General features: G+C 41.7%; 5 protein-coding genes across 6 annotated transcripts in view; 3 read left to right on the forward strand and 2 right to left on the reverse strand.

The window, feature by feature from the left end:
• The window catches only part of LOC311063686 (nuclear factor 7, ovary-like), a 3,556-nt gene extending 1,676 nt beyond the window's left edge, over positions 1-1,880 (forward strand). The window contains exon 2 of the mRNA XM_084083231.1: positions 1-1,880. This exon is cut by the window's left edge and continues 380 nt beyond it. Coding sequence (XP_083939357.1) covers positions 1-1,112 — 1,112 coding nt within the window. The 3' untranslated portion in view covers positions 1,113-1,880.
• Positions 1,881-12,610: 10,730 nt separating this feature from the next.
• LOC311063687 (nuclear factor 7, ovary-like) lies at positions 12,611-16,213 on the forward strand. Its single transcript, XM_084083232.1, has 2 exons — positions 12,611-12,660; positions 14,529-16,213. Exon 2 carries the CDS (start codon positions 14,576-14,578, stop codon positions 16,013-16,015), a length of 1,440 nt encoding a protein of 479 aa, XP_083939358.1. The 5' UTR covers positions 12,611-12,660; positions 14,529-14,575; the 3' UTR covers positions 16,016-16,213.
• Positions 16,214-24,020: 7,807 nt separating this feature from the next.
• LOC311063696 (KICSTOR complex protein ITFG2-like) lies at positions 24,021-34,503 on the reverse strand. The gene is made up of 12 exons (XM_084083241.1): positions 34,207-34,503; positions 32,779-32,874; positions 32,645-32,686; positions 31,133-31,301; positions 30,295-30,437; positions 29,824-29,975; positions 28,708-28,802; positions 28,213-28,266; positions 27,317-27,408; positions 25,295-25,412; positions 24,603-24,776; positions 24,021-24,280 (listed from the first exon to the last, which is right to left on the reverse strand). The coding sequence occupies exons 1-12, from the start codon at positions 34,300-34,302 to the stop codon at positions 24,192-24,194; spliced, it is 1,320 nt and encodes a 439-aa protein (XP_083939367.1). The 5' UTR covers positions 34,303-34,503; the 3' UTR covers positions 24,021-24,191.
• A 2,186-nt stretch (positions 34,504-36,689) lies between these two features.
• rps7 (ribosomal protein S7) lies at positions 36,690-44,091 on the reverse strand. The gene is made up of 7 exons (XM_084083258.1): positions 44,063-44,091; positions 41,883-41,968; positions 41,712-41,783; positions 40,512-40,655; positions 39,979-40,043; positions 37,892-38,042; positions 36,690-36,798 (listed from the first exon to the last, which is right to left on the reverse strand). The coding sequence occupies exons 2-7, from the start codon at positions 41,955-41,957 to the stop codon at positions 36,721-36,723; spliced, it is 585 nt and encodes a 194-aa protein (XP_083939384.1). The 5' UTR covers positions 41,958-41,968; positions 44,063-44,091; the 3' UTR covers positions 36,690-36,720.
• Positions 44,092-44,614: 523 nt separating this feature from the next.
• On the forward strand, positions 44,615-52,136 carry rnaseh1 (ribonuclease H1). 2 transcript variants are annotated; one of them, XM_084083251.1, is made up of 9 exons: positions 44,615-44,894; positions 45,292-45,507; positions 46,479-46,603; positions 46,929-47,114; positions 48,061-48,160; positions 48,642-48,696; positions 49,228-49,312; positions 49,834-49,958; positions 51,557-52,136. In XM_084083251.1, the coding sequence occupies exons 2-9, from the start codon at positions 45,386-45,388 to the stop codon at positions 51,635-51,637; spliced, it is 879 nt and encodes a 292-aa protein (XP_083939377.1). In that variant the 5' UTR covers positions 44,615-44,894; positions 45,292-45,385; the 3' UTR covers positions 51,638-52,136. The 2 variants fall into 2 exon arrangements, with proteins under 2 accessions (XP_083939377.1, XP_083939376.1); XM_084083250.1 differs by having other exon boundaries at positions 45,346-45,507.
• The last annotated feature ends 19,953 nt before the right edge of the window (positions 52,137-72,089 follow it).

The following is a 72,089-nucleotide window of genomic DNA, read 5'->3' on the forward strand; positions in this document are numbered from 1 at the left end:
CGTGTCTCGTGTGTCGGGATTCAGAAAAACACACCGGTCACAAGTTCTTACCTGTGGGTGAAGCGTTGGGGCGTTGCAAAAAGAAAGTTGAGGAATTACTGAAGCCTTTAAGGGAGAAACTGGAGGTCTTTGATAAAGTTAAAACTGATTATGACCTAACAGAAAAATACATCAAGGTTCAGGCCCAGAACACACAGACGAAGATTCAGGAACAATTTAAGAACCTTCATCAGTTCCTACAAGAGGAAGAGGAGACCAGGCTTGCCATTCTGAGGGTTGATGAGTCACAGAAGAGTCAGGAGATAAAGGAGAGGATTGAGCAGCTGAACAGAGACATGGTGACCCTCTCAGATGCAATCCGAGCCACTGAGGACCAGCTGAGAGCCAACGATCACGTCTCGTTCCTGCAGAACTACAAGACCACGATGGAAAGAGTCCAGCTCACCCTGCACTGCCCTCAGCCAGTCTCAGGAGCACTGATAGATCAGACCAAACACCTGGATAACCTGGCCTTCAGAGTCTGGCACAAGATGAAGGGCATTGTCTCCTACACTCCTGTGATCCTGGACCCCAACACTGCCTTTCCACGATACAGCCTGTCTGATGATCTGACCAGTGTGAATTTTTTGAAATATAAAGAGAGGCTGCAGCTTCCTGACAACCCAGAGAGGATTGACTACCACGGGTTTGTCCTGGGTTCTGAGGGCTTTAATTCCGGGTCTCACAGCTGGGATGTTGAGGTTGGACACAATAAAAACTGGGCACTGGGTGTGTTAGCGGAGTCTTTTCAGAGGAAGGGAAAAGAAGGGGGTGACTACTGGAATATCGACCTTTCTAAAGGTCGATACAGAGTATTCAGGTCTGGCACTGGTGTCATTATCCTCCCAGTGAAGCAGGAATCCCAGCGGATCAGAGTCCAACTGGACTGGGATGGAGGAAGACTGTCCTTCTCTGATCCTGATACTAACACACACCTACACACCTTTACAGAGACTTTCACTGAGAGACTCTTTCCATACATTCTTAATTTTGATGAAGATGATGGCATGTCTCTGAAGGTGTTACCAGGGAAGATCTGTGTCACTCTGGAAAACCACAGTTTGAATGTCTAGTGTCCAATACATTTGGACTATTTGGAATATTGAATACATTGATTTTGTACTGATATGGGGCTCTTAATGCTGATCCTGTTGATCAGCATTAAGACATTTTTCTACTTTACAGTAGAACAATACACAATAGAAATACAAGAAATGAGACTGATACCCAAACACTGATAAACCCTTTACTGTGTTCATGCAGTTGGTACAGAAGTGGATATTATAAGGTCCTGGGTTCGATTCCCGCCAGGGACGCTGTGGGCGCTGGGGGCGTGTTCTCTCCTCCACGTCATCGGCGCCCATACCCTAGGTGGGGTTGGTGAAAGGGCCTACTCTGTGTGGAGTTTGCATGTTCTCCCCGTGTCTCCCAGGGTAGTTAATACCCTCACAAAAACATGTAGTAATCCTGGTCACTATACTGCCTCCCCCTGGTCAGCCGGGGCGCCTGATGGAGGAGAAGGGAACTGGTTGGAATAACGTGTTCCTTCCACGCGCTATGTCCAACCAGGGAAACTCCCCCCTGTCGGGTGATAAGAAGCGGCCTGCTTGCTCCTCATGCATTGAAGGAGGCATGAGCTTCAGCTTGGGCTCTCCCTAGGCTGGCAGAGGGTAGGTAGTGCCCAGGATTACATAGGCAATTGGCACTGGGTGAAAAAATGTGGGTTACAAAATCGTGGGATAAAAATTATAAGAAAAAAAAAAAAAAAAAGAAGTGGATATTATATAGCTTAGGGTCTAAGGACATAAAATACCGTCTCTGTCGGGTGGAAACCTCATATGTCCAAAACTGTTACTCTTCAGGATTCAAATTCAAAAGCATCGAAAGCAGCAGATCTACAAGCTCGAAAAGCGTCACTTCGTGCCGCGTTTCGAGCTTGTAGATCTGCTACTTTTGATGCTTTTGTATGACGCTGTAGTATGATCAAGTAGGGCATCAAAATACGAAAAAAAAACTCAAAAAGTTAAAATACGGAGATAAGAGGTTTCTGCCCGACAACAACGATATAATCTTTTGTCATGAAGTGTGACCTCTTACGTTCGAGTGTGGAAAGGTAAGACTATAGACTTAGGGACTTGAAAGAAAAAGATACATTTATGAACTACGTTTTTGCTATTTTAATGTTGTTTTGACTGGCAGCCTCTGTGGATAGTTTTAAAGCACAGCTCAAGACCTATTTCTTCACTCTTGCTTTTGGTATATTTTTTAAATCTCTGCGTTGTTATTCATGTCCTCACTGTTCTGTCTGAGTCACTGCCTTTTGCTATTATTTTAATGTTGTTTCATGCTTTTGCTTTTCTTTTTTTTGCTTTATTGTTAAATTAGTTATTTCTTACGTACTTTTTCTGTAATTGTATTCTTGCTCTGTAAAGCACTTTGAGCTGGATTTCATGTCATGAAAGGTGCTATACAAATAAAGTTTATTATTATTATTAAAAGCTCACAAAAAGCAGTCGGGTGGTCTGAACGTTTGTTTTTATGACAGAAGTGTCATGTTGTTGACACAAGAAAACTCAGGTTGACTGCTCTTCTCTCTGCCATGATGAGCTCTTATATCCAGGTTCAAGCACAGGATATTGTATAGATTTTAGTATAACATGAAATATTGTTTTCCGCTGTTCCCCACAGTGTAATGTTTGTACAGGTTAGAGCTGACTGGGGTGCATTTCTCCTTTCCGACATGTCGCCTTTCCGACGTTGACGAACCCTATACCTAACCCTAACCCTAACCCTAACCGCACGCGGAAGCCACTAGTCGGAGTGGTGAGATGTCGGAATGGAGAGTGAACACCAGCTGACTGCTCAAAGTACACTGACTGTTTTCTGTCCTTGACAGCACTGAGACAATGCTGGAAGTATGAAGTGCTCATACATACTCTTTACTCAAGTAGAAGCAGCACTAGCACAATGTAGAAGTAGCCTACTCAGTTACCAGTGGTGGAAGAAATTACTCAAATGTGTTCCTTAAGAAAAGTATCAATACTGCAATGTAGAAACACTGTTACAAGTAAACGTCCGGTAATCAAAATTGACTTGAGTAAAAGTACAAAAGTATTGGTATCAAAATATACTTAAAGTACAAAAGTAAAAGTAGTTTTCAAGTTTTCAAATGTAGGCCTATACACATCTTTTGAAAATAGCAGATCTACAACCTCACAATGCGTCGCATTGTGTGTCGCATTCAAGAGTATTCGTGCCATACTCTTGAATATTGAATGACTTGAATGCACACATCAATTGTAAACAAATATGGATGTATTTTGTGCGAGTGCATTAGCCCATGTAATAAAATGCCAGTAGTCATTATTCAGTGCTTTACGGGGTCAATTTGGTTCCATTTGTACACTTTTAACCACATCAACTCTGGTGTGCCTATTTAGGGCATGTCATAATAAAAAGTAAAAGAATAAAAAAATATCGTCACATGTCAAGGTATATTGGGTGGTTAAATTAAAGTTGAGGACTTGGCATGTGTACGTGTGCTTATGTGGAAGTCAGTGCACATGCTGTGCCTGTTCTGTCTATATGTCTTTGACTTTGCATGACGGTGTTGCTAGCAGAGAGTGATCTGACAGTATCCAAATGGAACCAAATCCATTTGGTTCCATTTGGACACTGTCAGTTACAGACTTGTAAGGGTCCGTTTAGAGCCCCCTAAAGAGTCCAGAGAGTCCCTGGAATCCTTTTTGAGAACCACTGGATTAGGCATAACCAGAGGTGGACAAAGTACTCAACCCCAGTACTTGAGTAAGAGTACAGATACTCCTGGTCAAATTTACTCCACTACAAGTAAAAGTAGCTCAGTCAAAATGTTACTCAAGTAAGAGTAAAAAAGTAATTGCTTTTAAATATACTTAGTATTCAAAAGTACATGCTTTTAAAAATACTTAAAGTACAAGTAAAAGTAAAAGTCCTTTGAAGTCCTCGACGACCTCGAGCCAGATCCTTGAGGCAGATCTTCCTGCACTCCATTTCTATAGTTCCCTTACATTCTCTGCTGTGTCTGAGACTCAGTTAATGTCATCTGATAGTCAGTCATCCATGATGGGAGTTACAAGCTTATCAATCAATCAATCAAACCGTATTTATAGAGCACATTTTCACACAACTTTAGTTGACCAAAGTGCTGCACAGGTAAAAGAAAAGCATACATCAAATCAAAGAACAAAAACACAAAAACAAAAACATGTATAAAACACATAAGATGCATGCATATAGGAGACACAGACATAGAGCGAGATTGTTCATTTACACCTACAGTATGTACACAGAAGGTAGAAAACATTAGATAGGAGTTAAAATAGGAATATTTTGGAGTGGATGTTGTTAAAAGCCAGAGAGAAGGTGAGTTTTTTGTAAGGACTTAAAAATCTCGATGGACTTAGCAGATCTGATGTGGGCCACCACAAAAGTGCGGTCAGCTTAGTCTTCCTCGGGACCAGTGTGAACCCCAGTGCCTCAAAAGAGAATTATTTTCTCATGAGGAAATAACAGGAGTCAAACATGAGTGACACATCGCTGACAAAGCTGCACTCAGATCACATTAATTGTATTAATTAATTGTATGTACTTAATGTACTTTGGTGGTAAAGACAATCTATTTGGTACAAATTCTCAGATCCAGGGCCATCAACTGTGACCTTTTTGTCAAGATACAATAATATTCAGCTTCAACGATTAGGACATGGAGCTAACTTTAAACTGCGGCCATCTGTCCTATAAAAAGAAAAATAATAAAAAATATATGCATAAATGCAATGTGTAACTGTCATGAAGGGCGTTTTCATTACCGTGATTACACATATTTTTTCATCAGATTATAAGTAACATCTGGTGATTACCTTACATGCTCCATGCTCATTCTGCATGCATACAGGTGACATAGAAAACAGAACATTCTATCTGTTCAGTGCATGTTTGTGCAGAGAACTGCAGACATTAGCGCCAATCCTGTGGGTGACGAGGAGCCCGAGCACCCAATGAGAAAGCCGAGCACCCACAGGAAATGTGTCGGTCGGATGACTATTGTGTGATGCTTTGTAACGTGCACAGGATGCACGATGTACCCGCTCTGATACCGTGTGTTATTGTGAACAGATTTCTGTCATTCAAACTCTCTCCCTGTAATCTGCAAAGTCCTTATACCAGTTATGGTTTCATCATCAGCCAATAATCAAATTGTATGTCTTGAAATGTAGTAAAAAAAAAAGTAGGAGCAGGCAGCCACTGCATGAGACAGGAAATAATGATGATCGTGCACACTGTCTTCACTTACAGCAAAAAAAAAGTATTTTAATGCGAGTACAATGTTTCCAACTGACATTCATCAGGTATTTCTAATTAAGGGGTTAAAACTTGGTTGATGTGTGTGTGACTTGTTGTTGAGTACCCTACCCACCCAACATAAATCGGCAGAGATGAGTCAGAGATGGTGGTTGCAGTGAGGCAGATGTTGTTTGCAAGAAATGTTCTTTGTGACCACTCGTGCTTGTGGGTAGGTATGAAACATCCTCTGCTCTCATGAGAGCAGAGGATGTTTCATACCTACCCACAAGCACGAGAGCAGAGGATGTTTCATACCTACCCACAAGCACGAGAGCAGAGGATGTTTCATACCTACCCACAAGCACGAGAGCAGAGGATGTTTCATACCTACCCACAAGCACGAGAGCAGAGGATGTTTCATACCTACCCACAAGCACGAGAGCAGAGGATGTTTCATATCTACCCACAAGCACAACCGTTAACTTCACCTTGTCAAAACAAGATGCCGCCAACATGCACAGCGGTGAACTTCACCGTGTCAAAACAAGATGGCAGACAGACAAGTCGACTTGCTTGGTCTCACACAAACAACCTTTGATTTCCTATACTGACACATCAGGTCACAATTCATGTCAGATCCTGTGTCTTGGTGAGACATGACCTTTGACACAATCTAAATGTCTCAATAGAAGAGCAGGGAGACAAAATATAACCACCCTAATTGGATAAGTTATATTGTATTAACATACTCTACCATACAGATTCGACTAAATTTCATTAAAAAAAGTTACATAGTGCCTCTTTAAGTAGATCTCATAACTCTTGTTTCAGAGAAGTAACTCTCTGAAACCACCTGCACTGCATGCACTGATGTGCTTGTATAACTACGTTATACAAAGCCTGCAGAAACACCTATAAAAATGAAAATAGAAATGACTGAGTAACCAGAACTAAATACTTTTACTCCTATACAACCATACAAGATGTAACAAAGAGGCGAGCGGAGAGGGAAGCCAGAAACATGCTAGTGTGAGAGCAGAAGTGTGGAAAAGACAGCCAACCTAATAGTACTCAGTACTTTACAGCCTTCTTAGAAATATACTGGAGTAAAAGCAAAATATTTGTCTCGGAAATGTACTCAAGTAAGAGTAATAAGTATCAACAAAATCTAATACTCAAGTAAAGTACAGATCCTCAGAATCTGTACTTAAGTACATTTACTGGAAGTTACTGTCCACCACTGGGCATAACAGCCAGAGGCAGGGCGTGCAGAGACCATGAGAGGGGCCGTTGTGTCAGATAAAAGACCCATATCCAGTCAAGTCCAATGGTGATTTAATGAACAGAACACTTACAACTTACAACGCTGGCCACCTTAACAATATGGAAGCTATGAACACACTCTACAAGCTGACAAAGGAAACCAAACACAGAGGGTATAAATAGACAAAAGACTAACTAGACACATGTGAACAAAACTGCAATCAACACACTAGGTTGGACCTGAACAAGACACAGGTGATCACATTTGCTAATTACAGGACATGTGAGACAAGACAGGCAAACAGTAACTAAGTAAAACAGGAAACACTATGATGACGCTACAAAATAAACAAAGCAGACATATCATGACAGGGGCAGGTGATCAAAGTTCAAAGGAATATCTTTCTTTGTTTTAACAGCACACACCAACATAATTTACAACATAACCTGCTGAATGATATCAACCCATATTCAAACTCAATGTAACGTGGAGTGTTAATGAAACCGCACGCATGCTATGATGTCTGTGTGTGTGTGTGTGTGTGTGTGTGTGTGTGTGTGTGTGTGTGTGTGTGTGTGTGTGTGTGTGTGTGTGTGTTTGTGTGTACTCACTTTGTCAGTGGGACTTTAAGTGTCCAGGCTCTGTTTTTTGTGGCATGCAAAATGGGGAAATGAGGCCATTAGTTAATTTAGTTATTGTTTTATTGGTGGACTTGTCTGAAGGTATTACAAGTGTCCAATGAGCCCTTGAGTGAATTCTGGGCATCACTTCCTGTTATCACTCATTCCACTTCACACAGCTGATTCAAATCTATGATCAATGGCTCTTAACACTTGCTCTTAGCTGTAGTCAAAGTGTAGAAGAGAGAGTAACGTCACGCTTTGATATCGCTGCAAAGCGGGCTGCTATGGGCTATAGTTCCAAACGGGTGCATTTCGCCTTTCCGACATGTCGCCTTTCCGACGTTGACGAACCCTATACCTAACCCTAACCCTAACCCTAACCGCACGCGGAAGCCACTAGTCGGAGTGGCGAGATGTCGGAATGGAAGGAGCACCCCGTTCCAAACATTGGAACTATCTCATTGAGATAGACAGAGCACTTCCGCATTCCATTCTTACAATGGGAGTCAGCGCTAGTGTCGTAACTCTTATACGGCTCTGGCTGTAGTCTAACTCCTGTCCTGTGTTTCATTCTTTTGCAAGAGAAACAAGTGGCCAGGTCTATGAAAACAAGCCCAAAAGAAGCTACTAGGCTGTGTTTTACCACTTTGCTATTTGAAAATAGCAGATCTACAAGCTCACAGCGACACGTTGCGAGGTCATAGATCTGTTAATTTCCAAATATATTGAGAATGAATGAATATTTTGAATATTTTTTAAACATTTTAACAACAAATCTTATATGGGGGTCCCTGGCACAAAATATTTTCAGATGGAGGTCCGTGGACAATTACATATTCATTTGGGGGGGATTAACTACCTATGCTTGCTGGAAACTGGGGTTTGGACATGCTTTCAGCCCTCCACTTCCAGTGGTGCGCCTATGTTTTCATTCCCACTAACAATATTTCCGCACGGAACACTAACACCATTTCTCCCAAAGAACATGGATCGTTTTGGTTAACTTGTCCCACTTGTTTCTATGATGAAAGAACACGTTAAAATGTTACTAACTGTGTGGTTTTGTCGGCTTCGAGGACGCCATTGTTAAATGAGTTTTGGTTTGTTTACAGTGGGAAGCGAGCCCACAGATGTAAATCCCGCCCACTACATTTGATTGGGTAAAGCGCGGCCTGCTTCCTGATCTGAAGGCCCGCCCACTTGTAGCCAATGTGCATAGGGTCTCAACGGGGCTACCGACAACATATTCAAGCACAGCTCTGAATCTATTCTTGAAAGATTAATGAGGAAGAAACACAACAGATTAATAATCAAACTTAAAAGCGAAACTAGAAAAAGTGCTCCTCGGAGCACAGGTCTCCGCCAGGTCAGGTAGGTTATTGTGGCCTCCTGGTGGCGCTATAATAGGCCAATGTGAAAAGGGTGGCATTTCTTCTTAGGCCTTTCAATGGGATGACACTGCATTCATGATTTGAGGCATTTTGTTCCAAAAATGTGTTTTGCTAAATTAGACCTGCTGGTGGCGCTATAAAGGCCAATGTGAATGTGAAAAGGGGGGCATTTCTTACTCGGCCTAGTGGGAATCTGCATGCAAACTTTCACGGAAATTGCACACTGCATTCATGTTTTGAGGCATTTTGTTTAAAACTGACCAATCCTGCAAACTTTGGAAGCCACTGTAAGCCAAATAGGATGGAATATGAAATATCGGACAGATCCATCAGAATCACATGACTATGGAGATGCAGTGTACCAATTTGCGTGTTTTTTGGACATAATCTGAAGGAATAATCTCCAAAAATGTATTTTACATAAATCGGCCTCCTGGTGGCGCTGTAAAAAGCAGATGTGAAAAATGCAGTCCAATGTTTTTCCTTGGCCTCTAGGGAGTGTGCGTGCAAAGTTTCACGCAGATCGGTGCAGTTATAGTTAAAAATGCAAATCGGCCAGTTATAGCGCCACCATGAGGCTGATTTGAAAATGTTCAAGTGGCATTTCTTCCTCGGCCTAGTGGGAATGTGCGTGTGCAATTTTATGGAAATGGCAAGCTGCGTTCATGATTGGAGGCAGTTTGTTCAAAACGGACCAATCCTGCAAACTTTGGAAGCCAACCTTAGCCAATGAGGATGCAATATGGGAAATCAGACAGATCCGGGTTGATCACATGACTATAGAGATACTGTGTACCGATTTGCATGACGTTTGGTTAAAAGCTGTAGGTGTAATGAGAAAAAATGGGTTTTGCACAAATCGGCCTCCTGGTGGCGCTATAACAGGCCCATGTGAAAAATGTGGGGCAGAGGTTCTGAATTGGCATCCAGGGAGTGGGTGTGCACAGTTTCGCAGCGACCGGGCCAACGGTGCCGGAGATTAGCTGTTAACACACAGACAGGACACACACACACACACACACGCGGACGGACGGACGGACGGACGGAGGGTAAAACATACTCTCTCGCCATGCCTTTCGGCCTGGCGGAGACAATAACATGAAGGTCAATAACAGCACCCTATCCATAACCACTCACTGCTGTCCATAAGGTCAATCATGGGTTCAAAGTTTATCCTTTTTTCTCTGTTTTACAGCTTGTCTCAAATGACCTCAACTTTATTGTCACATCACAGGTTTACAGGTGTAAAAATGTCAGTGGGATTCATTCTTTGTTGTACAAAAGCTCCATATTTGCGGTTTCAAGATAGTTATAGAGAGATAGAAAGATATATTTAGAGAAAGATCTAGAGAAAGAAAGAAACAGAAAAACAGGTTAGATATCAATATGAGTGTAAAATACATCCATAAGTTGCATAATGCAGAAGGCCTATTTACATTATGATTATTACTAGACCATACCCGTAGGGGGATATGCAAACATGATCTGGCAACCCGGGAGCCAGCGAACACAAAACCGCTAATAAACAGCTGAGATTTTGTCTAATCGGAAAACGGGCTTCGCTGTTAGGTGCACATGGTAAGGGTGAATGGCTGTGTGCAAATTCAGATCAATTGCTCCAGCCACTGAGGAGAACCGGGGCAGAACAATTTTGGCCTCACCACAACACCATGCACCCACGCACCCACGCACTACAGAACTCTCTTAAACCTTTTGTCTGTAAAGACCAGGTCAACACAATGTCCATTATTAGTCAAGTAGGCTAATAAAAATCAAGCAAATCATTGATAGCTTCTGGGAAACAATATTCTTTTTATTTTATGGATCATATCTTATCTTTCTCTCTAATATGAAACATGTATATCAGACAGGTTTGTAGCATAATGGTCTCATACTGTACAGGTGTATGTCTGTGTGGAGCAAGGTTTAAAGTTCACTAGCAGGCAGTGAATCATTCTACTGGAATAAACATTTGTGGTGCCGCTCATGTGGACAGAAGTGAAAGTACTTTTGGAGGTGCACTAACTCTATAGAGGCCCCTCAACATGTGATACCAATTTGGGGTTGAGTGGAATTTGGGTTTATGATATGGTGTGTCTTACAGTATATGAGAATGCCCCCTCCACTAATTAAAAGTCAATTACAGGCAAACAGTATGGAATATCAAAACCTTGTTTTTGGTAGCCATTGTAACATGATGCCCAAGAACATTTGTGCCTAATCATGTTTTTGCAGTTTTATGGCACAAGCATAACCCCTGCGGTCCTCTGTGAGCAGCAATCAGATGGATGAAGCTGAAAACTGAAATTCCTCCGTAGGACCAAATAGGCTTATATGCTAATTAATGTGTGAAGAGGTTCAAACTTCAAGGGTTTTATTGTCACATTCACTTACAATACAGCTGACAACATGAGATGATCGTAATTAGAGCCTCAACAACAACCACACGCACACACACACACACACACACACACACACACACACACACGCGCGTTAACATCGTCGTAATCGTTTCCATGATGGAAAACTGATACATTTTCAAACATTTCCCAAAAATAGCAGATCTACAAGCTTACGACGCGTCACTCCGTGACATGTTTTAAGCTTGTAGATCAGCTATTTGTTTGTAAGGTGAATAATGATTATTTTTTTATTTTTTTATCACACCGTCAGAGCTGGTATGTGGACTTCACGTCTGCTGCTATACAATTACAATATCAGAGTTGTTCAAAAGAAATTACTCTTTTTTTGGACCCATAATGGTCCATTTGGTTCCATTTGTACACTCATACATTTGGAAACTATTTTTGAACGTTTTTAAATGAAGATGAAAGTGGTTACGTGTGTCTGTGGGTTTTATAAATAAGGTCGGGTTTTTCTCCACTTCCTGTAAAGTAACCGGTTTGGACATACTGTACTGTACAAGGTTTCCACCCGACAGCCAGAGAATAATCAAGAGTGCACCTGTCTGGGACTCCCTCTTTCTTTGGTGTTTCGCCCAGGTGGGCGTGGTTATACGCCAAAACCGAACCCTAACCCAAAAGATACATTTGATGTCTTCCCGGGACCCAAACTGGTGAAAATAGCCGATGTATATGTATATGTGCACATTTTTAGCGGCGCTAGCCGCTCTATACCTTTTGGTATAGAGCGGATCCTGCTCTATACCTGACTTTGTCCGTGTCCGTCAACGTTCTGATTGGTCAGGTCCGTCAATGTATTGATTGGTCAGGTCCGTCAACGTTCTGATTAGTCAGGTCCGTCAACGTTCTGATTGGTCAGGTCCGTCAACGTTCTGATTGGTCAGGTCCGTCAACTTTCTGATTGGTCAGGTGTGTCAACAAAGTGATTGGTCAAGCTTCACGTGACACATGGCTATAAACACATTATAAACACATATCGATGACAAAATGTATCAAAGGCGCCGCTACCTTCACACAGGGTGTGATTTTTTTTTTTAAATAAGAAGTTTAGAAAAACAGTATGGAATATCAAAACCTTGTTTTTGGTAGCCATTGTAACATGATGCCCAAGAACATTTGTGCCTAATCATGTTTTTGCAGTTTTATGGCACACGCATAACCCCTGCGGTCCTCTGTGAGCAGCAATCAGATTGATGAAGCTGAAAACTGAAATTCCTCCGTAGGACCAAATAGGCCTATATGCTAATTAATGTGTGAAGAGGTTCAAACTTCAAGGGTTTTATTGTCACATTCACTTACAATACAGCTGACAACATGAGATGATCGTAATTAGAGCCTCAACAACAACCGCACGCACGCGCGCACGCGCACACACACACACACACACACACACACACACACACACACACACACACACACACACACACACACACACACACACACACACACACACACACACACACACTCCTATCACAAGATAATCAATTTCCTTGTTCTAAGTTCATTTCCTTGTTCAGTCACTCCGTTTGTTTGACTGACATTCACTCCAGATAGCCTTTGTGACAGACAGAGCTTTGTAACTGCTACAATCTGAGGTAAGAACAGATCATACTTCACTCAAAAACAGAACAACTTCTTCTATAACTGCTATTACTACATCTAGCAAAAATATGTCTAACTTCATCTTTTGTCTCAGATCAGAATTGATATTTCAAAATCTTTTCAGTTGCACATAGAAGATTTGTTATTCTTCTGAACAAACGGCAAATGCACATTCATGCAAATAATAATGTATACAGTCTCCACAACATTACAGTATGTCATTGCTAAGTTACTTCATGTTGATCAAAATGTAGTATATTGGTTCTCTGTTGATTGTGCTGAATGGTCTTACTTCATTGCATACATCATTACATGCTAAATGGTGGGAACCAGTCATCACAATCTGCCCAGCATAATCCTATACAGTAGCTATACATTTCTATCAGATCTTTTTTTAAAGTCCTGAATTGATAAATAGCTCTCAGGTGAATGTTGACTTTCATTAATGAAGTTAAGTATCAGGAGGTGTAGACACGATGTTGCATTTTATTTTTCTTTGTGCTATATACATTGCTGTAAAATGATATATATATATATATATATATTTTCATAACAATAGACCATCTGTGCAAAAGACACTCTAACAATTAAAATGATAACCACATGTGTCAAATGTATGTCAGTTAATTTTTACATCAATTTCATCAAATAATAGTGCCATATGATCATTGTGTGAATTAGTGTGTGCATTAGTGTGTACTAGTATATTTTTCTATAAAGTCACTTTAATATTGGTAGTTTTATGGGCTTGTTTCTAAAGTGTAGTTGCTTATTTGGGCTTGTTTCTAACGTGTAGATGCTATTTGTTGGGCTTGTTTCTAAAGCGTAGTTGCTTTTTGGGGCTTGTTTCTAAAGTGTAGTTGCTTTTTGGGGCTTGTTTCTAATGTGTAGTTGCTTATTTGGGCTTGTTAGGGTTAGGGTTACTTAGCCAGAATATGCAAACTGCATTTAGTGTTTTGCATTCTTTACAAATACAATGGGAAGTGAAATGGTGTTTTGGCCAATTGTCTTAACATCTGGTGTTTTGAGGCACTGTAAAGAGAATGAGGTTAGAGTTTCAAGAAATGAATGAGAAAGTGACTGGAAAAAAGAATACAACTTTCATTAAAAGCTTAGCCATATTACATCAGAAGACACATACAGAGTAGTACAATGTTACATGACTGTACAGTGTTGTAACATTTTGACTGTCTTGTTTGTGGAGGGCAGCAGTAACTGAGTTAAGTTGAGCTGAGTCATGGGAGGCCAGAGTCAAAAGGTCCAATAGCTAAAGGTCCGATCCTTTGCTACTCCTATGAGCTACTCCAGGCTTTGTGTAAAAGTGAACCTGAGTAAGAAACGTAAGCCTTAACAGCTCCCCCATGTGGTCACTCTGATTAGCACACTGCTGAGTCAAATACAGAAAAATCATTTCCCCTCACTACAAATCTTTTTTTTTGTATACAATGACAAAATGGCTTTGTTAAATATTTGCTACATATTTATCCATAAATTAAGGATTTTGAGCAACATACCTTTAATTCATTGTGTTTGTAAAAACATGTTTTGCAAATAAAATGTTCGGGATGATTCAAGAAATGTTATATCTATTACATAACGATAGGTTGAAAATGGGTGAAGTTTCCCTTAAACTGCGAAAAACGTGTAATAGCCTACTACGAATACTGTTAATTACTGTTAAATAATACTGCTAATGCTCTAGTCTAGTGTTATCACTATAATTAGAGCAAGTACTGAAATGATTTATGTTACAATGAATACTACAACCACTAGTAATAATACTACTACCACTACTACGTCTACTATTACTGTTGCTACTACTCATAACTCATAATGTTATTGTTGTTGTTTCCTCCTCTAGTATTGCTGGTGTAACATCCTAGATCAGAGAGTGTGACTGCAGACACAATGGCTTCCCGTTTGACTCGTCAAGAAGAGGAGCTCACTTGTCCCGTATGCTGTGACATCTTTAAACATCCTGTTCTGCTGTCATGCAGCCACAGCTTCTGCAAAGACTGTTTGCAGCGATGGTGGACAGGAAGACCAACACATGATTGTCCTGTTTGTAAAACAATATCCTCCAGTAACCATCCTCCTACAAACTTAGTGTTGAAGAACTTGTGTGAGAACCTCTTGGAGGAGAAACTCCGGAGCGCCTCGTTGGTGAGCTCAGAGGACCTCTGTGTCGCACACGGGGAGAAGCTCAGGCTCTTCTGTCTGGACGATGAACAGCTGGCATGTCTCGTGTGTCGGGATTCAGAAAAACACGCCGGTCACAGGTTCTTACCTGTGGGCGAAGCGTCGGGGCGTTGCAAAAAGAAAGTTGAGGAATTACTGAAGCCTTTAAGGGAGAAACTGGAAGTTTTTGATAAAGTTAAAACTGATTATGACCAAACAGAAAAACACATCAAGGTTCAGGCCCAGAACACAGAGACGAAGATTAAGGAACAATTTAAAAACCTTCATCAGTTCCTACAAGAGGAAGAGGAGACCAGGATTGCCATTCTTAGGGTTGAAGAGGAACTGAAGAGTCAGGAGATAAAGGAGAGGATTGAGAAGCTGAACAGAGACATGGTGACCCTCTCAGATACAATCCAAGCCGCCGAGGACCAGCTGAAAGCAGACGACCACGCCTCGTTCCTCCAGAACTACAAGACCACAATGGAAAGAGTCAAGCTCACCCTGCAGGACCCACAGCCAGTCTCAGGAGCACTGATAGATGAAGCCAAACACCTGGATAACCTGGCCTTCAGAGTCTGGGATAAGATGAAGGACATTGTCTCCTACACTCCTGTCATCCTGGACCCCAACACTGCCTTTCCACGATACAGCCTGTCTGATGATCTGACCAGTGTGATTTTTTTGAAATATGAAGAGAGGCTCCAGCTTCCTGACAACCCAGAGAGGATTGACTTCTACGGGTTTGTCCTGGGTTCTGAGGGCTTTAACTCAGGGTCTCACAGCTGGGATATTGAGGTTGGACACAATAAAAACTGGGCACTGGGTGTGTTAGCGGAGTCTTTTCAGAGGAAGGGAGATAAAGGGGGTGACTACTGGAATATTGAATTGTATAAAGGCCAATACAGAGTATTCAGGTCTGGTGCTGGAGTCAATGTCCTCCCAGTGAAGCATGAACCCCGGCGAATCAGAGTCCAACTGGACTGGGATGGAGGAAAACTGTCCTTCTCTGATCCTGATACTAACACACACATACACACCTTTACACACACTTTCACTGAGAGACTCTTCCCATACATTCGTACTTTTGATGAAGATGATGGTATGTCTGTGAAGGTGTTACCAGGGAATATCTGTATCACTCTGGAAAACCACAGTTTGAATGTCTAGCATCCAATACATTTTGACTATTTTGAATATTGAATATATTCATTTTGTACTGATTAGGGGCTCTTGTTTATGGCAGGTTATGGATTATTATTTTTGAATGAACTGATCATTTTTTATTGATTTATCATTTAGTTTTTAATGACTTTGGTAGATGGACGGAAGTCTAAATTTAGTCAACTTGTAATTAAATTATTATTGTAACAGGATTAGATATGATTGATTATTTATAACATATATTGTAGAGTTTGTCATATATCGTTCGGCTTGAACCATATTATTTGGTATTGTGTTGACATGTTTGATGTGATTATATTGATAATATGCTTTTATTTTTGTAGTTCCATCATTTATCATTACGTTTTGAATTATATTGATTATGATGGATTGATTGATTTTTATTCAAAAAACGTGCAAATACATTACCATATTTGTCAAAAGGATTAAAACAAAAAGCTTGAGAGCTTATTTCCATTCTATAATCCATAATTACATTCATGCATGTTTATGGTGACATATTTTTCGATACATTAAAATATTGATTATTATATTAAATATGGCCACATAAATAACATGGCTCATGTTGTTGATCCTACACCCCTGCTCAAATCTTACTCTTTTTCTTACATTCTTGTCTTGTCATGGCCAGTGCTCTATTTGTTGCCTTTAGATTGTCTTCAGATCATCTGCCATTACTATCAACTAGTAACAAGGCTCCAAACATCCCAAAACAAACTTGTAAGGCTACTTCTTGGCCTCAATTACAAAACCCATCTAACCCCTGATCATTTTGCTAGGATTGGATGGCTTAGGGTTGAGGACAGAGTACAGCAACTTGCTATGGGCCTGGTCTTCAAGATACACCACAACATTGGGATCCCCCTGTATTTGTCCAAATACTTCCAAAATGTTAATCAAGTCCATGATCATAACACCAGAGGCAGCTCCACAAACCATGTTCAACCCAGATTTGGCACAACAAAGGGAATGAACTCTTTCTCATGCTATTCATCTAAAATGTGGAATGCCCTACCAAAAGGAGTAAAGGAGTGTAAAACCCTACTCACTTTCAAAAATGCCCTAAAGATACACCTTCAGGAGGCTGCAATTCAAAAATGGCCCCTGTCCAAGTCCTAACCTACCCCCCCCCCCCTCTCTCTCTCTTTTTTTTGTACATATTTTTCACTCTTCATACCAGTAACCTGTAAACTGATTGTATGACATTCTGTATAGTAGTGTGTATATCTGTCTGTCTCTTATATGTCATCATGATTTGTGTGCGTGGGGATCTCATCTTAAACAAGCTACGTGCTTAACTGAGCTATCCAGTTTAGTAGACCTTGTATTGCGAATTTGTACTTCCATGTACTGTTATGTACTGTCATGTACTGTTCTCATGTCTTACTAAATAAAGTACATCAATCAATCAATCAATTAATCAATCTTTGAACAAAAAAAATTACATATTTGAAGAATTACGAACATTTGCTCAAAATAGGAATGCCAGGCTTAAAGGGAATAATGTAATAGTTTAATAAAACTATTCAATTTTAATATTATCAAATATAAATGTCAAACATATCAGACAGTCTACATTTTCCAAAAGGAAATGCATGTGTTTGACCAGATACAGGGATTAAACATATCCCTACCAGCCATTTCTCCATGAAGCAGACAGTAGAGCTTAATCTAAATTTGAAACCATTACTCTTTCTATAAGGGACATTCATAGATAGAAAGATTCAAAGCAGAAGCCAAATCATGAATTTAATATGAGATGTTATTATCCTAAATCCTCACTTATCTGGTCTGAGGCCTTTTGAGTTTGACTGAGAACGACCAATACCTTCCCCTCTCCTTCAGATGGCGCCATTGTCTGCAAACAGAGACTTCCCAAAACCTTGGTTGACATTTTAAAATACATTTATGTAATTCATCATTCAATTCATCACAATGCGTTGTGTGCACGACACATTGTGAGCTTGTAGATCGTCAGTTTTCAACACATGCAGAGGTTGGTAGCAGTGGTGGAAAGTAACTAAGTAGCCTACTACTTAATGTACTCAATTACTGTACTTAACACTAGCATGACTGAGGTTTCATTACCCCCTACACAGCCTGAAATACGATCATTTTGATCCCCAAATAAAGCGATCCTATTGGTTACTGTCTCCCCTCTGTGCTCCAGACCAACTGACACCTTCTCACCCACACAGTGGGGGGTTCCATTGTCTTCTAAATTTAACATTCAATTGCACTCTGCTCAGTCAGTTAGCTCACACACATTATGTTGTTGTAGGCAGGCAGAAACATTATAAAATAGTACTTTAGTTGTAATGGTAACTGCCGATTCTGTATGTAAAATCTTTATAAAAAAGGGTTAGGGTTAGGGTTAGGGTTCACACAGAGTTGAAGCAGGGACCCCCTCTATATTGTATAAAATTGTGTTTCAGATGAAACCTTTTTGTTTACTTGGTCTGCTCTTTTTGTTAAGTACTTTTTTGGGGCAAATATTGTACTTTTACACCACTACAATTATTTGAGTAAGTACTTTCTACTTTTGGTAGGCCTACTTTAAGTACATAACATTTTGATGCCAATACGTTCATACTTTTACTCAAGTAGGCCTGTATTTTTTATTCCAGACTTTTACTTGTTGGGGCACGGCCACACCAAACTATGGTTTCCCGCTGATAAAGTTGTGCACCGCCGACAACTTTATCAGCATGGTATGGCATGTACCAGCAGGCTTAAAGAGCGCATACACTGCGCGACAAGCGGAAAGACTCGCAAGACCATCAAACCACGCCATTCTCATTGAAAAAGGCAGATAACATCAATTCATTTCAAATCATGTTATGATACCAATTTATGATTATACAAATTTAATTAGAAACTGACTGATAAATGTACAATGTGAAATAAAACCATGTAATCAATAATAATCAGTTAATATTCAAATCATGTTATGATTATACACATTTAATTATAAACTGACTGATAAATGTACAAATGTACAAATAAAAGCAGGTTGTTAATAATCTATCTATCTATCTATCTATCTAATCTATCTAATACCTAGTAATTAAAAACTGGATGATACATCAATTAAATAATCACAGTTAATTAAAATGTATAATTGATGGCCTGACATAAACATTCCCTTTTGATCTGGAGAGCACTTAAGCAATACCAGATCAATATATCCAATAGGCTTTTATTGGACGCTATAGACATTATAACTGTTGTTTTGCACAGAGGCACAGATCTTCCCGGGTAACACCTTCAGAGACTTACCACCACCATAACGACCACTATAAATGTATGGAAACAGTCTCTCGCTGAAAGTGTGCGTGAAGGTGTGTAGGTGTGTGTTGGAATCGGGATCAGAGAAGGACAGCTTCCCTCTGTCCCAGTCCAGCTGGACGCTGATCTTCTGGGGCATCCGGTACATTGAGAGCTCAGCGCTGGACCCCGATGAGGAGAACGCTTGATACTTGCCATTACTGAAAAATAACATGCAGTATCCGCTCCCCGTTTTTCCTTTCCTCTGAAAAGACTCCGCTAACACGCCCAGCGACCAGTGTCTATTGTGTCCGACCTCAACGTCCCAGCTGTGGGTCCCCGACTTAAAGCCCTCAGAACCCAGGACCCTCGCGTAAATGTCAAACCTCTCCGGGTTGTCCGGAAGCTGCTGCCGAGCGTCTCCGTATCTCACGCTGGTCAGATCATCGGACAGGACGAGTCCTGGCCATGCGGTGTTGGGGTCCAGGATCACAGGGGTGTAGGAGACGATGTCCTTCATCTTGTCCCAGACTCTGAAGGCCAGGTTGCTCAAATGTTTGGCCTCGTCAATCAGTGTTCCTGAGACTGGCCGGGGGCAGTGCGGGGTGAGCTGAACTCTTTCCATCGTGGTCTTGTAGTTCTGCAGGAACGAGACGTGCTCGTCGGCCTTCAGCTGGTCCTCGGCGGCTCGGATAGCATCTGAGAGGGTCACCACGTCTTGGTTCAGCTCCTCAATCTTCGTCTTTATCTTCTGACTCTTCTGTGCCTCTTCCTTCCTCAGAGCAGAGATCCTGGCCTGCTCTTGCTCTTGTAGGTACCGATGAAGTTTCTCAAACTGTTCCTTGATCCTAGTCTCTGTGTTCCGGGCCTGAACCTTGATGTGACTTTCCGTCTGGTCGTAATTTGCTTTGACTTCATCAAAGGCCACAAGTTTCTCCTTTAAAGGCGGCAACGATTCCTGGACGTTCCGTTTGCAACGCCTCAACGCTTCGTCCACGGGTAAGAACTTGTGTCCGACGTGTTCTTCCGAATCGCGACACGCGAGACACGCCGGCCGTTCGTCGTCCAGACAGAAGAACGAGAGCTTCTCCCCGTGCGCGGAGCAGCGGCGGTCGGCGGAGGTCGGCGACGCGGGGCTCTGGGAGGGGTTCTTCTCCTCCAAGAAGTTCTCACACAGGTGCATCACTACCAGGTTTGTGGTGGGTTGGTCCCTGGAGGACCTTTTGTTGCAGACGGGACATTCCATCGTTGGCTTGGACTTCCACCATTCCTGCAGACAGGCTTTGCAGAAGCTGTGCATGCACGACAGCAGAACGGGATGTTTGAAGATGTCGCGGCACACGGGGCAGGTGAGCTCCTCTTCCTGACGGGCCAGACTGGAGGCCATGTTGTGCCATTCCATCTTCTGGTCTGGAACGTTCACCGAGGCTGTTTACACCGGGAATACTAGAAGAGAAAAACAATAATAATAACAATAATGAGTAGCACTAGTACTAGTGTAGTAGCAGTAGCCAATGGTTTAAAGTAACTCAGTACAGTTACTCAACTATTGTCGATCTGCGTTTTTATAATTTTTCAACATGGAAACGATTATGACGATTATGCAAAAACAATTGCGATTATCTCAAATAATTGCGATTATGAAATAATTGTGCCAGGCCTACCCTCTGGCCTCGGCAGATTTGGTCTGGCTCGGTTATCCTCCCCCCCGAAGTTGTGGGGCACCGATCAGAATGCAGATATGGGGGCGGGCTTATCACCAGAAGCATTTTTTTTAAATTCGCCCCTTGGAAATACAGGTTCCACACAGAGATTCCACACTAATATATACGCAGTGACATTAGTCTGGCCATGCCAGGCTAAAAACGCAAACCTCTACGGAGGCCTCACAGACAAGGTCAGAGAGAAAAGGAAGAGGCTAGTAGAGCAGCACTGTGTCAGCCAAAGCAAACTGACACTGTGGGAGCCAACCCAAGGCACAGCTAGGAGGGGAAAGAAGCGCACCTCCTACGTAGACACATTCAGAAGCAGTGGTGGAAAGTAACTAAGTACATGTACTCAAGTACTGTACTTAAGTACAATTTTGAGGTCTTTTTTACTTTACTAGTGCGAGTATTTCCAATGTTCTGTACTTCTACTCGTACACTACATATAAGAGGAAAATATTGCACTTTTACCCCACTATAATATGACAACTTTAGTTACCAGTTACTTTGTAGATTTTGATTATTATTACAAAACACATTAACCACTTCAGTCCTATACATTTCAGTGATTTGAAAATAGGAGATCTACAAGCTCATAATGCGTCCTAATGCAACACATTGTGAGCTTGTAGATCTGCTATTTTCAAAAGATTTTTATGCATTTGAAACTTGAAATGGGATATTCTGCACAATGAGTACTTTTATTTTTGGTACTTGGTACAGTTCTTATACCAATACGTTTGTACTGTTACTCTGGACTTTTACTTGTAACAGGGTATTTCTACATTGATACTTTTATTTGAGTAAAACATTTGAGTACTTTATCCACCACTGCCTGTAGCTTAAATAGCTACAAGCTTAAATAACATGCTATCTAAACAAGATCTAGGTTGTTGATCCTATAAATTGTAGTAGTCCTACTAATCATCTGTGTTCTTACCTCAGTGGATATCGTCTGTCTCTTGCAGTCGATCTTCAATTAATCAGCCTGTTAATTCATCTATTGACTGCTGAAGGTTATTTCGTGTCAAATTAAGTCTCTGACTGACGAGTGAATCTCAGTCTGACGAAAAAGCTGAGAGACTGAACAAGGAAATGAACATAGATTTATGTCTTCATGATGGCAGGTGAGTGTGTGTGTGAGAGAGAGAGAGAGAGAGAGAGAGAGAGAGAGAGAGAGAGAGAGAGAGAGAGAGAGAGAGAGAGAGAGAGAGAGAGAGAGAGAGAGAGAGAGAGAGAGAGAGAGAGAGGCAGGAATGAATGAACACACACACACACTTTGTTTTGCTTCAGCGTTTTCTAAGCAGCATTTTGTCTGTTGGAGGACAGTGTTACTTGAGGACAAACCAGATCAAGTTCTACCACCTGAACTTTTCTTTCAAAAGGCAGAGGAAATCCGAGGACTCAAAAAAAAAAGTGCAGGAGAGGAAGTAAAGTTAGGAGGGCAAAGTGTATTCTATGAACATTGCCATCATGTTTCAACCCGTTATGGTCTTCATCGGTTCTCACCCTGATAAAAACCTTAACTGGATGAAAAATGTTGACAATCTTTATAGAATAAACTTTGTCTTGTAAACACCAAAGATGTAGTTATGATACTGCATACTTAATGTTATTTTCATATTAAGTTCATGATTATAATTATAAGCATGCAGTATCATTACTACATCTTTGGTGTTTACAACACACCAAACCGTTTGAAATTCGGACGAAAATTGAGCACGCTATGGTTATTTCATTAGTACATGCACCATAGACATAATGTTATGAATGACTGTCGCAAGATGGCCGCGGTTGAGCTACGCTTGCGACGCCCCCTTGAGCCATCTAGCCTTTCTTATATATATCTATGGTTTCAACGGTCCACTTGAATGAAGCCTCCATTGTGGCTACAGCCTTGAAAAAAAAACAATGGGTGTGGTTGATGACGCAAGCGCCTGACAGCGTTCACTGTGTGACAGGGCCTTTAAGGTATGTCAATGAAAGACTGGATAAATAAACACGACAACGAGAACAGATAGTGACTTAATAATGAAGGGCATGGCGGTATTTGAAGGAATGCAGCATCACAGCTCATTTGTAGTTGTAACCATCGTTGCCAGATTTTGAAAGAGAAACAAGCGGCCAGGTCTACGAAAACAAGCTCAAAAGAAGCGACCAGTTTTACCTCTTGAACCCTATACGCATCAACTATTTGAAAATAGCTTGTAGATCTGCTATTTTCACTAGTACCTCATGGTACCTGCAGGTACTTACCGCACTGTTATGTCTTAACTCAGGTACTTACCGCACTGGATACGGTACTAATAGGTAATAGGTAGATACTTTGTTTTGATTCATCTCCCTCCCCCTTGCCCCCCCCCCCTTTTTTCTTCTACCCTTTCTCTTATGGAAGAAACAAAAACGAAAAAAATACATTCCACCCACTGTTTTACATCCTGTAAACCTGTGATTTGACAATAAAGTTGATTCTGAAAAATGTGGTTCCATGTCCTGAAACTGCCTTCTTCATTATCAACCCATTAAGGCCAATTAATTAAACCTGAGGCCAATTCTACAAATGTCTTCTAAAACAGTTTTCTGAAACACTTATGTTATGTTGCTATAATATCAGTGATTCTCAAACATTTTCATATCAAGGACCCCCAAAATGATATGTATTTGGCCACGGACCACCATCTCAAAATATTTATTTCCAGGGACCCCCAGAAGCAAAGATTTAAGTTACAAATGTTTGCGTAAAAATATATATATATTCAAAGAGAATTTTTCACGATTCTTCAAAAATATCAGATCTATAAGCTCATAGCACGGCGAGCTTGTAGATCTGCTATTTTTGAATAGCCAAACTAAGCTTAAAATGACACACTTGCGTTCCAGATCTTAACATGTTTGTATATATTCTGCTGTGGGGTTTAAACCTTTTTGTAAGTGATTGTATATATATTTCGAAAATCAAATTCAAAATATTTTAAATTATTTTATATTTTATTTTAAAGTAACAGTTTTGGACTTAAGACAGTTACGACACCTGAAAACACCTGAAAAGACACCTGTAGCCTACCTAAAACCGCACACTTCCACCGAATAGGGAAATAACAAGGAAAAAAACGCCAGAAGTTACGCAGAAAAGAAAAGAAAATGTTATTAAACACAAGAGAAGATTTACAAAACTGTGAACTAGCCCTTTAAGGCTGTGTGTTGCTGCGTTTGCTCGGTGAATCTCTGTAAAGAAGATCCTCCACCAACTGTTTCACCGCAGATGTGTCGTCTGGATCTGTGAGGGGAAAAAAGAAACAGGAAAACACAAATGTGGAAATGATTTATGACATGGGACAGCTTGTTGTGGAGGCTTCTGAGTAAAGGGTGGAAAAAAGTACTCAAATCTTGTACTTAAGTAAAAGTATCAATACTGCAATGTAGAAATTCTCTGTTACAAGTCCAGAATTCAAAATCTACTTGAGTAAAAGTACAAAAGTATTGGTATCAAAATGTACTTAAAGTACCAAAAGTGAAAGTACTCATTATGCAGAATGTCCCATTTCAAGTTTTCAAATGTATAAAAAGCTTACGGCTGCGTCCTGGAAGGTTGAACTCACCCACTCCCAGCTTCTCCAGGTGGTCCCTGAACCCCGGCCTCTCCTCCAGGACCCGCAGCAGGTTGGTGGGCTCCATGCGCTCCAGCTCCACCCTCCAGTACACGTAGATCTTGTGGTTGAAGCTGACGTACACCAGGCACGGGCTGTTCTGGCCGTCCTTACAGGTGTACTGTCCTGGAAACCACACACACACAACAGACGGAATTATGTATCCATCTGCCCACGTTAACAATCCCTGAATGTTGATACGTTAACCAATTAAGACCCAGTCTTTGTTTACAAAGCCTAAAAGGCATTTATAGCAGGGGTATTCAAAGTTTTCAGCCCAAGGACCCCCTAGCTGAGAGAGAGATGAAGCAGGGACCCCCTCTATATTGTATAAAATTGTGTTTCAGATTCAACTTTTTTTGTTTACTTGGTCTGCTGTTTTTTCCCTCTACACCAAACACCTCTTTGCCAAAAAATAGCAGATCTACAAGCTCACAGTGAGCTTGTAGATCGGCTATTTTTGGCTAAAGTTCTCTTCAGAAAAGGGATGTTAGGGTTCAAGTGGTTAAGGTTAAAAAAAAATAATCCTATCACACAAAGATTTGGCGGACCCCCTGTAGTAACTCTGAGGACACCCTAGGGGTCCCGGACCCCCTGTTGAAGACCCCTGATTTAGAGATTTTGTTTTGTTTAGGTGAGCCCACCTGCACAGAAGGCGTTGACGTTCTCGTCAAACTGGAAGCGCACCACCATGCGGTTGTGGTCGATGATGTACGTCTGTCCATCCCACGCACAGGCCACCACCTCCTCTCTGCCGTCCCCCTACACACACACACACACACACACACACACACACACACACACACACACACACACACACACACACACACACACACACACACACACACACACACACACACACACACACACACACACACACACACACACACACACACACACACACACACACACACACACACACACACGTGGGTTACTTCTGCTCTTCTATGTATGGGCAGAAGATAGAACCATATAGACCAGTGGTTTTCAACCTTTTTTGCGTCAAGGACCCCCAAATTGACACACATTAGCCCAGGGACCCCCGTTTGAAAAGTTATGCCAGGGACCCCCAATAAGAGACGATCTTTACGGCTCTAGCAGTGATTCTCAACCATTTAAATTTCAAGGACCCCCAGTTTAACATGCATTCGGCTACAGACCCCCATTTAATGGCATTTATATCACCTGGACCCCAATTTTTATTATAAAATCAATGTTAATTTAACTCTGAGAATGTACAAATTTGTTACACTCTCAGAGTTACAGACCCATAAGGGTCCATTTGGTTCCTATCTATCATTTAGCTGGGGACCCCCTGGAACTCCCTCAAGGACCACTGGTGGTCCCCGGACCACTGGTTGAAAACCACTGATATAGACCATATAAACCAGTGGTTCTCAACCAGTGGTCCGGGGACCAACACTGGCAGGGGCGGACTGGCCATTTGGCATACCGGGCATATGCCCGGTGGGCATATTTTATATATATTTTTTAAATATTTTTTGCTCCCGTGTTGTGATTATTACGGTCATTTCCGGGTCGCGCTGCCCAATTATTAGTTACGTTAATGTTTGGGCTGGGATGCTTTACAGCAGTGGCATAATTTACATAGGGGTTGCTGGGGTTAAAACAGCGAAACGCCCTGACCACACTGGTCCTTGAAGGGGTTTCAGGTGGTCCCGAGCTGAATGATGGAGCGTCGGTAACCGAATGGACCCTTATTAGATCTTTAACTCTTGAGAGCGTAACATTTTACGCTCTCAAGAGTTAAGTTATTGTTACACGTCTGCATTACTTAATTTACAAGAAGTCTAACACAATTAGAGAATGTAGAAGAATTGTTATTTTTGATCAACGTTGGCCTGTTATCATCTCTCCTATGGTACCCACATTAATACAGCATGGAATTAAAGTCCAAAAGGGTGAAGATCCTCTCAGCGCGGTTCCCACACATTTTTAACAATGAATTTTCAAAACTTTTCCAAAGTATTTTAACCCCATTTCCAGGACTATAGAAATCATACAGTGCAACAATGAGACTCTTAAACCAGTCTGCCATCAATACCCCTCGAGACAGACTCGAGCGAAGGTGTCACGTGACAAAAAGAACAGATCTACAAGCTAACAACGTGTCAAGTAGCACTGCATGTTACCACGATTTACCTTTATCTTTCACGTAATGTTAGACAAAAACAATGTATTTCGTTGCTGTCGGGCAGAAACCTCTTGTCTCCGTAGTTTAACTTTTTGTGTTTTTTTGTAAATCATACAGTGTCACACAAAAGCATCAAAAGTAGCAGATCTACAAGCTCAAAACGCAGCGCGAAGCGACGCGTTTTGAGCTTGTAGATCTGCTACTTTTGCCATTTTAGAATTTGACTCCTGAAAAGTAACACTTTTGGACACATGAGGTTTCCGACCGACAAGAGACGATAGCCAAACATTTTCCAAAACATTTGATTAATTCCAAACCTTTTCCAGGGCCTGGAAAACTGTTTTTCTAATTTCAAAATATTTCCAGGAATTTCATGACCGTGGGAACCCTGAAATATTCTACGTTTTGGTGTCTAAATCTCATATCATGGTGGTCCGTGGCTTAAATGACCAACACATAATGACACACCTTGATATGAAAAGGGTGGAAAACCACTGATATATAGACTCACAGTGACGTCAAGCTTCTGCAGGGCGAACAGCTGGTGGTCCACCTGCACCGACCACAGCAACTGTTCTGAACTGTCCATCAGCTTCAGGGTTCCTATGACGACACGCAAAGTAAACAAACAAACAAACACATAAACCTCTTATATTCTAACTTTCTGTGTTAAAAAATGATGATGGAGAGGGCCACTATATTTCCACACTCACTCCAGAGGGCCACATTGCACATACTGTTGGGCAGACACCTCTTACTGTATCTCCGTATTTTTACTTTTTTCGTAAATTAATGCCGTACTTCTATGTCACACAAGAGTAGCAAAAGTAGCCGATCTACAAGCTCAAAACACATCGCACTGCGACGCGTTTTGAGCTTGTAGATCTGCTATTTTTTAATTGGAATCCTGTTTTTTTTAGCTATTTTTGAACTGGAATCCTGAAAAGCAACATTTTTATTTAATTTCAAATGCATTTACTTATACTTATGTTAACTTATAGGGATTTATTACAAATACATTGGACATAAAAAAGATAATATCATTTTAATACTTGTCATTAAGCTACTAATATTGACTGAAGCAATTGAAGTGGGTCATGTTTGGAATTGTAACAGCTGAAATCAATTACATATCATCAGTATTCCCATATTAACCTGCGGGCCACCAGTTGCCCATGTATGCTCTATATTCTTATAGTAATCATTTAATGAGCAGGAAATACATTTTCAGGTGGGTTGACAATTTTCGCCCAATCAGGAGAAAGTACCAGTTTATGAGCTTCAACTTGATACTGTTGCTGCGAGCTTGAACATCTGCTATTTTTGAAGATTGTTTGAAAAATCTTGAAAGTGTGAGAACAACGCTGATTCAGAAGGCATTTGTAGAATCTTAATGTCTAGACGTACCATCAAGAGTGCAGAGGGCGAACAGGCCACACTTAGAAGAATCATCTTTTGAACCTATGAAAGACAGACATGAATGTGATGTGATGATTAGACATTGATTATGTGTGCACCATTATTCTAACAGTACTCAGACGTCCAATTGACAGCTAGGTCTGTCACAATGAATACACAATAAAATTGCAATTATTTTGAGGTAATCACAATTAAATTATTTTATATTAATCATAATCGAAACGTTGAAAATGGAAGTGGAAGATCTACAAGCTCACAACAGTGAGTTGTGAGCTTGTAGATTGGCTGTTTCCACATTTTTTTTTTACATTTTTGAACGTGTAAAATGATGTCAAATGCCGCCAGTCATTTCTTTGTATTTTTAAGATAATTGCCATATCCGCCCTGTTACATTTTTGACAAAATTAAATGTACATTTACAGTTCCAATGTGCAATGCCGAAAACACAATTATATTGTGAGTCACAATGATCTGTTCTGGTACCTCTGCTGATGCTGCCAATGAGGTGAGTGGAGACATTTTTGTTGTGGATCCGCCCAGTGGTCAAGTGGAGAATCACATCACGGGACGGCCCCTCACTGTAGGACAAAAAAGATAATCTAATCAAATCGTGTGATTAAGATAACACACATTATGTTTTCTTTTGAGGCCAGATTAAAAGGTAGGCTAGGTGATTTTCTTTGGTTACAATAAGTGTTAAATAGCTCTAAATTGTTATATATACAATATTGCTATAGAGTGTTTGTTCAGTAACACACGGGACTCGTTGTCTCTCCATCTCTTTAATAAACAGAAAGATGCATTTTCAGGTTGGGATTGTATCCAATCAGGAGAGACAACTCAGACAGGATACAGATTCAGCAAGTGAAATTGGAAGTGCTGACACAGAGAAATGAGCAGACACAATTGGAGCTGGAACACTATAAAACATGGAGCTGATAAATGGGTACTCTCTCCTGATTGGCTGAAATGTTGTCACCTTCCTGAAAATGTATTTTCTGTTTATTAAAGACCCTGGTGACTGAACACACACTCTATAGCAATGATTACTATCAGAATATAGTGCTTTAACCTTTTAAGTTAGTTTTATCCAAAACATATCACTTACCCTACCTTTAAATCTGTTAGTGTGTACTATATTTCAGTGGTTCTCAAACCTTTTCATGTCAATGACCCCCAAAATTATATGTATTTGACCGATGACCGCAAACTGTTGTTCCAGGGACCCCCCAGAAGCAAAGATTTGAGTTAAAAATGTTCGCTTTAAAAAAACAATATGAAGATTTGCACAAAATGTCATGATTTTTGAAATTTACACGCTAGTAGTTTGTAGGCGCGAAGCGACGCTTTTCGAGCTTGTAGATCTGCTACTTTTGCCATTTTAGAATTTCAATCCTGAACAGTTTTGAAAAATTTCCAATTATTCCAAATTCCAAACTTTTTCCAGGCTTGGAAAACTGTTTTTCTGGAACCCTGACTTTATTAACTAATTTTGCTGGGGACCCCCTGGTATCCCCCCAAGGACCCCTGGGGGTCCCCGGAGCCCCACTTTGAGAACCAATGGTCTATGTATCCATGCATAAATGATGAGGTGCTGACCTCCCGGGTGAGGCAGGTCCCTCGGCTGCAGGGCCAGTGGAGTGGTGCTGTTGAGTCCAGGTACACAGCAGGATGGCATAGCCACAGCCTGGCTGAGACACCATCAGCTCTGGTAAGCCCTCTGGACCCGGGTTCACCGACAAGCTGTCCACCTGACACACACACACACACACACACACACACACACACACACACACACACACACACACACACACACACCACACACACACACACACACACACACACACACACACACACACACACACACACACACACACACACACACACACACACACACACACACACAAAATCGTTAACATCGTCGTAATCGTTTCCATGATGGAAAACTGTTCATACATTTTCAAACATTTACCAAAAATAGCAGAAATAGCAGATCTACAAGCTTACAACACGTCACTCCGTGACCTGGGCGAAACACCTGGGAAAGAGGGAGTCCCCGTACGTACGTACCTGCCCCTCCAGAAGCCACTTCTTGAGCAGGACCAGCTGACCGGAGCCCGGCGGGTCAGCGGGGTCCGCAGAATCCTCCCAACGGAAAGCTCTGACCACCCGGTCTGTGTAGCCCACCACCAGCTCACTGCGACCGTCCCCGTCTGCAGGAGAACACACACACGCTCACAGTTCTTTATTCATTATTAGAGAATGTATTAGCTTCCACAAAGTGGTCGCTAAGTCTTCCTGGGGGGTCCACAAAGTTCAATTCAGTGTTGCCAGATTTTGCGAGAGAGAGACAACAAAACGAGCGACCAGGTCTATGAAAACAAGCCCAAAGGAAGAGACCGTAGGGCCCATGAGCATTTAAAAAAGAAAATCTTGTATGGGGGTCCCTGGCACAACATGTTTTCAGATGGGGACCCGCAGACAAATACATATCAACCCATTAAGACCTGAAGCCGATTCTACAAATGTCTTCTAAATCCTAACAGTTTTCTGAAAAAACGTATGTTTCTATATCAGTGGTGCTCAAACGTTTTCATGTCAAGGACCCCCAAAAGGATATGTATTTGGCTGCGGACCCCCATCTGAAAATGTTTTGTTCCTGGGACCCCCCAGAAGCAAAGAATAAAGTTAAAGATGTTCGCTTTAAACAATATACATTCAAAGATTTGCACACATTTTCACGATTTTTCAAAAATAGCAGATCTTGTATATTTGCTATTTTTGAATAGCCATAGTGTAAAATAATGCTTTTTAGCTCAAATCAAGAAGTGACACAGATGTGTTCCAGGTCTTAAAGGGTTAATTTGGGTGTCTGGATACAAAAAAAAGGAGATTTTTATTTTCTTACCGATGTCACTGATGAGGATGACCTTGGTGTTGGCGGGGATGTGCTGAGTGAAACACTTGTGGTCGTCTGAGTAGAACAGAGCTTCATGCTGGCTGGACGAGTCTGCCACGGCCGCTGTCAGGTCAAACAGGTGGAACCAGCCCTCTGCGCCCACGGCCACCACAAAGTTCTGCCACGCGGGACACAAGGTGACAAAAGTTATAACCCACTAAGACCGGGGACGCATTTATGTGTGTCATTTTTTTGATTCCTTTGGCTATTCAAAAATATGTAGATTCCTCTGGCTATTCAAAAATAGCAGATCTACAAGCTCATAGCTAATACATCTACAAGCTGGTATCACAACACCTCCAAGGCCTTAAAAACAAGGCTCCAAACATCCCAAAACAAACTTGTAAGGCTACTTCTTGGCCTCAATCACAAAACCCATCTAACCCCTGCTCATTTTGCTAGGATTGGATGGCTTAGGGTTGAGGACAGAGTACAGCAACTTGCTATGGGCCTGGTCTTCAAGATACACCACAACATTGGGGTCCCCCTGTATTTGTCAAAATACTTCCAAAATGTTAATCAAGTCCATGATCATAACACCAGAGGCAGCTCCACAAATCATGTTCAACCCAGATTTGTCTCAACAAAGGGAATGAACTCGTTCTCATGCTATTCATCAAAAATGTGGAATGCCCTACCAAAAGGAGTAAAGGAGTGTAAAACCCTACTCACTTTCGAAACTGCCCTAAAGATACACCTTCAGGAGGCTGCAATTCAAAAATGGCCCCTGTCCAAGTCCTAACCCACCCCATGTCCTAACCTAACCTACCCCCCCCCCCCTCTCTCTTTCTTCTTTTGTACATATTTTTCACTCTTCATACCAGTAACCTGTAAACTGATTGTATGACATTCTGTATAGTAGTGTGTATATCTGTCTGTCTCTTATATGTCATCATGATTTGTGTGCATGGGGATCTCATCTTAAACAAGCTAAGTGCTTAATGAGCTATCCAGTTTAGTAGACCTTGTATTGTGAATTTGTACTTCCATGTACTGTTATGTACTGTCATGTACTGTTCTCATGTCTTACTAAATAAAGTACATCAATCAATCAAATAGCGCGGCACAGAGTGCCACGCTATGAGCTTGTAGATCTGCTATTTTAAAAAGATTTTAAAAGTGATTGTGAAAATGTGTGCAAATCTTTGAATATATATATATATTTTTTTTTTTAAGGGAACATTTGTAACTCAAATCTTATTTATTCTGGGGACATTTATTCCGGGGACTACAAATGTCTTCTAAATCATAACAGTATTTGTATTTTTTTTTTAACTTATGTTGCAAAAATATCAGTGGTTCTTAAACTTCTTCGCGTCAAGGACCTCCTAAAATGATATGTATTTGGCCGCGGACCAACATCTGAAAATATTTTGTTCCAGGGACCCCTAAAAGCAAAGATTTGAGTTAAAAATGTGTATATATGTATATAGTATTTTTTTCAAAAGAATAGCAGCTAACCTTTCCTTTGTTGCAGACGTCTCCTACTGCCACACAGGTGAGCTGGGGACATCAGAAGAGAATACACGTGAGCACGGGAAACAAATAATGGTGTAACACGGTCACACTGTTGTCACACTGTGTTGTGTACTGACCATGCCCACACAGCTTCTGGTGATCCAGGGTTTGGGGTCATCGTTCTTATAAACCAGCAGCTTCCCGCTGGTGTCGCCCACAACCAGCTCGTTCAACTACGATGGAGGGAGACAGATAGGCAGGGTCACTCATTTGGTAACTGGAACAACAGTGGGCCCCTGAGGAATACAGGAACGCTCTGCCCAAAAAACACCCACCCCGGGTCAAATCCGGCGACCTCGGAAGTATTCCTAAACTTAACCACAGTAAAGCTATGTCTAAACCTAACCTTATTCCTAATCTTAACCTCAGTAAAACTATGTCTAAACCTAACCTTATTCCTAATCTTAACCTCAGTAAAACTATGTCTAAACCTAACCTTATTCCTAACCTTAACCACAGTAAAACTATGTCTAAACCTAACCTTATTCCTAATCTTAACCTCAGTAAAACTATGTCTAAACCTAACCTTATTCCTAATCTTAACCTCAGTAAAACTATGTCTAAACCTAACCTTATTCCTAATCTTAACCTCAGTAAAACGAATACAACAATACAAGAACCGCAGGTGAGCCTTCCCGGATACCCCCCTGAGAGAATGCTGATTTTATGTCTACATTTTTACATTTTACAAATGAGGGGCCACCATACAGATCATTTTAATGACTTACTTCTTTATTTCTTACATTTAAGGCCCAATATTTCTACAAACGCAACACATTGCTACAAAACCTGTGATAGCCAGCCAGTCATTTGGAGGATAAACTAGAAGTTGAAGGGTACATTTAGGCAACGATGTACCATGCATGTTCAAATCATGCACGGTACATCATGCCCCCCCCCCCTCCCCAAGGGGTCCTTAGCCTGAAAAAACGCTGAAGACCCCTGCTTTACTAGCCCTGAAACATGACTGTCGTATCATGACAGCCATGGCGCAACATGTACCTGGTTTTGGCACTTTCTCCATTTACAACCCGTACATCTACTTAAACGTTCAGATTTCAATTATAAAGTGCTGACCCCACGGCCATGGATGTAACAAGTTGAATCGGGTGGGTCTAAGTACCCGTGTCTGCTGTATTGTTAAATAAAAAGCATTTTAATCCAATTTGGTGGCCATTTTTTCTATATGCTTTCAACTACGCGCCCCTATCGGTTGGGAGGTGTAGTGCAATCGGATACATTATAACTCTATGAGAAAATGGCCACCGATCGGATTAAAATGATTTTAATTGAACAATACGGAAGATACGGGTACTTAAACCCACCCGATTCAACTTGTAACATCCGTGGCCATGAGGTCAGCACTTTATATTTGAAATCTAAACGTTTATGTAGATGTACGGGTTGTAAATGAATAAGTGCCAAAACCAGGTTGAAGTTCCGCCATCAAGAGCGTCATGTGAACCATGTCTAATACAATTGAAAAGCTTTATTTGTTCATATACCTTATCATTGTCCGCGTCTCCCAGACAGATGGCGTGAGGAAACAGAGTTCCTGTGAAATCCAGGCTGACTCTCTGAACATAACTTAGAGATCTCATGATTTATTTAGCATTTATAAATCTACTAGATTCTACAATAGGCTTTATAGTTAGTTATCCAGCTTTGATGACTGTCTAATTAGACTATACAACACTTAATAGCTCCACATAGCACCGCTTTATACTACAATTACGGGAAACAATTATAATCTATATTAGATGAATACATGTGAGTTGATCCATCAGCTGTGCTCCATCTCCTTCCTAGTAAACAAACACACGTGACTTGAAAAGTACGGAAGCTCACAGTAGACACTGTAGTGTAGATCAGTGGTTCTCAACCTGTGGGTCGGGACCCCCGGACTTTGATTGATTGAATACTTTATTTAGAAGTTTGCAGACAAAAAGCACATGAAAGTACAGTTCAAAATCAAGGTCCCGGCTGCTTCCTAGCGACAATTTAAGAAAAAGGCCATTACTGCATCAAAGGTAATCAACTATACTATAAAAACTGGTCAAACATTGGCCAAATTGTCAAATAATATAAGAAAGTTCAAATTTGATTATTTTGTGGGGTCCCCAGTTCAAATATGTTTTTTTTGTGGGGTCCCAAAAATATAATATGCAATATAATATATAATTAATTACGTTGCTATAGCAAATACAGTGATGTGTAATTATTAATGTAATTATTTAAAGTGTAGAAATATTGTCTTTGTTTCAATGAGTGTAGTGGAAATACTCCAGTTAAGTAAAAAAAAGTCCTCAACATTGTACTTAAGTACAGTACTTGAGTAAATGTACTTAAGTTACTTTCCACCATTGATTCTCTGTCAATAAACACAGAGGGCATTGAACACTCTATGCATTTATATTTAGTGTAAAACAGGTCTCATATCCAGATGGGATCCACATCTGAAACTTCCTATTCACATTATTCAATTGGGTTGACTTTTCCTCACACATCTTGGTTGGTTGGATAGGATACAAACATACAGTATCACCTTACTGTCACAGCATGTCAGTTAAAATAAAATGTAAATATGAATAGCCTGCCTTGTAACTAGAAATGATTAACATTGCGGTGTAACCCCACATAACACAGATGTACTATTGTCACTATATTGATCTCTCATGTTCTACTTAACCCCACTTCCCCCCCTTTTTCAACTCTGTACAGTTTTATATTTGTGATGGCATTGAATGTTTGGTGCTATTTGTTGATGAATTGAATACCTAGGACACCAATGGAAACAAGACCGCAAGGACATTTTTTGATGTCATCAGTTTGACTGTGTGCTGTACCGTTTTACATATGTATAATAACATATTCAAACTTGGGAGTGCCTGAAATCAAAATAACCTTAATCAAGCATTCATTCACATATCTTGATTATGCTACATTTGAGATCTTAATTATTTAATCACATGGCAACAATGTGTCTGGATTTATCCGAAACTGATGGATCAATAATGTTATAACTTATGTACCAGAAGTGCGATTGATCATCTGCTCAGTGTCTGAATAATCAGTTTTCAGTTCATCTTCAAAAGAAAATGTACTGGTGTTTACTGGTATTCAACTAGTCAGAAGGAATGGCTCTCCAAAGGCCAAGAGATGAATTCAAAATGAAACATTCAGAAGCATGAGCACATCCCAACCACCATATAACTACCAAAAACCTTTTTACTTTCCCCATTTCCTATTATTTCCCATGTATAATAGACTCAGGCTCCCCCTGCTGTTCACTTGTTACCACTGCAGGTCCTTTGGTTAATATTTTTTTAAACACTCAACGCCTGTCATCAACTATGAACATTTGTTACCTTAAACCACCCCGTCTCAACGTCAAGGCCAGGGACCACCAGGGGTCCAAATAGACCCTTAGGTCTAACTCACAGTGAACCAAATTGAACCACAAGGGTACATTGGGTTCCACATGTACACTCTTTAACATTTTGTGGTACCAGAGATTTTCATTTTAAAACAAAAGGAATCAACTGGGGGTCCTTGAAACTACAAAGGTTTAGAATCAGTGGCCTAACAGCATCTTAGTATTAGAGGATTCATATAATTTGCTTTACCCAGCAGAATCTCACAATATCTGAGATCAAACCTGTGACCTTTTCACAGCAACTGAAATATTTGTAACAGAAAACATCTGTGTTTAAGGTGTAGTTCACCCAAGAAATTACTTATTTTCAAGCGATCAAACACCCCATAAAGCCTTGAATTCATGGAGATTTTTAAGTTTGTCTCATTCCTGTGGCAATAATTTGATGACCGTGTGTATTTCCAGGAGACTCAGTCTCCTTTGCGTCTCCTACCGGATACATTGGCATCTTTATTAGCATCAAATTATTGCTTAGGAATGCGACAAACAAAACAATGTCCATGAATTCAAGGCTTCATGGAGGCAATGAGAAATTACAACCAAACTAACAAGGACAGTAAACAAATTTTATTTTGTCATCCTTTTACAGCTGAAATTCGGGGAATTCGAAGACGACATCTTTGCCTGTGAGCTTTTTGTAGACACCAGCGAAGGTCTCAACCTGACAGAAAAAACACACAGAGGAACATGTTGTTAACGTCACTCATTCACTGCAATGACTCAAGGTTCAGGGTTTTTATAACATTCTACATGAATCCATAAAGACCGGGAACACATCCGTGTCACTCGGTGCCGCTCTATGAGCATGTTTATCTGCTATTTTTGAATAGCCCAAAGAATTCTTAAAATGACACAGATGCGTTCCTGGTCTTAATAAATTAATCTGAACTCTGGCGGTAAAATTTAAAATATGAGTTTGTATCCTGCATGGTTTAGCTCCCCAGTAACGGCCCAAAGAACTCTGGGAAGATGTAGGAATATACAGGACGCCCCGTCCTCACCGGCCCGAGAGCCGGGGACAGAGGTTGTTCTACAACGTCGTGGAACGGGATTGTACGTCACAGCATTAATGCTACGCTCCCATACGCCACCAGGACAGAGCCATGCGAGAGAGTAACCTCACAGGATGTCCACGTTGAACACCTCAGACATTCTAACATGTTTAATTAAATGGATTATACTATATATATTATACTGGTTCATCTCTCTCTCAGCTAGGGGGTCCTTGGCCTGAAAAGGTTGAAGACCCCTGCTCTAGTGTTTTGAACTTATCAATTGTTTTAAGTCAGCAATTTGTGGCATTTGGCTAATCAACTCAAGTCATGAATAACAGTGTGAACATTTCCACAGAGGTTAATGAGATAGTAGAGTTAGTTACATTTGAATTATGTAAAATCAATTTGAATGCTTCACTTTCTCTGGTGATAAAAATAAAAAGCATGAAGGGGAAAATGTAGATTTCAAACTAGGGATTCAGTGCATCGACAAAATGCTCTTTTATTGATGTAATACTTATTTTACCAGGGTCAGCTTTGTACTTGGTCCAATGCCCCCGTTGCCCCGCTGCCACACACGGTTTAATTGGTTGAATACTAGATTTAAATGCATTTTAATATTGTTTAAGGCCTAGGAAACGCAATTTAAAATATTTATGGATCTTGCCGGCACCCTGTACTTTCTCACACAGCATTTAAAAGTTTAAAGGATTCAGGAATTCAACTTCTCCGGGACTTCCTACCGCTCTCTTTACTCACTTTGTGTTCTACATTGTTCTGTTGGGCCTTGTCCAGGTGGACCTTGATGAGGCGGCTGCTGTCCAGCTTCACCCTGATCCGCTTCCCAACGATCTCAGAGGGAAACACCAGGTCCTCCAGGATGGCATCATGCACGGCCGTCAGTGTGCGGCTGGATGACAAAAACAAAAAACGCATGTTAAGACAATTATCCACTGCACCTTTAGGGCTGCTGGTTTAATGTCCTACCAGGACATCCAGTACGACAGTGGGTTTCATATCAAGGTCTATTAATTCGGCATTTGAGCCACGGACCATTTGATGAGATTTACACCCAAAACTTAAAATATTTTGTTGTCGTTTGATAAGATTGTGTCCACAATTCCATGCTGTATTAATGTTGGTAGACAACAGGCAAATGTTGATCAAAAAGACAATTCTTCTACATTCTCCAATTGTATCCACAAGTTTCCTAGGGCGTTGTGGGCATCACTTCCCGTCGATTTGATTTCATAAAATTGACAGGAAGTGATGCCCATAACGGCCTAGGAAACTTGTGGATAGACTTCTTGTAAATTAAGTAATGCAGATGTTTAACAATAACTCAAGAGATCAACCTAATAAGGGTCCATTTGGTTTCATTTTACGCTCTCAAGAGATCAACCTAATAAGGGTCCATTTGGTTACCAACTCTCCATCATTTAGCTGGGGACCACTTGGAACCCCCTCAAGGACCACTGGTTGAGAACCAATGTTCTACGAGGACACCTAGAACTGCTGGTTTCTACCCTGCCAGAACAAATGGTACTGCTGGTTTTAGGTCCTACCAGGACATCTAGTAGCGCCGTTTTCTAACCTAGCAGTTAACAGTGTTGAACGATAAGAATTCAACCGATTTAATGTCCAGAGTCCATATGGGAAATGAAACACAATATATTTAAACATCAAGTATAACTCAAAAGGTTTGTTGGCTGCATTTGAAATGTGCCGTTTAACACAACACTTCATTTCACTTAATATTTGTCCCCTGCATGGTTTAGCTCCCCAGTAACGGTCCGAAGGACTCTGGGAAGATGTAGGAATATACAGGACGCCCCGTCCTCACCGGCCCGAGAGCCGGGGACAGAGGTTGTTCTACAACGTCGTGGAACGGGATTGTACGTCACAGCATTAATGCTACGCTCCCATACGCCACAAGGACAGAGCCATGTGAGAGAGTAACCTCACAGGATGTCCACGTTGAATGCAGTCAAAATTAGAGACATTCTTAACCCATGAAGACCAAGAACTTTAGATTTCTTTGGCTATTCAAACAAAAATTGCAGATCTACAAGCTCATAGCTATGAGCTTGTAGATCTGCCATTTTTGAAAAACCGTGAAAATGTAATATATATTTTTAAAAGCAAACATTTGTAAAATATGTTCCAGTGACCTCCAGAACCAGTGATTTGAGTTACAAATGTTCACTTTAAAAAATAAATAAATGATCTGCAATTCTTTTGGAAAAAGATAGTGAAAATGTGTGCAAATGTTTGAATATATAAATAGTTTTAACAAAAATCTTTGCTTCTGGAGGTCCCTGGAACAAAATATTTTCAGATGGGGGTCGGCGGCCAAACAGAAATACATATTTTGGGTGGTCCTTGACATCAAAAAGTTTGAGCACCACTGATATTATAGCAACATAAGTTTCTCAAAACAATGTTGGGATTTAGAAGACATTTGTTGAGAAGCATATATTTGAGTTACAAATGTTCTCTTTAAAGAAAGATTTGCACAACTTTTCACATTTTTTTCAAAAATGGCAGATCTATAAGCTCGTAGCTAAGCTTGTATGTCTGCTATTTTTGAACAGCCAAAGTAATCTAAAAATCACACAGATGCTTTCCTGGTCTTATTGGGTTAATGTTTGAAGTATTTGAGGATTCAGAATCTATAATTAAGCTACCGTTTTGACCCAAATCATTTCTGCTGAGATTTGTGTCGTTCCTGTAAATAAATGTGCATGATGCCCCGGGGACAGTCAGGCCCCCGTCACAGCTGGAGGAACATAACAGCATGTTGTCAACCACCAGGTGTCTTGTGAGACAAAACTCTTAAAACTCACCTCCTGGGGCGCTTCTGCTTATTCTTTGTGCGACTTTTCCTGGTGGGTTTGGGCAGGATTCTCCTCTGCAAGGACAGAACATACATTTTAATTAACCAAGGGATTCCACAGACATTTAAACATCTTTCAGTTGACCCAGCTACAGAGCAGAATCAATCAACACAAATATACAAGGATTTTCAGCTCACAGACTCAATCAATAAAGTCAATTTGTATCCTGCATGGTTTAGCTCCCCAGTAACAGTCCAAGGACTCTAGGAAGATGTAGGAATATACAGGACGCCCCGTCCTCGCCGGCCCAAGAGCCGGGGACAGAGCTTGCTCTCCAACGTCGTGGAACGGGATTGTACGTCACAGCATTAATGCTACGCTCCCATACGCCACAAGGACAGAGCCATGCGAGAGAGTAACCTCACAGGATGTCCACGTTGAATACACTTAAAAAGCACACAAGTGAACTTTCTGATCACATTTAACGTCAACAAAATTCTGCTACTACTGGCCACGTTTAACGTGCGTTATCGAGACGTTACCTGAGCGATGAAGACGACATGCTTTCCACTGAACTTCTTCTCCAGCTCTCTCACCAGACGAACCTGAATCTTCTGGAAAGACTTCAGCTGGGGAACGGGAACGAAGATGATGATGGCTTTCCTGGCGCCACCAACTTCAATTTCCTTAAGAAAGAAAGAGAAAAACTAATTAGACAAACAGTCGGGAAGAAATCGTGGCCATTCCAACATCAACAGAAATCACAAAACTACAGCAAAATATTAAAACGTAAGACACAATTAATTAAGCACATATCCAGGCAGTTCACCCAGTATTCTAAGTCTTTAGGACACTACAAAAACAAGCATACAATTCCAATAGGTTTGTATCCTGCATGGTTTAGCTCCCCAGTAACGGCCCAAAGGACTCTGGGAAGATGTAGGAATATACAGGACGCCCCGTCCTCGCCGGCCCGAAAGCCGGGGACAGAGGTTGTTCTACAACGTCGTGGAACGGGATTATACGTCACAGCATTAATGCTACGCTCCCATAATGCCACAAGGACAGAGCCATGCGAGAGAGTAACCTCACAGGATGTCCACGTTGACCACCTAAAAACAGTTCCAATTCATGTCCAGCACACATGTGACACCACTGATTTGTGTCTTTGCAGCACTAGGAGTGCTCAAGTCAGTCAATTTTCATAAAACTGTGGTGGCACTTGCACTCCTTAAGTAAAGCAATATTTTAAGACAGTGGTTTTCAACCCTTTTCATATCAAAGTCCAATATTTATTTGGCATTTGAGCCACGGAGCACCGTTTGATGAGATTTAGATTCTCAGACCCAAGTCTAAATATTTGTTATCGTTGGATACGATTTTGTCCACAATTCTATGCTGTATTGATGTGGTAGTGGTACCATAGGAGAGATAACAGGCAAACGTTGATCAAAATAACATTTCTACTACAGTCTCTATTTGTGTAGACTTCTTGTAAATTAAGTAATGCAGATGTTAAATAATTTAACTTTTGAGAGCGTAAAATGAAACCAAATGGACCCTTTACGGGTCAATTTGGTTTCATTTTAGGCTCTCAAGAGATCTACCTAATAAGGGTCCATTTGGTTACCAACTCTCCATCATTTAGCATACCACCTGGAAACCCCTGGACCACTGGTTGAGAACCACTGTTTTAAGACAAACAATGTCTTAACCTAAGAACACAACTTGAAGACGTGTACCTTTGCAGCTGTGATGTTCAGTTCTCTGAGCTGAGCCTTCAGATCAGAGTTCATCTCCAACTCGAGGAGAGCCTGTGAGACAGCAGACACAAACAAGTTAAAAATGTAACTGCTACAGTACATCACATATAGACTTCATTAACATTTCACACAGCAAACACCCCTTCTTACCTGGGAGATCCCGGACTCAAACTCGTCTGGCTTTTCGCCATTCGGCTTCACGATTTTGGCGCTGGTACTGAACATGGCCTTTGTCTCTGTAAAATAAATGATAAAAACAGTGAGATTTAAGTCGTCAACATCCATCTATAAATTCCACAAATCTGTCCTTTCAGCATATCTCGAGAACTGTTCATCTGATTGACTTCACTGTGTGGGTGTAAGGCTGAGAACAATTTGTATCCTGCATGGTTTAGCTCCCCAGTAACGGCCTAAAGGACTCTGGGAAGATGTAGGAATATACAGGACGCCCCGTCCTCGCCGGCCCGAGAGCCGGGGACAGAGATTTTTCTACAACGTCGTGGAACGGGATTGTACGTCACAGCATTGATGCTACGCTCCCATAATGCCACAAGGACAGAGCCATGTGAGAGAGTAACCTCACAGGATGTCCACGTTGAATACACTTAACAAAAACACCACAAGTCAACTTTCAGATCACATTCAACATCAATAAAGTTACATACTAGAAACTAAAGCATAACAAGTTGAGCTCAGGGGGACATGACGACCAAAATACATCCAATCACAATATGAATTGTAGTGTTTAACGTTTAGTCAATTGGATCAGCGGTTCTCCAGCACTGACAGAGCCTGCACCAGGACAGAAGGGCACTACTAGAATCTTCACATCATTGCAAACCTGTTGCAAACCCCAGCATGTGATTGATAGTTAGGTACCAAGTTGTACAAAAGGAACCAAATGGACCCTTATGGGGCATTAACTCTTTGAGTGTGCAAATGCAACCAAATGGACCCTTAAGTCTGAGTTCAGCAAGGAGTTTGCAGTGTAACCCTGTTTGGTCCTGTAGAACAGTGGTTCTCAAAATGGGTTCCTGGAACTCAGGGTTCCTTGAAGGGGTTCTAAATTGACCCTTACAAGAATGTACCCTAACGGGTCCATTTGGTTCCCTATGTATACTGTCAAGAGTTTAAAGGGTGTCCTTGAAATGGTAACGTTTGAGAACCACTGCTGTAGAAAATCCTCTCTGCTAGCTGCAGCCTCTTCCTGACATGCTAGACCCAAAAAACCCGCCAGTAGACCCAACATGACCCCACAACGTGTATTATTTTGACCCAAATAAGAGCAACTCTTACAGACTACCACTTATACACTTTGAGATTAGGATTTCACTATGTATAACTGTTATTACATTCTAGAAACATCTGTGCTAAGTGCTGGCCCTGCTTCATCCTGTCTGACATGCTGAGTGCCGGTCACAGCCAGTATTCCCAAATTGACCCTACGAACACACACACACACACAATTCAATTCAATTCAAAGGGCTTTATTGGCATGAGAAAACATACGTTTACACACACACACACACACACACACACACACACACACACACACACACACACACACACACACACACACACACACACACACACACACACACAACCCTAACCCAAATAAGAGCAACTCTTACTGAGTACCACCACATGTATTGTGCAAGTCGAAATTAGGATTTCTCTGAGAATGTTATTAAGTCTTACAGAAACAAGCTGTGCCAACCTTCACACTGTGCGACATGCTGGGTGCCGGCTGCTAGCAGCTAACTGTGATGCTAACGGGTATAATTCAGACAGACGGAAGGGTTCTGACCATTCAACACAACGGCATTATGACCTATCCACTTACATTAACTCCTAACAGAACCGAACCAGACCTAACTGAACAGAACCAGGCTGACAGAAGTGTAAACTTAAACACCAGTTAGTTAGCGGCTACACGAAGCTAGCATGGTGATGGCCAGAGCTAACGGCTGGGGCTGGCTAATACAGGTTAGCGTTGTTAGCAACACGGGTGTTTATTAACGTTCTAAGTTAAAAGATGAAACCACACGTTAAATGAACAGAACAGAACCAGCCTGTTAGACACAATGTTCGAGCAGCAAACACACGTGGAGGCCTGGAGACACTAAAAGCCCTGTAACCACTATGTTTCACACCGGGCACTTTTAACCTCAATATTATGTCTTATAAAACGGCCATCCGTCGCTACAAACAACACAATCTAACGCATCACAGCTCCATTGAGCGATACGATGCAAAATTAGGAACATTGTGTGTTTTAATTCCATGTTTAATGTTAAAATGTGTCGCAGAGTGAAAATGCTCCGCCATACCTCTGTCAACGACGGCCAAGGAAGAGGTCGGAAATCTCGCGAGGTTTCGTTAAGTCACGTCTCGCCGGGAACCATGGGAACCCGCAGTTTTTTTGGGGGGGTTTCTTGTTCTGTTTCATAAAGTTGATGTGTTTGTCACACTTTTTTTATGTATTATTATTTTTATTTTATGACTGAAAAAATTATAATAAAAAAAACATTTTTTGCTATTTATTTATTTTATACACGTTTGCTATTTGACTTTTTATGTATGTTTATCTCGCGCTTTGTCACTACTCACTATTTATCTTATTATTTGTTAATATTTACATTTTATTCCATGTTTATACGATCGTCAACAACAGTGTTATATATTTCATACACATTTTAAATTACACATTACATTTTCTTTGTCAAAACAATAAAGTTTTGGGGAAAAGAAAAAACTCCAAGGAGGATCCAAGGAGTATATATCTATGAACAAGGAGCGGCCACAAATCTCGATGGAAATTCTGTACGTTTAGAACGTTACGCACGTGGCCATTCCTTCTTCACATCCAGGGACCCGGAAGCATAACGTTGTATTGTGCATGACTTTTCGGTCGCATGGATGTCAGATCCATAACTTTATGTTTAACCTGGACAAATGTTAGAACATAGACTATGATAACATTGATGTCTGTTCTCTACAGTGTTTGTAGCATTCTTTAGTGATAGAAGGTGCATCTTTGCAGGAGAACAAGCCACAAATCAGATGTGAATGCTGCAAAATATGAAGCTGAGGCTAACAGTTGTAGTTATAAACAACAACTAAACACTGCTTTGTTTTATTGTATTGTTCCTTTAAGCCGAGGTAAGTTGCAATGATTAGTGCTGCAACTGTCAATTAGTTTCTTAGAGGTTATTGTATTGATTTGTTTTTTGATTAATCGATTAATTGATATGCAAAAAAAAATGCATATTAAAAATATGTCAACAAATTGATATATCTTTAATATAACAGATTTTATAATGACTAAATTAAGCAAGTGGTTAATCGCTCAAGCCCTATTTTATACTTGGTTGTACAACTGTCACACAGAAATTGATTTAAAAAAAAAAGAGCACACAACATGTCCAGGTGTGACACGTTATGAGCTTGTAGATCTACTATTTTCACAAATTTTGAATGTATTGTTTGATAAAAAAAAAATATATAATAATCAATTAGTTTGATTATCGTATTAATATTAGTGTCATTGTTCCTGTAGGTCCACCACGATGACATCAGAGCTGTATTCATATTAGTGTTATTGTTCCTGTAGGTTCACCACGATGACATCAGAGCTGTATTAGAAGTGTTCGATGCTCAGACTGACCGGGTTGTACAGAACGGTACGCAGGACGCTGTGCTGCTCCCCAGAAGACATGGTGAAGTACTTCTACGCCGTGAGGAAAGGCTTCAAGCCAGGAGTCTACAACACATGGTGAGGACAGTTACAGCCCTGGAATCATGGCTGTGATATTACTTTACATTTCCATCACATAACTCTGAGAGTGTACAGATGGAACCAAATGGACCCATTTAGTAGCCTGGTAAAGCCCCTCCCTCCGGAAAATCTAATTTCCATTCACTCCTGAAATAAATGTCAAATGAGATTTCCGGAGGGAGGGTTTACTAGGCTACCCAAAGTGGTGGAAAAAGTACTAACATTTTTTTACATAATTAAAAGTATCAATACTGCAATGTAGAAATACTCTAGCAAACATTTGTATCTCAAATCTTTGCTTCTGGGGGGTCCCTGGAACAAGATTTTTCAAAAATAGCAGATCTACAAGCTCATAGTGAGGCACTGGGTGCCGCACTGTGCCGATTGAATTTTTGAATAGCCAAATAAATCTAAAAATGACACGGATGCTTTCCCGGATTGAATGGGTTAACCACAAGGCCACTGAGCTTCAGGCAGGATGAAGATATTATTCATGAAATGACAGATTGACTGATTGATTGGTGCATCCCTAAAATGATGGTGGATGTGTAGACCTGATGTTCAAACACGTAGACCAGTGGTTCTCAACCTTTTTCATGTCAAGGACCCCCAAAATGATACTTATTAGCCCGTGGACCCCCGTTTGAAAAGATATGCCATGGACTGGATTCTCAACCATTTTAATTTCAAGGACAGTTTGACATGTATTAGGGCTACGGACCCCCATTTAATGGCATCTCTATCTCTGGGACCCCAATTTATGTTGTAAAATCAATGTTAATTTAACTCTGAGAGTTACAGACCCAAAAGGGTCCATTTGGTTCCTATCCATGATTTAGCTGGGGATCCCCTGGAACCCCCTCAAGTACCCCTGGGACCCCACTTTGAGAACCAATGACGTAGACCACCCCCCTCAAGTCTGTTGCCCCCCCCCCCCCCCCCCCCCCCCCCCCCGTGATCTATTGTAGGGACGAATGCAAGAGCCAAGTGGACAAGTTTCAATATGCCAGTTACAAGAAGTTTGGGTCAGAGAAAGACGCCTGGTCCTTTGTCAGAGGAGTCAAGCCATCAGACGCTCCAGCCATCGCCACTGGTAGGTGGAACTACTCTGTCACACAAGTAAAAGTCCGTATTAAAAATGTACTTTAGTAAAAGTACAAAAGTAATGGTATCAAAATGTATTAAAGTACAAACGTAAAAGTACTCATTATGCTGAATGTCCCATTTCACAAGTTGTCAAATGCATGAAAATCATTTGGAAAATAGCAGATCTACAAGCTCACGATGCGTCGCATCACGACGCATTGTGAGCTTGTAGATCGTCCCCTATTGAATGAGTTAAATTAAAACACTTGTGAACCGCGGCAGTACACACACCCTGTCTGTCTGATGAAGCCCAATGTGTTTGCACACTGCAGAAGCTGCTAGTAGTTACGAGACGGCGACAGCGGACAGCCTTCTGCCCAGACGAGGCCCGGAGGCCCTGGAGTACATCCCACTGGGGACGAAGAGGAGCCACTCACACACCCAGGAGGAGGAAGAGGAGTCTCCATCCAAGAAGGCTAAAACCTCCTCAGCAAGCTCCGATGGATTCACCTACATGGGTGAGAAAATGGGTGGGTGGGGTTGGGTTGAGTGGGTGGTAGTCTGGTAATAGCAGATATACAAGCTCATAGTGCGGCACCGAGTGCCACGCTATGAGCTTGTAGATCTGCTATTTTTGAAAAATTGTGAGAATTTGTGCACATTTTTGAATATATATATATATTTTTTTTTAAAGCGAACATTTGTAACTGTCAATAGTTTTTCATTAAAATTAAGACATTCGTTGAGACATTTATCGCTATATCAGTGGTGCTCAAACTTCACAGATTGGCATTTACTTTGAACAGGGGCTTAGACAGAAGAGTCAAAAGGCATTAGAGTTGGGGTTAAAAAAGGTAAAAATTGCATTTATACAATTTCAGTCCGAGAAATGTCGATGTTGATGTCCTCACCAGGGGTGTATTGGTGATTTTTTTCCTGTCGAACGGTATTTTAATGGCGTCACGCGCGCCCGTGGCACGCACACACCGCGCGCATTTCATTTTACCTTAAAGTAGTTAACATGTTCGCATAGGAAATGTTTTTTAGCTTAATTTCGGTCTTTTTAAACAATACAAATTCAAGGAATGCCATGAATTATAGGAGGAATTATCGACGGTGGCTGAGGCATTGCTGCGTGCAGATAGGATACTGGCAGCAGCCCTACCGAAGCCAAGATGCTGTGTTGCTTACCGTGTAGCCTGTAGTAAACTTGTAAACCTGTTATGCAACGTAGCCATTTGGGTAATTGGCGTGTGAATCTCGGGGGGGGGGGGGTCCTCCGGACCTAGAGGTTTCTGGCGTGCACGTGCGTGCTGTGTACCGTGCCGTACCTTGCGCTTGAAAAATGTACCAGCCACACGCCGTCCTACTCCATGTGGCCCCCATGACCCCACTGGTCCTCACAAACGTGTGTGTGTGTGTGTGTGTGTGTGTGCGTGCATGTGTTGCTTCCTCTCTCTCTAGGTGATGCTGTGGTGGTGTACACAGATGGTTGCTGTTCGCGCAACGGAAAGAAAGGCGCGCGGGCGGGCATCGGCGTGTACTGGGGTCCAAACCATCCTCTGTGAGTTGCCAAGAACACACACACACACCGGAACAAAATATATATATATATATATATATATATATATATATATATATATATATATATATACACACACACACACCTGAACAGGGGGGAAAAAATCTCTCTCTCTCTCTCTCTCTCGAAAGATTCTATCGATTAGTCACCCCCAATATATTTGTCATATTGTTTTGCTTTTGTCGCATTCCTAAGCCAATAATTTGATGACCAGCGGACTGGTAGGCAGCGGTTAAAAGAAGTAAAAGTATAGAAAATTGGAAATACTCGAGTAAAGTAAAAGTACCTCAACATTGTACTTAAGTACAGTACTTTAGTAAATGTACTTAGTTACTTTACACCAAAGTAAGGGAATAGTAGCACCTTGTGTTCTTGTTGAGGCGTGTGTGTGTGTGTGTGTGTGTGTGTGTGCCTGCACTGGATGGATGCTGACTTGTGCTCTTTTTTTTTATTTTTAATAAAGGAATGTTGCAGAGCCGCTCCTTGGCAGACAGACCAACCAGAGAGCAGAGTTACAGGTCAATATGCAAACCACACATCAAACATCAAACGAGTATTTCAATGGAGCTGGAGAGTGGACTTCACCAAGCATGTCCATGGATGGATTAAAGTTCTCAGTCGGATAATTGCATAGAAGCCAACAGCATGTCTTCTATGACAGCATGTTGCGCTGCGAAAATAGCAGATCTTCAAGCATAAAAGCAAAGGTTAAAGCCTCAATCTGTGATTTCTTCACCCGCAGGAACGCTATTACTAAAACGTCATACATTTTTCATATTGTGTTAATTGTTTAGGAATCAACGATAGTGTGTGGCGGGGGGGGGGGGGGGGGCTCCTCCTTTAATCCATCCATGCCACATTCAAGATCAAATGGGAATGGACAAAGAATATCAAATACACATTGTGTGTGTGTGTGTGTGTGTGTGTGTGTGTGTGTGTGTGTGTGTGTGTGTGTGTGTGTGTGTGTGTGTGTGTGTGTGTGTGTGTGTGTGTGTGTGTGTGTGTGTGTGTGTGTGTGTGTGTGTGTGTGTGTGTGTGTGTGTGTGTAGGCTGCCGTCAGAGCACTGGAACAGGCCAGGGACATGGACATCAACAAGCTGGTTCTCTACACCGACAGCAAGTTCACTATCAATGGTAATTAATACTGCTGTAAGATTGAAATGAATGGTCACCTCCCAACTTGTATAGCAGTAGTTCTCAAACCTTTTTCGTGCCAAGGACCCCCAAATTGATATGTATTTGGCCACAAACTCTCTCTTTCCCAGGTGTTTCGCCCAGGTTGACCCCACTGGGTTAAGGTATGTTTTCTGTGAGGTTAGTGTTAGGTTCAGGCATATATAACCACACGCCCACCGCGTTATTATGGATCCCACCGCAGTTATTGGCAAAAACCCGCTGTGATTGGCCAGTAGTCGCTGCGATTGACAGTTGTCATTTTTTTGCAACTATGCCTAAACCTAAACTTAACCCTAACCTCAGTGAAACTATGCCTGCCAGGGAGCCAATCAGAAACAGGTAAGGCGGGTCTATCCTATAACGTTGGTGGGATTCATGATCACCCCACCTGGGCGAAACACCAAAGATAGAGGGAGTCCCTGGAAGCTAAACAAACAGCATTATGTTGACATCCATATTGTTGCTGTGTGTGTTGTCAGGGGTGACCAGCTGGGTGAAGAACTGGAAGCTGAACGGATGGAGGTTGAAGTCAGGAGGAGAGATCGTCAACAAAGAGGATTTCATCCAACTGGACCAACTGAACTCAGAGATGCAGGTGGTGTGGGTCAGTGGCTCTCAAAACCTTTTCACAAAAATATCTACAAGCTCATAGCACGGCACAAGTGCCGCACTATGAGCTTGGTTAAATTGGTGACACGGATGCGTTCCCGGTTTTAATGGGTTAACTCGTTTTGGGCGGGAACCCCTATTTGTAACTATACCTTTCAGGACGGGAACCCCTTTTGGGCTTGTTGTTGCTATGTACAGTATAAAGCAACATACATGTGTTGTAATTTTTGAATACATATTTGAAGTTTTTCCGAAAACTTAGGTCAGGATTTAGAAGGCGTTTTTAGAATCCGTCTCAGGTCTAAATGGGTTAATGGCGTCTGTAGAACCTGGTCGATTCCTCCGTACCTCTCCTCCTTCCTCGGCCGGAGGGAGGGACTAAGGTGCGAGGAAACGGCGCGTGAAGTGAAGGACGTGAGGCTGGAGCCAAATTCCAGTACCGACAATCTCGGCGACTCGCTCACTCCCAGTCGGTCACCCCGACTTCGAACCGGAAGTAGTCGGGTTCCAATTGTTCATTTGCTTCTTGGAGGAGGCGAGTGGAGTCGAGTGGAAGAGGCGAGGAGGCACTCCGCTTCCGCATTGAGCGAGTGTACATGAAGTGTACGCTCGACCAGTCTCCACAGCTCCTCGCAGCAGACTTCCGCATCACGTGTACACGTTTTGTTTTGTTTCCCCCCCCCTTCTCCCGTGACGTATACATGGTCCTCCTCCACATGTGGCCATAAAACATTTGAAGGATTTTATAAACCCCCCCCCCCAGACAGGCCAGACAGCCCCCCAAAAGAGGACATGTACGAGCAAAAAGAGGGACGGGTCAGGATTTAATTCATAAATGTAAGTTTGCTCATCCTGGCGCTTCGTTCACTATTTCAGGAATAAATGGCTTTTGCTATAAAGATAACGATGTGGCCATCCACATTGATGAATTGTCTATTCTTATATTCTGTATTATTCTATACCTGCATATTATTCTATGCATGTGTATTTTCATCCACGCCTCTGCTCTGGTCCACCTGTATGGAACGTCATAACTGGTCACGCAATTTGCTGTGGCTTTGAAATGACGCTATAGAGTCGCGTTCCGATCCTGCGAGGCAGGACGGGTCGACCACTCCGTCCTCTTTGGGGGATTGGAATTTAGCTTAACCCATTAAGACCTGAAGCCGATTCTACAAATGTCTTCTAAATCCCAACAGTATTCCGGAAAAAAAAAAAGTGTCTATATCAGTGGCTTAAACTTTTTCATGTCAAGGACCCCCAAACTTATATGTATTTGGCCGCAGACCCCCATCTCAAATTTGTTTGTTCCAGGGACCCCCCAGAAGCAAAGAATAGAGTTAAAAATGTTCGCTTTAAACAATATATATTCAAAGATTTGCACATATTTTCACGATTTTTCAAAAATAGCAGATATACAAGCTCATAGCGCGGCACTCGCTATGAGCTTGTATATCTGCTATTTTTGAATAGCCAAAAGTGTAAGATAATGCTTTTTAGCTCAGATGAAAAAGTGACACAGATGCGTTCCAGGTATTAAAGGTAAAGTATTGTAATGTGTCTTAACGAGTGTCTCTGCTCTCCTCTGTCCAGTTGCACATCCCAGGGCATGCTGGGTACACAGGAAATGAAGAGGCGGACCGGCTGTCCAGAGAGGGAGCGGCCAAGTCTTAAAAACTGACCAATGGAAAAGAGCCACAACCTCTGGGGTGGGGCCTTTAAAGTAACCAATGGGAAGAGCAGACCTCTAGGGTGGCCTTTTTTCTAATTTTCTATCAATTACACACTTAAAGAAGCTTTGAATTCATGGAGATTTTTTTTTTTTTTTTTTTGCATTCCTAAGCCAATAATTTGATGACAGAGTCGCCATTGAGTATCCTACCGGAGAATCTGCTGGTCATCAAATTATTGGCTCAGGAATGTGACAAAGACAAACACATCTCCATGAATTCAAGGCTTCACGATGTGTGTAATTGATAGAAAATACGTCTTTTTTTATTTGGGTGAACTACTCCTTTTAAAGTAAGCAATGGGAAGGCAGACGTTGTGCTGTCTCAGGGACCCTCAGGGTTCTTTCTGGGGGTTCCAAATGGAGCCTTTAACATGTATTTAACTCTGAGAGTGTACACATGGAACCAAATGGACCCTTGCGGGTCCATTTGGTTCCATTCGTACACTCTCAGAGTTATGGGGACCTTAAAATTAAAAGGTTTTGAGAAGGTCTGATCTTATTGATGGAGCTGAAAGGAAACTAGTTATGTTTGTATTTCCTGTCCTGTTTAGTACAGAATTCTGTTGTTCTGAATCTGATCACAGGTTGTGACATGTGACATTTCACATCCCAAAATTAACTGCTTTCTACTTGTGTTTAATGTTTAAATACTTTATAAAGGCAGCGTTTTGTGTTCAGACCCGTTCTGGTTGATGAGGATGTTGTTCAGAGAAGCTGTTGGATGCGTTTTGTCTTTTTGTTTTGTTATTTTACTTTAATAAATTCTACTATTGACCGAAGCATAATGTTTACATTGTTGATTTGTGTAATATGGATGAGAACACACACAAACACACACAACTCTTTATAAGTGTATATTTCTGCACAACTAAGACATTTTAATTTATAATTTTAAGTAACAAATAGATACAGTACTATGCATGATCATTACTATTAAGTTAGGATAAAAGGATTAGATTTATTTGACAGTGGATTTGTATTGTTTTATGTATTTCTACTTTTCCACTTGCATTCTCCTCCTCTGTCATATTTTGTTCAGATTGTGTTCTGATGTTTCTGACTCATTGCTACCACTGCGCCATCTAGTGGTGATGTCGATGGAGTGTCTTCTCTTAGGTTTGAATTCTCTGGCCAAGGCACGCACTCACACATGTGCGTGCACTGCACACTCACACATGTGCGTGCACACTCACACATGTGTGTGCACACTCACACATGTGCGTGCACACTCACAGAGGTACTTGGAAAGTTTGAGATCATATATCACCCATTCTTGAGAATTGGGAGAAATCATGTCCTATCAAAAAAAATAATAATAATATTTATTAACACTATGTTTTATTATTATTCTTAAAGGATTTATATATATGAATTACATAAGATTATACAATGTTCTGGTCTGGTTTCCTTTTTTTTATTTTACATCTAAACTTGCACTCTACCAGAAAAACACCCTTGTCTAAGACAAGGATTCACAACTTCAATCTTTTTGTTGTTGTTAAAAGCATTAAGAAAACTAACCATGTGTATTGATAACATAGGTGTAAGAATGTACTTTTTTTGTAAAGGTTTTTGCCCTTCAAAGTTGTGCCCAAGATCTTTGTCAACTTTGTCAGATTTCTACAAAAACATAATTTAATCAGGCATAACTGGTTTTAGCTATAAGGTCCCCTGTCTCCCTCCAGGTTTAAAAAAATGCGGGGAAAGCTGTGAAAGCTCTGGTAAGCTTTTATTTTTTGATAAATGCACTAAATAATATTACTATCTGGTGTGTCCAAACCATAACATGTCAACTCTGTCAATCCTTCTAAATCCAAACAAAAAAAACGTCAACTACAACTTTGCTGTGAAATTAAAAAAAAACGTAGCATTTTGTCAACTCCGTCAGATGTCAACTCCGTCAGATATGCCATCTTATGGGGTTGACATCTAAAAAAATGTGGTACATGGTTTAATAGTCAACACTTTGATATTTAAAAAAATCTTTGCCCGGCATAATTGAAGTATATAAAAAAAGGTTTCTATATTTCTGGGTAAATAGGGCCTAAAATATCATACAACTGAGACAAAAATGTTGTACATGGTCATGTATTTATTGGGTTATACAATGTTACATACTGTATGTGCAAGTGACAAAAGTATGCAAACATCTAGGATTGCAGTTAATTTAAAGGTGAAATTAGAGTCAAGTATTTTCAAATCACACAAACAACCCAGTTAGTTTGACAATAGATGACAAGCAACAACATGACAAGTCAAACAAAACAATACGGATCAAAACAGCATCAGGTGAACGAACAAAGGGTTAACATGAGTCATATCAGGCCTGAATCCTGTACCATAATGTGAGCTTGTACATCAGCTATTTTCACTACTTTTGTGCGACACTCTTGTATGATTCATGAAGTAATATGTAGATGCCATATAAGGTTTACCTGACAGCAACGATGGGCTTTTATTGAACACTAGACATTCTAACTGTTGTTTTCCATAGTGACACTAATCTTCCCTGGCAACATCTGACAACAGACTGACCATCACAACAAGAATTATAAAAGTATGGAAAGTATGTGTCAGTGAAAGTGTGTGTGAAGGTGTGTAGGTGTGTGTTAGAATCCGGATTTGTCACGCTTTGTGTAGACAAGTCGATCTCAAACATTGTCATGTCAAGGACAATTGATTTGATTTAGCTGTACGTGGACCCCATTTGAAAAGATTTTTGTCCCAGATTGTTCAAACTTTCCAAGATTATTCCACATTTTCACAGATGTTCACAAATCTTTTTCTGTTAAGATAGCCAATCTACAAGCTCACAACATGTCACATCCCAATGCTTTCTGAACTTGTAGAGCAGCTATTTTCTAAACTTACCTGCACGACACACAGAACGGGGGAATGTTAAGAAATAATTCACTTTCTATACTCTTTAAATGTGGATAAGTTTAAGTCTTGACCTACTAAACACATGAGATGCACCAAACACATGTATTTACATTCACTTCAATATCCAATGCAACATGTTGTGCAGATATTATAAATCTGCCAGTGGTGGAAAGTAACTAGGTACATTTATCTAAGTATACTGTTAAGTACAATTTTGAGGTGGAGTATTTCCAGTTTTCAGTACCTTTACCTCTACTCCTACATTTCATAGGCAAATATTATATTTTACTCCACTACAATTATTTGAGAGCTTTAGTTACTAGTTACTTTGTGATTATTACAAAACATGCATTAAAGATTTCAAGAGATTTGTATACGTTTGAAAACTTGAAATGGGACATTATGAGGTATCATTGTGAGGTCTTTGGACAATCTTCACCACCCATTCACATACATATATATAGTAAATATAGTATTTTACAGCAATTGAACAGAATTTCACTTAGAACTCTTTAACAACATTAAATAGTTCGCAAATTAATTCTGGATAGAAAATGTTCTCAGATTTGGGTTGCAGATTTGGACAACATTTATGAGTTTGAATTGTGTGGCCTAACGCAAATCACCTTGGAATGAGAGAATACTTAGAGAATGGTTGGTGTAGCTCAACGACCCACAGTCTAGATACTAGAATGTGTAAATTGGGGGATACTTGGAGACAATGACACACCTAAAGTGTGTAGATTATGTGTGCTGTACTGAGTGGGCCTTCTGCATTTTAAGTGCAATAAGACAATAATAAGTGTGTGTGTGTGTGTGTGTGTGTGTGTGTGTGTGTGTGTGTGTGTGTGTGTGTGTGTGTGTGTGTGTGTGTGTGTGTGTGTGTGTGTGTGTGTGTGTGTGTGTGTGTGTGTGTGTGTGTGTGTGTGTAAATAGGAATTGTGGGTTGCTCTTGCCACTCTGAGTTGCGAACCCCATTACCTTTATAAATGTTGTTGATTTTAGGATATCACACCTTATAATTCTCTATATTTTGCATAACTATGACATTATCAGATATTAGTCCTAATATTAAATAAAATACTGTATGATCATTAATAAGTTAGGATTCGATTTGACAGTGGATTTGTATTGTATTATGTATTTCTACCTTTCCACTTGGATTCTTTTTATCTGTCATATTTTGTTCAGATTGTGTTCGGACTCCATTGCTACCACTGAGCCATCTGAAGTAAAAAATGGAGTCTCTTAGGTTTGAATTCTCTGGCCAAGGCACTCATACACATGTACGTGCACACTCACAGCGGTACTTGAAAGTTTGAGATTTGAAAACAAAAATAGTACAAATACATCATACAAATGAGACAAGAATATTGTACATGGTCATGCATTTATTGGGTTATGTTATACAATATTGCATACTGTATGTGCGAGTGAAACATCTAGGATTAGAGTTAATTTGAAGGTGAAATTAGAGTCTGTGTTTTCAAATCACACAAACAACCCGTTAGTTTGACAATAGACGACAAGCAACAACATGACAAATCAAACAAAACAATAAGGTTCAAAACAGCATCAGATGAACGCACAACAGCAGAACAACACGTCATATCAGGCCTGAATCCTGTGTCATATTGTGAGCTTGTAAATCAGCTATTTGCACCACTTTTGTGTGACACTCTTGTGTGATGAAGTATGGCATTCATTTATGGGAGAAAAAAAAACATTCGAAATATGTACATAACGCAATAGGCTTATTGGACACTAGACATTCTGGAAACACTGTTGTTTTCCAGAGTGACACTAATCTTCCCTGGCAACATCTTCAGAGACTGACCATCAGAACCAGAATTAAAGTATGGAAAGAGTGTGTCAGTGAAAGTGTGTGTGAAGGTGTGTAGGTGTGTGTTAGAATCAGGGTCAGAGAAGGACAGCTCTCCTCTGTTCCAGTCCAGCTGGACTCTGATCCTCTGGGGTTCCTGTTTCACTGAGAGAACAGTGTCTGTCTCAATATTTCCTGCTGAGTAGAATGCAGAGTATTCACCCTGATGGAAACACAACTCCCAGATTAAAAATTCATCTTTCACAGCCACACACCACTCTCTATTGTCTCCAACCTCAACATCCCAGCTGTGAGACCCTGAGGTAAAGCCCTCATAAGCCACGACCCCAACACAACCGTGATTCATCTCTGGGATGTCAGGAAGCTGCTGGAAGCCCTGTCTCACACTGGTCAGATCAGAAGACAGAATGATTTCTGAATTAACAGTGTTGGGGTCCAGGATCACAGGAGTGTACGAGACAATGTCCTTCATCTTCTCCCAGACTCTGAAGGCCAGGTTTCCCAGGTGTTTGGCCTCGCCTATCAGTGCTCCTGAGTACAGCGGAGGCCCGTACAATTTTTGGGTGAGTTGGACTTTTTCCATCGTGGTCTTGTAGTTCTGCTGGAACGAGACGTGGTTGTCAGCTCTCAGCTGATCCTCGGTGGCTCGGATTGCATCTGAGAGGGTCACCATGTCTCTGTTCAGCTTCTTAATCCTCTGCTTTATCATCTGACTCTTCAGTGTCTCTTCCTCCCTCAGAGCAGATATCCTGGTCTCCTCTTCCTCTTGAAGGAACAGATGAAGGTTCTTAAACTGTTCTTTAATCTGCATCTCTGTGTTCTGGGCCTGAACCTTGATGTGATTTTCTGCTAGGAGGTAATTTGTTTTACATTTTTCAAAGTTTTCCAATCGCCACTTTACATCATTCAACGATTTCTCGACTTTTAATCGTTGAAGGTTGTTCAAGTGTTTCTCCTCCAAGAGGTTCTCACACAGGTTCTTCACTACCAAGTTAGTAGGAGGATGGCCACTGGAGGATATTGTTTTACAAACGGGACATTTGTTTGCTCTTTCCAGCCACCATTCCAGCAGACAGTCTTTACAGAAGCTGTGGCTGCATGACAGCACAACAGGATGTTTAAAGATGTCATGGCACACAGGACATGTGAGCTCCTCTTCCAGACAACTCAAATAGGAAGCCATTTTTGTATGCGGTCACACTCCCTGGTCTGCAATGTCCACTGAGGCTTTTACACAAGGAGTACTTGAAGAGAAAACAAAAATAGCATTAGTAGGAATAGTACTAGTTTAGTAGTCCTAGTATAATTAAAGCCGCAACATAGAACTTATAGTATAAATTGCCAACATATTCAGAAGATTATAATCATATCCCATTATAGTCTCTTACCCGTAACTTAGGATCCTACTTCTATGTTTTCTCAGAAGGTCACGTGAAGAAGAGTGCAGCCTGAAAGTTGAACTGAAATAATAACAGTTGCTTGTCTCTGTGTTCTGTGGTCTGTCTGACTCTGAGCACTGACTGAGCAGGACAGTGTGTGTTGTGTTGATGTAGGAGTATAAGTAGTAGCACCTCCCTTTTGTCTTGGAGTGGAGAAACACCTCCTCCCACCTCCTATCAGCTCTCCTCCAATTAACTGCAATCATGGGTACATTTCAATGTGAAAGGCTCATAACAAAAGCCACCATGCTGCTGATGGGCCATCATCAGAGAAACATTTACATAGACACAAGTGTCAATGTCCTTTGCTTCATTAACATGCTGACTGTTTTTACTTTGCCAAAGAAAGCAAACCCAGATATGTCAGTATTCATTTCCAAAGTTATTGATCAAGTTCTTAGCTGTGCAATACAATTGTAATTTAAGTTTAAACATCACTCATCTGTATAGTCATTTTAACAGTAGTAGCCTAACTGTATTGATATAATTGTTTCATGCTTTGTATAGACAAGTGGGTCTCACTTTTTCTCAGGACAATTGGTTTCATTTAGCTGTATAGACCCTCATTTGAAAAGTGTTTTGTCCCAGGGTCCCAGGTTATTCAAACTTTCCAAGATTATTCCACATTTTCACAGATGTTCACAATTCTTCTTTTTATGTTAAGATAGCCAATCTACAAGCTCACAGCATGTCACATCACAATGCTTTCTGAACTTGTAGATCAGCTATTTTCTAAGCTTATCTGCACGGCACACAGAACGGGGTAGTGTTAACAAGTCATTCACTTTGTTTAATTTTTAAATGTGGATGAGTTTAAGTCTTGACCTGCTAAACACATGATATGCACCAAACACATTTATTTACATTCACTTCAATATCCAGTGCAACATGTTGCAACATATGCCAGTGGTGGAAAGTAACTAGGTACATTTACTTAAGTGCAATGTTGATGTGGAGTATTTCCAGTTTTCAGTACTTTTACTTCTACTCCTACATTTCAGAGGCAAATATACTTTTACTCCATTACAATCATTTGAAAGCATTGGCTACTAGTTACTTTGTGATTATTATTATTATTACAAAACATACATTAACCACTTCAGCCCTATATACATTTCGGCCATTTGAAATGAGCCGATCTACAAGCTCACAATGCGTTGCAATGCTTGTAGATCTAGGCCTGGGTCAGTGGCTCTCAACTTTCTTGTAGATCGAGCCGATCTACTTTAAAGTAGATCGGCTCAAAAGATTTCAAAAGATTTGTATACATTTGAAAACTTCAAATGGGACATTCTGCATGAATGAGTGATTTTACGTTTTGTACTTTAATTACATTTTGATGCCAATACTTTTGTACTTTTACTTGAGTACATTTTTATTTTACAATTAGATCATCAATACTAGGAGCAGTAAAGGTATATTTACAGAAAAACAGTGGGGGGTCATTTATTTTGTCAAGCTAGACGACTTGTCTAGGTCCAGATGTAAATTTCAGACAGGTGGTATTTATGGTGGTTTTGAAGGAGGGGAGGGAGTCACTCTTTGATGGCTGTTGGTAGGGCATTCCACATTTTGGTGGCATAACAGTAGAATGAATTCATCCCCATGTTTGTGCCGAATCTGGGGGGAATGACATTTGTGGAGCTCTGGTGTTCTCTTTCCTCTACCCTGAGCCAGAGAAGTAGAAGTAGAAGTAACCTGATCAGTTAGTTTTGGGAGTCTGAAGTTGTGTTTTTAATGCCTTTGAGGTGCTAGAGCACCATGAGGTGCATGCAGAGTCAAAATGACATTGGATGAGTGCTCCAGCTAGTGTCCTCAGAGCATTAACTGACCTACGAGGAGACCCTGCCCAAACATCTTGTTCTTTGGTTGACTTTCTTGATCTGTTGCATTTTTTTCCACTGGAAATATTGTTCTCTAAAATGCAACCCAGGTAGGTAATTAAAAGTTTTTATTTTAAATAATTTATCCCACGATTTTGTAATCCCTTTTCACCCGGTGCCATTTTTTAAGTGATCCTGGGCGCTACACTCCCCCCACCATCCTAGGGAGGCCAGGGCCCTCATGCCTCCTTCAATGCATGAGAGCCAACTGACCTTCTTGTCACCTGACAGTTCCTTTCTCCTCCATCAGGCCTTGTCCAAGACCAGGAGTGCAGAGTCATCCGTGAACAAGTACAATGTCACATGTCATGTAAAAAGTGTGTCTATAAGCTACGTCTGAACTGGGAGTTTCTCACCTGTATGAATAAATGATACATTCATAAAAAAAAGACAAATACAAATAGTGTAAATCAGTGGTTCTCAATGTGAGGTCTTAGGACAATCTTCACCATCCATTCACATAAATACAATTAGAGAATGTATTTTACAATAATTGCAATTTAAACAGAATGTTTATATTTATCTTTACCAACACTAAATAGTTAGCAAATGAATTGTGGATAGACAGAATCATGTCTAATAATAAAATATCATATCAGGCCTGAATCCTGTGCCATAATGTGAGCTTGTACATCAGCTATTTTCACTACTTTTGTGCGACACTCTTGTATGATTCATGAAGTAATATGTAGATGCCATACACGGTTTACTTGACAGCAACGATAGGCTTTTATTGAACACTAGACATTCTAACTGTTGTTTTCCAGAGTGACACTAATCTTCCCTGGCAACATCTTCAGAGACTGACCATCACAACAAGAATTATAAAAGTATGGAAAGTATGTGTCAGTGAAAGTGTGTGTGAAGGTGTGTAGGTGTGTGTTAGAATCCGTGTCAGAGAAGGACAGCTCTCCTCTGTTCCAGTCCAGCTGGACTCTGATCCTCTGAGGTTCCTGTTTCACTGAGAGAACAGTGTCGGTCTCAATATTTCCTGCTGAGTAGAATGCTGTGTATTCAGCCGGAGAGTAAATTCCTTGACTGAAACGTAGCATCCACATTTGACCCCCCATTTCTGCTGTCACACCAACTTCCCACCCAATTGTCTCCAACATCAACATCCCAGCTGTGAGACCCTGAGTTAAAGCCCTCATAAGCCAGAACCCTGGGACACTTGAACCTCTCTGGGTTGTCAGGAAGCCGCTGGAAGCCCTGTCTCACACTGGCCAGATCAGCAGACACAATGTTTTCTCGATGGGCAGTGTTGGGGTCCAGGATAACAGGCGTGTAGGAGACTGGCCAGGGTTAGTGCGGTGTGTTCTGGGCCTGAACCTTGATGTGTTTTTCTGTTAGGACGTAATTTGTCTTAGCTTGTTTAAAGTCCTTCAGTTTCTCCTGTAAAGCCTTCAATGATTCCTGGACTTTCTTTTTGCAACGCCCGATGCTCGGTCTACGGGTAAGAACTTGTGACCAGTGTGTATTTCTGAATACCGACAAACGAGACACACCAGCTGTTCATCGTCCAGACAGAAAAGCCCGAGCTTCACCGATGAGGTGCTCTGGCATTTCTCCTCCAAGAGGTCCTCACACAGGTTCTTCAACACCAAGTTAGCAGGAGGATGGTCACTGGAGTAATATCGTATTACAAACAGGACATTCCTGTCTGTAATACAATACAAAAGTAATACAAACAGGAGTAATATTGTATTACAAACAGGATATTCATGTGATGATCTTCCTGTCCACCATTCAGGCAGATAGTCTTTGCAGAAGCTGTGGCTGCAGGACAGCAGAACAGGATGTTTAAAGATATCATCACACCCTGGACAGAGCTCCTCTTCCAGAGGAGTCAAATGGGAAGCCATTTTCTCTGCAGTCACTTTCTGTTACACCAGGAATACTAGAAGAGAAAACAATAACAATAACATGAGTAACAATTACTAGTTCTAACACTAGTATAGTAGTAGTCAAACTATCGTTGTAGTAGAATTATTGTAGTATTAGCAGCAGCAATAGTACTAATACACTACTACTACTGTTCCAGCTACTCCAGCTGCTACTACTACTACTGTGCTGAACAGTTCCTGGATAGAAAATGTTCTCAGATTTGGGTTGCAGATTTGGACAACATTTATGAGTTTGAGTTGTGTGGCCTAACGCAAATCACCTTGGAATGAGAGAGTACTTAGAGAATGGTTGGTGTAGCTCAACGACCCACAGTCTAGATACTAGAATGTGTACATTGGGGGATACTTGGAGACAATGACACACCTAAAGTGTGTAGATTATGTGTGCTGTACTGAGTGGGCCTTCTGCATTTTGTTGTGTACATACATCTACTGATGCCTAATCTGGACACATCTTCAGTGATGTTCCTGGAATCATAGGACGTTTCGGGTCTCGCAACATCATACGCCCTCCTCCAGGTGACCCAGCCGGGGCTGATCAGACCCCAGCTTGTGTCCAGATGGCTAGCTAGCTACCATGACTCCATGGCTCCCCTCTTTTGAGCCACAGCCATCTTGAGGCCCTCTCTGCCGCATCGGTGGTACTGCGGATGGCTCTCCTCTTTCTCTCTCCCTCGATGCCTAAACTGCTGAAGGCTCTGACCAAGGAACGGGCTGCAAATCCTCTGCACCCAACTTCCACAGGGAAACACCTTGCTCTCCAACCAGCCTGCTGACAGTCGCTGACCAGTCCTGCGTACTTGGAGAGCTTCCTTTCAAAGGCTTCTTCCAAGCGATCTTCCCACGGGACTGTCAGCTCCAGCAGCACAGCTTGCTTGGTGGACTCAGACACAAGGACAATGTCTGGTCGCAGGGAGGTGACTGCAATATGGCTGGGGAACTTCAGCTGATGTTCAAGGTCCACCAACAACTGCCAGTCTCTTGCAGACGTCAGGATGCCTGCAGATGTTTTTCTGGCAGAAGTTGGCTTGTCCCCAGCTCTGACAAAGGCGATGGTGTTCTTGGAGTGTCGGAACTTCTTTGACCACGCCAGTCCTGTGCTGATGGCTTCAGCAATGGTCTTCAGGACTTGATCATGCCGCCACCTGTACCGTCCATCTCCAAGTGCCTTTGTACAGCAACTGAGGATGTGTTCCAGGGTTCCTCGCTTGGAACACAATGGGCATGCTGGTGTCTCTGCTATGCCCCATGTGTGCAGGTTTGATGGGCTTGGAAGCACATCATACACTGCCTGGATTAGGAATTTGATGCGGTGAGGCTCGGCTTTCCAAAGCTCAGCCCAGGTCACTTTCCTCTCCACCGCATTCTCCCATCTCGTCCAAGCTCCCTGTTGCTTCATTCCCACTGCTTTGCAGGTTCTTGTCTCCTCCACTGCTGCTCTCACCTCCTCCTGAACAAGACGCCGCCCTTCCTTCCCACTGGTGTTCATTTGGGGAGTTGGAAAGGATCCTAGCCCAGCTCGACCTCGTGTGACCACTCCCACCAGGCTCTTGTGACGCAGCCTTGCCTCTGCCTCTTGAACTGCTTCCTCTGCCCTCCATTTCCTGCCAGTCCTCACTTGGATCCCTGCTTTAGCCACCTTCGGATCACTTGAGTCCCTGTACTGAACCACTTCTCTGGCTCTAGTAACCTTGAATTCCTCCTCCAAGGATTTGAAAGGCAGTTGCAGTTTGTTGGTGTTCCCGTAGAGCGCAATGCTGCTCAGGCTCCTTGGTAACCCAAGCCATCTCCGGAGGTGGTTGCTGACCCTCCTCTCTAGGGTCACAACTGTTGAGATAGGGACCGCATAGACAAGGAGGGGCCACAGAATCCTGGGAAGAATGCCATGTTGGTACACCCAGGCTTTAAACTTCCCAGGTAGGCCTGACTTGTCCACGGATTTCAGCCAGCCATCCAACTCAGTGCAGGTCGACTGGATAGATGTTGTGTCTCTCAGAGAGCAGTCAAAAACCTTTCCTAAGCTCTTGACTGGCTTCTCTGAGATAGTTGGGATGGCTGTGTCTGCGATGTTAAACCGGAACTTGTCCACCACCTTCCCTTTCCTCAGCACCATTGATCTGGATTTGGCGGGTTTGAAACGCATCCGGGCCCACTCCACCAGCTCTTCAAGCCCCTTCAGAATCCACCGGCAGCCTGGGACTGATTCTGTCATGACTGTGAGGTCATCCATGAATGCCCTGATGGGTGGTTGCCGTTCTCCGGAATTTGTGCGGGGCCCTCTGCACTCTGGCTCAGCAGACTTGGTGAGCATGTTCATGGCTAGGGAGAACAATGTCACAGAGATAGTACACCCTGTGATGATACCGATCTCCACCTTGTGCCAACTAGATGTTATTGCTCCTGAAGAGACCCTCATCCTGAAATTGCTGTAATAATCAGTGATGAGGTCTCTACACCTGCTTGGGACATGATGTTTTGTCAAAGTTAACTGAACCAGCTTGTGTGGAATGGAGCCAAATGCATTTTCCAGGTCAAGCCACAACACTGACAGGTTGCCCTTGTTCTCTCTGGCCTCCCGAATAAGCTGTGTCACCACACCGGTATGCTCCAGACATCCTGGCATTCCTGAAATGCCACCTTTCTGGACAGATGTATCGATGTAGGTGTTCTCTGCCAGGTAGGTACACAGCCGTTTGGAAACAGCGCTGAAGAAAACTTTTGCCTCAACACACAGCAGGGAGATGATGCAGAACTGGTCTAGCTGGGTGGAGTTTTCCTCCTTCGGGATCCATACCCCTTCAGCCACTCTCCATTGATCAGGGATCCTCCCCCTTCTCCAGAAGACTCGCAAGATGTTCCACAGACGCAGTAGGAGTTTGGGACAGTTCTTATACACTTTGTATGAAGTGCCACTCGGTCCTGGAGCAGAGCTTGCCCTTGCTTTGCGGACAACCTCCCTGACTTCCTTTAGCTGCAGCTCCGACATGTCGAACTGCACTTCTGGTTCAGGGGGGTCTATGAGGTTGTTACACTCTCCCAACTCCTGCTCTCTTGCGGGGTCGCTGTACGTCTGCTTCAGATGTTGGTCTATGTCATCGTGCGAGGAGGCCAGTTTGCCACTGCGCTTCTGCCCCAGCAAATCCTTAGTGAACTTGAAGGGGTTAGCGATGAAAGCAGCTCGTTTACGTGCTCTCTCGCGCCGCCGCCTCCGATGCCACTCGGCCCGGCGGAGAACTCTGATGTTTTTTCGAAGGATGCACATTAGCTGGGCCAGGCCAGTGCGTTCCTCTTCTCCTGCCGCCTTGTACTGGGACTTCAGCACTTTCATCTCCTTTCTGATGTTGTGGATCCTTACAGCTCTTTGATTCTTTGAGTAAGATGTTCCGGAGCTTTTCTCCTCCTCACCGAACCGTTCAGCTGCGATGCTGACAATGATTGTTGTCATAGCTTGTAGCTTCCTGTCGGCCTCTCCCTTCGCCATCGCCTCCAGAATTTGGTCGACATCGTCATCGAACTGCTTCCAGAGTGAGGTCATGCTAGCTGCAGGCCATTTGATCCGCCTCCTGTCGGACTTGATGCTCGAGGGAGTTGTCTGCAACACTTGGAGGTTCTGGGCACTATGGGGTGACTCCGGGCCTGGCACCTCCTGCGTCTCACCAGGTGTAACACCTGTGCGTTGTGTTGCTTCTGCTCTCAACTGGCACTTCATCCTCGCTTGGTGGATCTTTAAGCCATGGATGTTCTTGCAGACTTTACCGCATGTACACTGCTTGCTCATAGTCGTTTGTCCGTTGCCTGGGTCTGTTACCGTTGTGTCCGTCCGACTGGGGTGCTCATCCTCCCCCCCTCTCGGGCACCCCTGGGGGTATTTTTCCATTAAGTTCATCGTAGCTTGGTTGGGTTCCTCCTCTCGGAGGATGCAGATTGGGTTGCCGACCCTTTCTGCCCCGGTTGCCGTCTCTCCGGGCTGTCACTGACTCTCCAGTAGTCGCCACACTATTCATGGTTGTCATCCAGTCTTTCCTGGCTGTCACTGATCACTCAGGGTATTCACTGTGTACATACATCTACTGATGCCTAATCTGGACACATCTTCAGTGATGTTCCTGGAATCATAGGACGTTTCGGGTCTCGCAACATCATACGCCCTCCTCCAGGTGACCCAGCCGGGGCTGATCAGACCCCAGCTTGTGTCCAGATGGCTAGCTAGCTACCATGACTCCATGGCTCCCCTCTTTTGAGCCACAGCCATCTTGAGGCCCTCTCTGCCGCATCGGTGGTACTGCGGATGGCTCTCCTCTTTCTCTCTCCCTCGATGCCTAAACTGCTGAAGGCTCTGACCAAGGAACGGGCTGCAAATCCTCTGCACCCAACTTCCACAGGGAAACACCTTGCTCTCCAACCAGCCTGCTGACAGTCGCTGACCAGTCCTGCGTACTTGGAGAGCTTCCTTTCAAAGGCTTCTTCCAAGCGATCTTCCCACGGGACTGTCAGCTCCAGCAGCACAGCTTGCTTGGTGGACTCAGACACAAGGACAATGTCTGGTCGCAGGGAGGTGACTGCAATATGGCTGGGGAACTTCAGCTGATGTTCAAGGTCCACCAACAACTGCCAGTCTCTTGCAGACGTCAGGATGCCTGCAGATGTTTTTCTGGCAGAAGTTGGCTTGTCCCCAGCTCTGACAAAGGCGATGGTGTTCTTGGAGTGTCGGAACTTAAGTGCCAATAAGACAATAATAATTGTGTGTGTGTGTGTGTGTGTGTGTGTGTGTGTGTGTGTGTGTGTGTGTGTGTGTGTGTGTGTGTGTGTGTGTGTGTGTGTGTGTGTGTGTGTGTGTGTGTGTGTGTGTGTGTGTAAATAGGAATTGTGGGTTGTTGTTATATAGATTTACATACAGAATAACTGAAAAACTGTTAACATAATCTATTATAGAGCTGGGAGTTTAAACACTGTATGAGGACACAATCCTTAATTTTGTTGTCAAACATTGTATTTGATGTATCTCTAAAAGTATGAAAGAGAGACCCGTAATGCATGCCGTAATAAATCTAAAGAATGACTTCACTTTGCAACTTAATTTAAAATATGTAGAGGATATAGTACACATTCAAGATGCTGATGTATTATATATAACAAATGTTTGTTCTTTTGACATGTCAAAATAAAAAATATATGTAAAAGAGGAAACTCACTCTTGCCACTCTGAGTGCGAACCCCATTACCTTTATAAATGTTGTTGATTTTAGAGGATATCACACCTTATAATTCTCTATATTTTTGCATAACTATGACATTATCAGATATTAGTCCTAATAGTAAATAAAATACTATGCATGATCATTAATAAGTTAGGATTCGATTTGACAGTGGATTTGTATTGTATTATGTATTTCTACCTTTCCACTTGGATTCTTTTTATCTGTCATATTTTGTTCAGATTGCTACCACTGAGCCATCTGAAGTAAAAAATGGAGTCTCTTAGGTTTGAATTATCTGGCCAAGGCACTCATACACATGTGCGTGCACACTCACAGCGGTACTTGAAAGTTTGAGATTTGAAAAAAAAAAAAATACAAATACATCATACAAATGAGACAAGAATATTGTACATGGTCATGTATTTATTGGGTTATGTTATACAATATTGCATACTGTATGTGCGAGTGAAACATCTAGGATTAGAGTTAATTTGAAGGTGAAATTAGAGTCTGTGTTTTCAAATCATACAAACAACCCGTTAGTTTGACAATAGACGACAAGCAACAACATGACAAATCAAACAAAACAATAAGGTTCAAAACAGCATCAGATGAACGCACAACAGCAGAACAACACGTCATACCAGGCCTGAATCCTGTGTCATATTGTTAGCTTGTAAATCAGCTATTTGCACCACTTTTGTGTGACACTCTTGTGTGATGAAGTATGGCATTCATTTATGGGAGAAAAAAAAACATTCGAAATATGTAGATAACGCATAAGGTTTCTACCTGACAGCAACGATAGGCTTATTGGACACTAGACATTCTAACTGTTGTTTTCCAGAGTGACACTAATCTTCCCTGGCAACATCTTCAGAGACTGACCATCAGAACCAGAAAAGTATGGAAAGAGTGTGTCAGTGAAAGTGTGTGTGAAGGTGTGTAGGTGTGTGTTAGAATCAAGGTCAGAGAAGGACAGCTCTCCTCTGTTCCAGTCCAGCTGGACTCTGATCCTCTGGGGTTCCTGTTTCACTGAGAGAACAGTGTCTGTCTCAATATTTCCTGCTGAGTAGAATGCAGAGTATTCACCCTGATGGAAACACAACTCCCAGATTAAAAATTCATCTTTCACACCCACACACCACTCTCTATTGTCTCCAACCTCAACATCCCAGCTGTGAGACCCTGAGGTAAAGCCCTCATAAGCCACGACCCCAACACAACCGTGATTCCTCTCTGGGATGTCAGGAAGCTGCTGGAAGCCCTGTCTCACACTGGTCAGATCAGCAGACAGAATGATTTCTGAATTCACAGTGTTGGGGTCCAGGATCACAGGAGTGTAGGAGACAATGTCCTTCATCTTCTCCCAGACTCTGAAGGCCAGGTTTCCCAGGTGTTTGGCCTCGCCTATCATTGCTCCTGAGTACAGCCCGTACAATTTTAGGGTGAGTTGGACTCTTTCCATCGTGGTCTTGTAGTTCTGCTGGAACGAGACGTGGTTGTCAGCTCTCAGCTGATCCTCGGTGGCTCGGATCACATCTGAGAGGGTCACCATGTCTCTGTTCAGCTTCTTAATCCTCTGCTTTATCTTCTGACTCTTCAGTGTCTCTTCCTCCCTCAGAGCAGATATCCTGGTCTCCTCTTCCTCTTGAAGGAACAGATGAAGGTTCTTAAACTGTTCTTTAATCTGCATCTCTGTGTTCTGGGCCTGAACTTTGATGTGATTTTCTGCTAGGTCGTAATTTGTTTTACATTTTTCAAAGTTTTCCAGTCGCCACTTTAAATCATTCAACGATTTCTCGACTTTTAATCGTTGAAGGCTGTTCAAGCGTTTCTCCTCCAAGAGGTTCTCACACAGGTTCTTCACTACCAAGTTAGTAGGAGGATGGTCACTGGAGGATATTGTTTTACAAACGGGACATTTGTTTGCTCTTTCCATCCACCATTCCCGCAGACAGTCTTTACAGAAGCTGTGGCTGCATGACAGCACAACAGGATGTTTAAAGATGTCATGGCACACAGGACAGGTGAGCTCCTCTTCCAGACAACTCAAACAGGAAGCCATTTTTGTCTGCGGTCACACTCCCTGGTCTGCAATGTCCACAGAGGCTTTTACACAAGGAATACTTGAAGAGAAAACAAAAATAGCATTAGTAGGAATAGTACTAGTTTAGTAGTCAAGCCGCAACATAGAACTTGTAGTATTTATATTCATATTTTATTCCAATTGAATTATGGCTGTAATTACTTGTACTAGAGTATTTTGGTGCAATTGCAACTTTTACTTGAGTAAAAAAAAAATGTCTTCGGGCTACAGGCATGGTAGAATGAGTGATATGCCACATCAAAAACACAGTTACAATTACTGACATTTGAATGGGCTTGTAATTAATTCAATTACTTTGTGTGAAAATTGCCAACATATTCAGAAGATTATAATCATTATCATATCCCATTATAGTCTCTTACCTGTAACTTAGGATCCTACTCCAATGTTTTCTCAGAAGGTCACTGTGAAGAAGAGTGCAGCCTGAAAGTTGAACTGAAATAATAACAGTTGCTTGTCTCTGTGTGTCTCTGTGTTCTGTGGTCTGTGTGACTCTGAGCACTGACTGAACAGGACAGTGTGTGTTGTGTTGATGTAGGAGTATAAGTAGTAGCACCTCCCTTTTGTCTTGGAGTGGGGAAACACCTCCTCCCACCTCCTCCCAGCTCTCCTCCAATTAACTGCAGTCATGGGTATATTTCGATGTGAAAGGCTCATAACAAAAGCCACCATGCTGCTGCTGATGGGCCATCATCAGAGAAACATTTACATAGACACAAGTGTCAATGTACTTTGCTTCATTAACATGCTGACTGTTTTTTCTTTGCCAAAGAAAGCAAACCCAGATATGTCAGTATTCATTTCCAAAGTTATTGATCAAGTTCTTAGCTGTGCAATACAATTGTAAATATAGCTGCAAGCAGCGATAATACGGGGCCAGTGAATAGAGAGAGAGAGAGACATGGAAACGGAATAGATTGAAGAGAGAGAGAGTGACATGGAAACAATAGATTGATGAGAGAGAGAGATGGAAACATAATGGTTTGATTAGACATCTCAACCTACTGCCATTAACAGGATTCGAACTCTCAACCTTCAGACTAATAGGCTGCAACACTACCTATAGTGCTATAGCTTTGTCCAGGCTGATATTGTCTGTTGAAGATCATAAACTCTTGCCTTCTTTCATGAACCAAGCCCCTGTTTCACTAACACTAAGATCACTCGTTCACAAACCATTTACCAATGAAGAAATTGTACATCTCCTCAGAACCAAAACTAGTGAAAGTAGCCGATCTACAAGCTCACAAACCATGAAAAGTTGTGAGATTGTAGATCAGCTATTTTCAGATAAAGTATGTCATACGTTGAAAAAACGTACTCTCAAATAAGCTATTTCAGATTATCTTTACCATTTGCACATGTATTCATTGATACAGTCATGTTGTTTGCAATTCAACTTAAATGAAGTCTGCATCAAGTGAGGCTTGAACTGGTGACCTTGAGATTGTGAGGCATTCATTTAAGGGAGACGCCATTGGCCCAACAGACAAGTAACTGTGAAAAAGGAGATCACACAGATGATACAGTTTCACGCAAATAGCTGAAAAATCCTGGGTTTAAGTGTTTTTCAAACTGCTCAAAATTGCGGACAATCTAAGGGCGGAGCTTAATGGTCAAATCGATACGTGTGTTCCTCATGAGTCAAGGCACAAGTGTAAGCAAGTTTCACGACTTTCGGCCAAACGAGGCATGACTTATGCCTGTTTAAAGTCTGCCTTTTCAAAAAATTGCTATAGCGCCCCCTTTTGGCCAATTGGAGTAAGATTGGTTTCAGTGATATTTGGAATGACCCTGTACATTTCTGCAACGTTTCAAAGAAATTTGAGTCTGCATGTATGTTTTAGGCACAGATGAATAATTTTCATAAAACTGTAATAGTTAAAATCTATCTCCTCCTGGGATTTTTGAGCAATCTGCACGAAACGTTTAACACTTGAACTTTGGACCACTGCCTACAAAAATTTCCAACGGATTTTCCATAAGTGAAAAAATGCAGAAGTTAGGAGCCAATGACTGTTTTTCATATAATTCAAAATGGTGGGAGATCTAAAGGTCAGAGGTCAAAAGTCAGAGGGTGAAAGTTGTTCAGCATGAGGAGACGCATATGTGTATCCAAGTTTCATGGCTGTAGGTCAAACAGGGCATGAGTTGTACCTGTTCAAAGTTGCCATTTTCAATTGAGTGCTATAGCGCCACCCTTTGACGAATGACTGTGAGATTAATTTCTTGATAGTTTTCCATGACACACTACCATATGGCCGAGTTTCGTAAAAAGCGACAGCACAGTTAAGCCAGAACTAAGATTAGCCTTCAATTGAGAGGGAGCGAAAAACAATTATCAATATAGCTGCAAGCAGCGATAATACGGGGCCAGTGAGGGAGAGACAGACAGACATGGAAACTGGAGAGAGAGAGAGAGAGAGAGAGAGAGAGAGAGAGAGAGATGGAAACTGGAGAGAGAGAGAGAGAGAGAGAGAGAGAGAGAGAGCCATGGAAACGGAATAGATTGAAGAGAGACATGGAAACGGAATAGATTGATGAGAGAGAGAGATATGGAAACAGAATGGATAGATTGGCCATCTCAACCTATTGCCATTAACAGGAATCGAACTCTCAACCTTCGGACTAGGATAATTCCTTTTAACAGGTCGTTCATGAAAGTCCTTGTGGTCTTGTTTGCAATGAGAACCTGTGAGCAATTAGGGGTTAAGAGTCTTGCTCAAGGACAAATTTAATTTCATCGACGCATATGCTGGGATGGCCTGGAATCGAACCTGGGGCAACAAGGGCCTCTGGTTCCCTAGGCGTGCTCACTAACCACCCAGCTATGGCCGCCCCATGATAGGCTAGTAGGCTGCAACACTACCTATAGTGCTATAGCTTTGTCCAGGCTGATGTTGTCTGTTGAAGATCATAAACTCTTGCCTTCTGTCATGAACCAAGCCAACACTAAGATCACTCGTTCACAAACCATTTACCAATAGAGAAATTGTATGTCTCCTCGCTACCGAAAACAGTGAAAGCAGCCGATCTACAAGCTCAGAAACACGTTGCTATCTGAAAAGTTTTGAGATTGTAGATCGGCTATTTTCAGAATGAAGTATGTCATACGTTGAAAAAACGTACTCTCA

This window comes from Gymnoscopelus microlampas (genome assembly GCF_963454915.1).
Source record: "Gymnoscopelus microlampas genome assembly, chromosome: 16".
Classification (NCBI taxonomy): domain Eukaryota; kingdom Metazoa; phylum Chordata; class Actinopteri; order Myctophiformes; family Myctophidae; genus Gymnoscopelus; species Gymnoscopelus microlampas.

Coding starts and splice junctions, on each gene's coding strand:
- LOC311063687 (XM_084083232.1), top strand. CDS start 14,576: ATGGCTTCCCGTTTGACTCGTCAAGAAGAGGAGCTCACTTGTCCCGTA.
- rps7 (XM_084083258.1), bottom strand. CDS start 41,957: ATGTTCAGTACCAGCGCCAAAATCGTGAAGCCGAATGGCGAAAAGCCA. Junction 40,656..41,711: donor TGAACATCACAGCTGCAAAG/GTACACGTCTTC, acceptor TTCTTTCTTAAG/GAAATTGAAGTTGGTGGCGC. Junction 38,043..39,978: donor AAGCAGAAGCGCCCCAGGAG/GTGAGTTTTAAG, acceptor TTTGTCATCCAG/CCGCACACTGACGGCCGTGC.
- rnaseh1 (XM_084083251.1), top strand. CDS start 45,386: ATGCTCAGACTGACCGGGTTGTACAGAACGGTACGCAGGACGCTGTGC. Junction 45,508..46,478: donor CCAGGAGTCTACAACACATG/GTGAGGACAGTT, acceptor GATCTATTGTAG/GGACGAATGCAAGAGCCAAG. Junction 49,313..49,833: donor CAGCAAGTTCACTATCAATG/GTAATTAATACT, acceptor GTGTGTTGTCAG/GGGTGACCAGCTGGGTGAAG.
- LOC311063696 (XM_084083241.1), bottom strand. CDS start 34,302: ATGAGATCTCTAAGTTATGTTCAGAGAGTCAGCCTGGATTTCACAGGA. Junction 30,438..31,132: donor CATCCTCATCAGTGACATCG/GTAAGAAAATAA, acceptor GTTCTCCTGCAG/ACGGGGACGGTCGCAGTGAG. Junction 28,267..28,707: donor CATTGGCAGCATCAGCAGAG/GTACCAGAACAG, acceptor TGTCTTTCATAG/GTTCAAAAGATGATTCTTCT.